Source organism: Gossypium arboreum, chromosome 10 (genome assembly GCF_025698485.1).
Source record: "Gossypium arboreum isolate Shixiya-1 chromosome 10, ASM2569848v2, whole genome shotgun sequence".
NCBI classification, from domain to species: Eukaryota; Viridiplantae; Streptophyta; class Magnoliopsida; order Malvales; family Malvaceae; genus Gossypium; species Gossypium arboreum.
The window spans coordinates 38,170,293-38,242,381 of NC_069079.1; the positions used below are offsets into that span (position 1 = coordinate 38,170,293).

General features: G+C 37.2%; 3 non-coding genes across 3 annotated transcripts; 1 reads left to right on the forward strand and 2 right to left on the reverse strand.

Annotated features, from left to right (window-relative positions):
• The first annotated feature begins 24,897 nt into the window (after positions 1-24,897).
• On the forward strand, positions 24,898-25,004 carry LOC128282698 (small nucleolar RNA R71). The gene has a single exon (XR_008273052.1). It is a non-coding gene; the product is annotated as a small nucleolar RNA R71 (small nucleolar RNA).
• A 5,977-nt stretch (positions 25,005-30,981) lies between these two features.
• Positions 30,982-31,088, reverse strand: LOC128283155 (small nucleolar RNA R71). Its single transcript, XR_008273496.1, has one exon. It is a non-coding gene; the product is annotated as a small nucleolar RNA R71 (small nucleolar RNA).
• A 28,560-nt stretch (positions 31,089-59,648) lies between these two features.
• LOC128282963 (small nucleolar RNA R71) lies at positions 59,649-59,755 on the reverse strand. The gene has a single exon (XR_008273310.1). It is a non-coding gene; the product is annotated as a small nucleolar RNA R71 (small nucleolar RNA).
• Positions 59,756-72,089: the final 12,334 nt, after the last annotated feature.

Sequence of the window (72,089 nt, forward strand, 5' to 3'; positions counted from 1 at the left end):
CAATGATTGTTACTCCGTTGACAAGATTGTTACATAAATATGTCCAGTTTGAATGGTCCGAAAAGTCTCAGAAAAGCTTTGATCAGTTAAAAGCCCTATTGGCTGAAGCTCTAGTGTTAGTACAACCAGAATTAGGTAAAGAATTTGTGATTTATAGTGATGCTTCATTAAACGGTTTGGGTTGTGTTTTGATGCAAGAAGGCAAAGTTATAGCCTATGCTTCGAGACAGTTAAAGTCGCATGAAAAGAATTATCTGACACACGACCTTGAGTTGTGTTCGTTTTGAAGATTTGGCGTCACTATCTATTCGGTGAGAAATGTCATGTTTATTCAGATCATAAGAGTTTGAAATATCTAATGACTCAGAAAGATCTAAATCTACGGCAGCGAAGATGGCTAGAGCTGTTAAAGGATTACGAGCTAGTGATTGACTACTATCCAGGAGAGCCAATATTGTTGCTGATGCTTTGAGTCGTAAATCTTTGTTTGCTTTACATGCGATGAATACTCAATTAGCTTTATCTAATCAGGTTCAATTGTAGCTGAATTGAAAACGAGACTGTTGTTTATAAAGCAGATTTGTGAATCTTAGAAAGTTGATAATGAATTGTTAACAAAACGGCCTCAATGTGATTTGATTACTGATTCAAAATTTTGAATTGATGCTAAGGGTTGTTTGAGGTTCAGAGACTGAATTTGTGTTCCAAGAAATTCAAAGTTAATCCAAATGATTTTAATTGAAGCTCACAGTAGTCAGTTATCTGTACATCAGAGAAGTACAAAAATGTACAACAATTTGAAACAATTTTACTGGTGGCCTAGTAATAAGTGCGATATATCTGAATTTGTTTCGAAGTGTTTAATCTATTAGCAAGTCAAAGTTGAGCATCAGGTACCTTCTGGGTTACTACAGCCGATTATGATTCTTGAGTGGAAATGGGATAGAATTACGATGGATTTTATTTCAGGTTTGCCTCTGTCACCGAGTAAGAAAGATGCGGTCTGGGTAGTGGTTGATAGACTAACTAAATCTGCCCATTTCATTCCAGTGTGTACGGATTATTCGCTTGATAAACTTGCTAAATTGTACATCTCCGAGGTTGCGAGATTGCATGGAGTACCTATTTTTATTATTTCGGATAGAGATTTGAGATTTACATCGCGGTTTTGGAAGAAATTGCAAGATGCATTAGGTACGAATCTACACTTCAGTACTGCTTTTCATCCATAGACGGATGGACAATCCGAGCGGATTATTCAGATACTCGAGGATAGGTTGAGATGCTGCATTGTTGAGTTTGAAGGTACGTGGGAATGATACTTGTCATTGATTGAATTTTTGTATAATAATAGTTTTCAATCGAGTACAAAAATGGCACTTTACGAAGCATTGTACGGTCGGAAATGTTGAAAACCTTTGTGAAAGAGACTGAACAGAAAGTGAAAGTGATTCATGAAAGTCTGAAAGTAGCGCCAGATAGTCAGAAATCGTACGCAAACATGAAACCAAAAGATATTGAGTTTCAGATCGGGGATTGAGTGTTTTTGAAAGTGTCTCCATGGAAGAAAATAGTTAGATTTGGCAGAAAAGGCAAATTAAGTCCGAGATTCATCTGGCCGTATGAGATTATCAATTGTATTGGGCTAGTTGCTTATAGATTGTTGTTACCACCTGAGTTAGAAAAGATTCATAATGTATTTCACGTATCGATGCTTCACGATATCGATCCGATCCCTCGCATATGATTTCCCAGTCTGAGATTGGGATTTAGTCTGATATGACATACGAAGAAGAACAGATCAGAATATTAGCTCGTGAGGTTAAAGAATTGAGAATAATAAAATTTCTTTAGTGAAAGTCTTTTGGCATTGGCACGGGATTGAAAAAGCTATTTGGGAGCCCGATAATGCTATGAGAGAGCAACATCCAAGCCTATTCGCTTGTAAGATTTTCGGGAACGAAAATCCCTAAGGAGGAGAGTTATAATAGCCCGGTTTAGACCTTAGTCAGAATAGTGGTTTTAAAACCACAAATCCGAGTTTAGAAGATTACTTTAATATTATTTTATGTGTTTACAACATGTGATTATATATGTGTGAAGGTTTCGTATGCTAATTTTATAGTTTCGATGCTTAATTTGACAAAAGGACCTAATCGCGTAATGTGCGAATGCTGTGTGCTAATAGTTAAAAGTGCTTAAATGCTATGCTTTGTGAAATGTGAGGTCCTTATTATCTAATTTGACTATGGATAGTGGTATGGGTCATAATTGACCTTAAAATTGATGAATTATAAGTTATTAAGCCAAGGGTAAAATAGTAATTGATGTGTTAATGTTTATTAAATAAAAAAATTTAAATTCATCATTTTTATTCATCCATCAACCAAAATAAAAGGAAAAAGAATAGGCTTTAGAGAGTTGAAGCATTCGGCAACTAATTGGCTTGATTAAGGTATGTATTAAGCTTTGTTTTTGATGATTTTTACGTTCATGTGATCGTTGCTTCGTATTCTAGCTAGCCCATGTCTTAATTTTAGAAAGTGTTGAAAAATTGAGATATGCCATGGATGAATCCATGAGTTTTGTGTTGTTAATTAATGAAAAATGAAAGATATGAGTCGGGTTAATATGTTTTGTATTGGGATTTTTGATGAATTTGATTATTATCGGTTAGTTTGTGAAAATGAAAAATTGAAGGGTTAAAATGTGAAATAAGTGAAAGTTATGGGTTGCTAGAGACTATATGAAAAATTGGCTAAGCATGAGAAATGTGAAATTATATGTATTTTGTGATGTTATGAAATAGGGACTAAAATGTCAAATTGTGAAATTTTAGGGGCTAAAGTGTAAAATTCCCTAATTATGTGTTTGTGGATTGAAATGAATAAATGTGTGATTAAATTAGTGAAATCTAAATTTATATAGATCAAGAACGAAAGAAATCGAAATTAGATCGGGGAAAGTCAAAGGTTGTAGAATAATCGACTCGTTTAGCCGTTCTCATTTCTGAGGTAAGTTCATATGCAAATAAATGTCTTTAAATTGAATAATATATGTTTAATTTTTGTGGAAATGTATTGAATTGCTATGAGAGCTGAATAATTGAATTTAAGAATGTATCGACAAAGTTACGACATTCGAAGGTCCCGTACAAACCATAGGAATAGTATAAGATACATATGTCATGACACAAGATTCTGATGTGAGATATTGTGTAAGACCACATCTGGGACGTTGGCATTGACTTGAGATTTACGTGTAAGACCATGTCTGGGACATCAGCATCATATATGATTTCGTAAAAGACCCTGTCTGGGACAGTGTCATCGATATTTGATTACATGTAGGACCACGTCTAGGACGTTGGCATTGTATGAGCTTTTCGAGCTATCCGAGTATCCTTATCGATTCCAAAAAGTTCAATGGTCATTATCGAGAAAGGAATTAATATGTGAATTAGTATCCGATTTAGGTACGTATGAAATGTACATGTTTTTCAAGAATGAAAGGTGAGTATGTTATAAATGATAACATGTGAATTATAAGAGAATGAAATGTGATTATATTCAAGTGAACTATGAAAGGTGGGTATCCGATTTAGCTAGATGTGGTTTATTAGGTGAAATTGTGATTTGTATGATCTTTCTATGGATGAATTGGTTAAAGTTTATCTCATGTGTTATGATTATTTGTATATTGCTTACTAAGCTTTTGAAAGCTTACTTTGTGTGTTTTTCATTGTTTTATAGATTATCAAAGCTACCGTGAGCTCGAGGATTGTCAAGGATCGTCATCACACTATCAATCTATAATTTGGTACATTTAAAGTTGTAAATATTGGTGTATGGCATGTATAGGCTAGGGGAAATATGTTATGTTTTGTTTAGTGAATCTTGCCATGTGATATGGCTTGAGATGAAGAACTTATTTTGGTTATGATATGGGATAAAATTGGATGTTCATAATGTGTCATTTGATGCTTGTAGGTAAGCTTGAAAAGGGTGTCGATTGTGGTTTTAATCAAACATATTTTTATGCCACACGACATGAGCACACGGGCGTGTGATTTGACCGTGTGACCCTTGCATCTTAGTCAAAACAAGCCAGTGAGTTATACGGCATAGACACACGGGCGTGTCTATTGCCGTGTGTGGCACATGAGCTAGCACATGGGTGTGTGGTCGGCCATGTGGCCCAAGTTAGTAACCTCCCTAATTTTTACGCGGCCTGACATACGGGCGTGTCATGTGGCCGTGTGGATAACCCAGTATGTATGCCCTACTTTGCCATGGCCTAGACACACGAGCGTGTCTAATGTCGTGTGAGCCACACGGCCTACCCACACGGGCGTATGACCTCTGTAACTTCAAAAAATTTGTTAAGTTTCAAAAAAAATTATATGTGCTCGGTTTAGTCCCGACCCCTTTCTAAAGCATGTTTAAGGCCCCGTTGACCTAAGAAAGGGATTTTGTAATTATGTTTGACTATGATGTTTGATGTGTAAATGATGTTTGTGAATTGATCATAAAATGTTCCAATACATCTGGTAATACCTCTTAAACCTAGTCCGACGATGGATACGGGTTAAGGGTGTTACAGTTAGGAGATTCTTCGACCACGAGTCGATGAGATACTGGGTGTTGTATTAATACTTCGGATAAATCCGATGAGGTACTGAGTACCATATTGTTTTACTTCGGCAAGGCCGATGAGGCACTGAGTGCCTTATTGGTGTGTTTGGGTTGGATCCGCATATCCGTCTAAATCCGAGTCATGTTAATAGGGATATATGAATGAATTGACCAAATGATTGACATTGAATTATATTGAATAAGAAATGAATATTAAAATTGAAATTGAAATTGAGAAATTTATTATGAAGTGCTATTGAATGGCAATTGTGAGATTGAAATAGAAGATATGATTATTGAAAGAAATATGGATGATTAGTTTATGAAATTGATTACTTATTGAATGATTTTTGTTATGAATGATTATGTATATAAACATTATAAATTTTTCTTAATAAGTATACGGATTATAGAAATACAACTGAGTTTATACTTAGCATACGATTTGTTTTTGTGCACAGCTTAGGTAAAGTCCAATCGTTGAATCAGCATCCCAAGCCGATCCCGAACTCAAAACACGTGGTGAAGTATTTTCTCTTTTGAAAATGGCATGTACCTAGGTTGTCTTTTGATGTCATTTTGAGATGTGAATAATGATGATGTATAAAATGATATTGGTTTATCTATATATACAAATATATGACTTATAATATGGTCATTTACATGGTTTTAATTTGAATTGGTTGAATAGCATTTAAATAAATTGTTTAGATAATTTGTGATAGATATCTATGAACATACATGAGTTAGATCATTATATTGATAATTCTAACCTATTTTGAATGTATTTAATCGTGTTTTGGACTAGTTGAAAGATTGGAAAATGAATTGCTTGTTGTTCAAGAATTGCAGGGTTGGTAAACTTGTTGTAAAAGGCTCATTTTGAGTCCACACAGCTTGGCACACGGACATGTGAGCCTTGCATCTAAAAAAAAAAAACTCTGAGCTTCCAATTAAGTCCCGATTTGTTTCTGATACATGTTTTAGGCCTCGAGGGCTCAATAAAGGGACATTATTATTAAATTTCGATATGTATGTTAAATAAATACGTAATTGCTTGTATTTGTTCTTATCTTCTCGGTAATTCCTCGTAACCTTGTTCCGGTGACGGATAAAGGTTAGGGGTGTTACAGGTCTTGTGGCCTCTCTCTTATCATACACCTTAAGTATCCTTGAAGGCACTTGTTCACAACGTCAGTTTGTCCATCTGTCTCTAAGTGGTAGAGATACGTGATATTCGTGATAGGTTCTAAATATTTATTATGAATCGTTCTTGAAACTAGCTATTATCACGATGAAGGCTAGTGTACCTATCGAACAGTAGTATAGCTTTAGCAAGACCAGATTATCGAACCCAAAGGAACTAAAAGTACTAGTATCAACTTTTTTTTTTATTATCTAGCCTAAAAAATAAAAGGGTTTTGTTTATCTAACTAATTAATTAAACTAAGAGATCACAAAAAAGAAATTTGGGGAAAATACTTTTTGGAAAATTCGATTGATTAAGACAATACCTAAGGAAAAATCCACCTAGACTTCACTTGTTATTTGACTTTGAATCGGACGATTTATTCATTCAACTTGTTCCGTAGAGATCCCTAAGTTATATTATTATCTCTCTCGAGACTAACAATGTCTAACCCTAGATTGAATAATTGAAATCTCTTTCTAATTAACGCCCTATGGTTGCATTAACTCGATCTATGAATCCCCTTATTAGGTTTCACCCTGATCCTGCAAAATCTTGTCACCCTATCTCTAGGCACGCAATCAACTCCGCTTAATTATGACAAATTTACTCTTAGACAGGGTTTATTCCTCCTCTGAATAAGAGCTTAACTTAATCAGTATCCTGGAATATCAAAACAAGAATTAAGAACAAGTCAAATATTTATCATACAATTCAGATAATAATAACAAGATTCATCTTAGGTTTCATTCCCCTTAGGTATTTAGGGGTTTTAGTTCATACTAATGAAAGAAAACATCTCAAAAGAATAAAAATAACAAAACATAAGAAAACCCAAAACTCTTGAGGAAATTTGAAGGGAGATCTTCTGTCTTGATGGTGAATCCAGCTTCTGAGATGGCTCAATCGGCTTTCCTTGAGCAATTCCTTGCTCCCTCCTCTGTGTCCCCATTTTTCCTCCTCCTCTAAGGTGTATTTATAGGCTTTGGAATGGCTAAAAGCCCTCAAAAGTGGCCTTTTTCGAATAGGACTCTGCTTGGGCTCGACAGGGACATGCCCGTGTGACACGCCTGTGTGCGATTACTTCAGGCCGTGGCCAAGCCTGTTAAATAGGCACGGGCGTGTGGTCTACCCGTGTGAGTCGTGCTTCAATTCTTCCAAATTGACACGACCGTGTGGTCTGCCCGTGTAAGGAAGTCCAGGCTGTGTTGATTTCGTACGTTGGCCCATTTTCTTCGTTTTTGGCTTGTTTCTCGTTCCTTTCACTTTCCTATGCTCACCTAAGTATAAAACATGAAATTAAGGCATTAGAAGCATCGAATTCACCTAATCTAAGGAAAAATCATCCATAAAATGTTCTAAGCATGGGATAAAAATATGTATAAGTTACAGTTTCTCAGGTAGGTAGTGGACAAATGTACTTTGGTGCCCACCCTTTTGAAAAGATCTTGCCAAAAGTTACGAACAAAGATTTTATCCCTATTAGAAATGATCGAGTCTGGCATCCCATGCAACTTATACACATTACCCATGAACGTTTGAGCTACAATTACAACAGTAAAGGGGTATGGCATTGCTACAAAATGAGCATAGTTGGTGAGACAATCAAGCACTACAAGAATGATAGTTTTACCTTTCAAGTTTGGGAGTCTTTTAATAAAGTCCATGGAGATGGAAGACCAAGAAAAGTCTGGGATTGGAAGTGGTTGCAAAAGGCCAGGAGATGCCACTGTTTCTGGCTTACATTTTTGGCATGTAGAACACTCCTTCACCCGCTTATTAACATCAGTGGTTAAGCCCTTCCAGTACAAAAGGCTTGCCAACCTCTTTCTAGTAGCATGTACCACTGAATGTCTTTCTAAGGTGCTTGCATGGAAGAGTTGAAACAATTCTTGTTTGAGACCAACAACAATCCCTACCACAATCTTCCCTTTTCTTTTAAGAAATCTACCATCCAATGAGTACTTAGGATGGTTATAGCTTTGTTGCTGAACTTCTGAATAGAGTTTCTGAATCTTAGAATCCACTAACTAAAATGCTTGCACCTTGGATAATAGATAAGAACTGATGGTGCTTCTAGTGAGCTATAAATACTGCCCTTCCTTCAAGTCTTGCTTCCTTGATAGAGCATCTGCTGCTACATTGCTAGACCCTTTCTTATAGACCACTTCATAGTTATAACCGAGTATTTTTGCTACCCACTTTTGCTATAAAGGAGTGAATGCCATTTGATTAGCCAAAAACCTTAAGCTTTGGTGGTCAGTCCTGATTTTAAAGTGCCTTCTCACTAGATATGAATGCAATTTCCTCACAGCCAAAAGCACATCAAGTATTTCTTTTTCATATATGGAAAGGGCTTGATGCCTTATTCCCAACCCTTTGCTAAAGTAAGCTACTGGATTCCTTTGTTGTTGAAGGACTACCTCCACCCCATATCCTGAAGCATCAGTGTCTGCATAGAATTCCAGGCCAAAGTCAGGGAGAGTCAAGACAAGTGTTGAGCATAGGGCCTGTTTCAAGTGTTCAAAAGCAACAATGGCTTGTTCACACCATCCCCAAGCATCTTTCTTAAGTAAGTAGGTGATAGGTCTTGCAATGACACCATAATTTCTGATAAACCTCCTCTAGTACCCTGAAAGTCCAAGGAAGCCCATTAACTCCTTGATGGAAGTAGGAATGGGCCAAGTTGCCACACTTTCTACCTTAGTTTTGTCCATAAAAATAATCCCATTGGTGATGATATGCCTTAAATACTTCCCTTGCTCAGTCCCAAATGAGCATTTTCTTTTCTTAACAAAGATCTGTTGTTGTCTTAACAGTGTAAAAACTTCCTTTAAGTGGCTCAAGTGCTCTAACCAAGTGGGAGAATATACAAGAATATCATCAACAAACAAAAGTACTGTCTTCCTTAGCAGTTGTTTAAAGATGATGTTTATTAATCCTTGAAAGTTAGAGGGGGAATTAGTGAGCCTAAAGGGCATCACCAAGAACTCAATGGCCCTCATGTGGTTTGAAAGCTGTCTTGGGAATGTCAGCTTTATGCATTCTAATCTGGTGAAATCCCTATTTCAAATCTAGTTTAGAGAAGATCCTAGCTTGTCCAAGTTCATCTAGTAGCTCCTCGATGATGGGAATGGGGAATCAATCTTTGATTGTTAATTGGTTAATGCGTCTTTAATCAACACAGAGCGTCCATGAACCATCTTTCTTCTTGACCATGATTACTGGTGAAGCAAAAGGGCTAGAGCTGTCCTTTATTATCCCAACATTAAGCATCTCTTTAACCAATTTTTCAAGCTTGAATTTTTGAATCATAGGGTACTTATAAGGCCTTAGTTTGAAAACCACTGCTTTATTTTTAAAGGGTATATTATGGTGTTGAAGCCTTGTAAAGGGTATGCCAGAGATAGTTTGAAAAATATCTTTGAACTCATTAAGGAGTAGCTACAGTTCCTTTGGCACTAACTACATTGAAACTTGTTAACAATATCACTTGCTCCATGATGGTCAGAACTAAGGCACAAGGGTCCAGTTCACTTTCTACCAAGGAGAAACACTTTGCTGACTGTCCCTGACTCAACATTTCAATATTACCAGGTATGATGCCCTTGATAATACAAGGGGTTCCTTTTGATGTGAATTGCATGGCCATGGAGTTGAAGTTCCAATTTATGGATTACAGGGAGAGCAACCATTGTATCCTGAGAACCACATCACATCCCTTAAGAGGTAAAACCTAAAGTCAACAGTGAAGCTAACCTCTTGAACCTTTCAACCTACCCCTTTACAAACACTAGTAGTAAACATATGTCTTCCATCAGCTACAGTGACCTTCATTTGTTGTTGCTACCCTACAGGTAAAGACAACTTCGACACCAACTTGGAGTCTAGGATGTTATGTGCACTCTCCGAGTCCACCAAGAAAATAACAGTAGGTACCCTAATCTTTGCCTCGAATCTCATAGTGTAGGGACCTCGAGACCCTTTTATTGGGTGCAAGGACAACACATGACCTTGTGCTTGCTCCCTTTCAGCAGGAAGATCTTCCAGTTGATCTGAGCATTTGTGAAACTCCTTAACCTCATCTTCACTAGGTGAATCCAGCAACATCTAATAGAGTTGGCTTTTAACACATTTGTGGCCAGTGTGATACTTGGCTCACACTAGAACAAAGGCCCTTTTGTTTCCTTTCTACCATTAGTGTAGGGCTTACCCCTTTGAAGGGTGCTTTAGAAGTTACATTTTCTCCTGAGGGTAGGTGAACAAAAGTACTCGACTGATTGGAGACAGCAGCTTGTGAAGAGACCAAAATATACTAATTTAGATTGAACCTCGTGACAATGGTAGTTCCTGCTAAAAATCCTTTTCTTGGAAAAGTTTCAAGGATACCTTCCACCTGTTGAGCTATATGGAATCTTTTCTACCAAGGATTGAGGTCTAAACAACTCTAGGTATTGTCTTATGTCTTTTTTCAGGTTACTAACGTATATGATAAGAGCATATGATTCATACAATTGGAATTAGTTTAACAAACTTACAAATTGGTCATGATACTGCTCTACTAAACCTTACTATTTCAAGGTCACCAACTCGGCCATTGAATCCCTAAAAATGCTTGTTCCAAAGTGCTCCTTCAAAGCGTGGGCATAACAGACCCAGTCCAACAAGGAAAGACCCCAATGCTTTTGGGTGTAGTAGTGTTGCTAGTATAGGGCATGACCCTCAAGATGAAGTATTATTGTTCCCATATTGTCACCATTAGGTACCCTTTTTATAGTAAAGTATTGTTCTAGTTTCGACCACCAACCTCAAAAATTCGTGCCATCAAAAGGTGGGCATTCCAACCTGTAAGTACGCTCTTGAAGGGCCCTAATTTTTTGTAGGTTGAGACCCAATTGCCCTGTAGTCTATGGGGGAACATTCGAACCATCCTTGGCTGGTAATCTACGGGGTGGTCCTTCAAGGACCCCCTTTCCTTTGGCTTGAGTAGTGGTTGTGGTGTTTGAAGCAGTCGTATTCCCCAAGTACTTTTCAAACAGTGAGCACATCTCCATCTGAAAATCCTCTTTGAAACCTTGAAACTGAACGTCCATTTTGGTGTCCCACTTAGATTCCAACTGAGAAAATTCATTCTGGACCTTCTCCATTTCTTGTTGAAGCACAACAACATCCTTTGCAGCCTCATGGTTACCCTATCACCGATCATCGCTAATTTGTTAGCTCTGATATTAATTATTTTAAAAAATTATTTTATGTTGGGTAAATAACTAGTGAAATGTTTTTAACTCTACGATTGCAACAAGCATTGCATGTTTTATTTTTTTAATTTTTGAATTTTAATCTTAAAGTTACACTCTAATTGGAACATAAATTATTATTTTTAATTAGAAGATGCATTACATATATTTTTTTTAATTTTATATTAATTGTTATAAATTAAAAATAAAATTTGAATTTTAAGGTTGTACCTTTGAAATCCATTCAAGGTTGCTCCATGTCTGGCCAGATTGAAATGTGCTTAATATGAGCAATGTAAGGCCGATCGACACCACCATTCCTTTGGCATCTTTATGCTAAATTGGGACAATTCCTAATTCGAAAATCTTGTAAGCTGAATCATTCCATTCGACATTGATGTCAAGCTACTACATGTTTCAATGTGTAGAAGTTGAAGAGAAGTTAGGTTCTACAACAACTTTTCTGGTAGAGAATCTACCTCTTCCATGTTTTTAAGCCCTAGAGTTTCCAATTTGCAGAAAGGAGTAAAAATTGAACAAGAAGAAGAGGGAGCTAATTCTAATATTGCTCTCTACATCTTCATTGTGGGTTTGATCAATGGATTCCACTAACTCCGTCCCAAACACAGTTATTTGACTGAAGGAAACAATGGCATAGAGATTAGATTAGGGCAACTTTTGATAGTTATATTTGAAAGGCAAGGAAAGCAAGGTGGCTACGTATTTGAAGCTTCACCAACATCATCTGGCCTCCACCATCCCTTTAGATTTGGGCAGTCATCTATGTATAGTTCTTCTAAGGATGGGAAAAATGTTGTTGATAAAGAAGAAAACACCTCATTTTGCAGTTCAGTCTCTGAAACATTTTCCAAAGCTTTCAATCTTAAAAGCTTTTGAGGAAAGAGTGTGGTGACTCAAACCCGGCCGGGACGGTCCGACCTGAATTTCAATCATCGCATTAGCCACCGAAGTGACTCTTCGTTTAAACCACCACAAAACACACCAACCGACCAATCACACCACACAATTAATCATGGAATATTTAATAAAAACATAATATCATGCTCATGTTGCACTACTCTGATCAACAAAACTAATTCACAATTTAATATTTAACAGACAATTACCTCAAAAACTTTAGTTGAATATACATACATGCAATAGGGAATTTTTAAAAAAACGTTATATTTGTAGGGACTTGGAAAATTGTTTAGTTTAAAAATGTATAATTAGATTTAAAATGTAATATATAGTAACATTATGGGAAACATCATCATTTCACAAAGTTTAACATTAGTACTGTAAGATTTAACGTATAAGTCTTATTTTGGAAATTTTATTAAAGCTTCTTGCACAACCTCATAACATTATTAATTAATTAGTTAGCAAACATTTAACAGTTTACATGACTTGACCAAATTTAGTGTTACATCTCATACATACCAAGCACATGTTTGGATCCAAATCACATATAAAACATCTAAGGCTTACCTCGATATCAAGCGACTCTTCAACCTACACTTACAAGTTAGTCAAACAGTTATTTGAACAAATTGTCAAACAATCATAATCCATTTGGATCACTTGGATGACTCACTCCCACACCTCTTCAAAAGCTAAGTCACTACAATATTTTAAAAGAGAGGGTCAGCTTATGAAAGCTGAGTGAGTGCTCAAACATACTACAAATAAACGCATCAATTAGGTTGAAAGGTGAAAAACAATAATAGTTTATTTATTATTGTAGTCTACACAAAATATTAACTCACACGACAAAACAGTTCTTATACAATAAGCAGTGCACATATAATAAGTAATTTACATAAAATGAGTAGATCACATAAATTATCAATTTGCACCAAACATCTGTTCATATGAAATAACAGTTTTTACCAAATGACAGCTCATGCAAAATAATAGTTCATATGAAACATCAGTTCATACCAAATAACAATTCATGCAAAATAACAGTTCATGCTTTATCATAACTCATATATCTCAAATAATGATAAATTGATAATTTTTTGATTGTGAAACTTATAGGGGACTTTATCACCACCTGTAAGTGGACTCTATCACCACACATTGGATAAATGAATCTCCAAAACACACCACATGACTCATAAAGTTATATGTTATCTCCATGTAAGTGTAGCACGTATGCTCACACTCTCCAAACACACACGCTATCTTTGGTGAATGAAGATATGCTTGACATTCCCTTATCTCTCCAACGCATCTTCGGGCCATAATGCCCATTGTAATAAAAAGGGTGAGTGCTTACAATCCTATCACATGCCAACTATATCCAATGGTTCCAAAAATTCGCAATGCCAACATATCACAGTAATACACATTTGTAGATCACGTCATTTTAGGCTCACCATTTTAACAGAGCTCCCAATACCAGCTTGCAAGGCATTAAGTTCGCATATACAAAACATTAAGCACAAAACAACAGGTTCGCATATGGCCTATGTTTGTATGCAATATGGGTCTTCATAACATCATAGGTACACGCACATCACAGTAGACCTCACGTTTCACATGGGTTCGCAATTCACATTATAAGGTTTGCACATCGCATTTATACTCTTACATATATATATATTAGATAATTCAAACCCTTGTAATGCAAAGTTATATGTACATATTTTATTTATAAAGAAACTTGCACATGCATTCATTACATATAGCAAAACCCTTTTACTTCATGATTATATACTATATAAATATGCGTACACATTTAGCTAAATAATATATATTATTTATAATAGAACCATTGTATGCATTTATTGTATAAAGTAGAACCCCTTTTTCTTATGTTTATATAATATGTATATATTAATAGTCCGGATATATATTTACCACTTTGCATAGTCATATTACATGACAAACCATTAAGCTCGCACTCACATATAGGCTCGCACAATTCAAAAACATGGTTTGTAGATTACTACTCAGAGCTCGCATCAAATTACAATAGGGCTCGCATGAAAATATAGCAGGGCTTGTATGCACATGCCAGGGTTCACACACTAAACAAGAGGGTTCACATAGCATAACAAAAAAAAGAAAAAGAAAACATATGCATACAGATTCATGCTAAGGGTTTGCACGTCTTACTTGACTTCCAGTCGTGCATGACCTCATTTTCAAGTGTAGTACACAGAGTACTCACCTTGTTCACCATTAAAATCGCACAGTGTATATACTTAACAATTCAACCAAAATTGTAAGGATTTGCACAAGGAAGAAGTCAAGGTTCACATACCATAACTGGGGGTTTGCATATGTTACCTTAACTTGTGTACTGGAGTTTAAATGTAGTATATCAAACCACTCACCTTTGCAACCATTGCTTCAACTACCATGCTCAAGTAAGCTTATATTTTCCTTTGTCCATGGTTGTAGAGGCTCCCAAATAAATTGAAACTTCTCATACACATCACACACATTACAAAGGCATTACTAACACCAAAAACACCATTAAATCATTCCAAAATCCTAGATCAAAGCCTATTAACCTCTATACAAAAAATTTAACTAGTTTTTTTGAAATAGGCATTTAACCAATCAAATCTCACTTCTAAGCTTAGATTTCAACTTCACACATCTTAAATATCATCTAATTACAAATCTAAACCATCAATTTTACCTAATTTTGCTGATTTAATTTTTTCGAAAAAATCAAGCTTATGTAATCTTTTAAAAAGGGGAAAACATTCAATTTACTTAAGTTCATTAATGATTTGTTAAATTAAGATCAAATACCTTTTATTAGATCAAAATGAGTTAGAAATCACTTTAAAACCAAAGCTTAGTCAAGAAATACGAGATCTATCATTTTCAAGCCAAAAATCAACTTAAAATCAAGTGATATATTGATATCTTGATTAAATCATTTTAATCGTGAATTGAATTAATAACTCACTTAGTTTAATCATAAAAAGCTAGAATCTCACCTCAATTTTTCAAAATTTACGAGCTATGGATATAATTCGAGCTAAAACATGTGAAAATCTCTTGAGGATTTTAAGGATGAAAACACGAGTTTTCTTCAAAATTGCAAAGAGATTTTTGTGTTTAGAGAGCTTAGGAATCAAAAAGGACAAACTAACTTCGAGAGAAAAGCTTTGATTTGGTGTTTGACAAAATTTTTAAAGAAGATGAAGAATGGGAGGGAAGGAGACCCGGGGTTGTTAAATAGGCAACCCGTTTTTAAAAATTGGGCCATTGCCCTAACCCCCTCTAGTTTCTTCCCTTTTTCAAATAGGTCCTTACTTTTAAATTAAAACCAATTTCAAAATTATTTTCAAATCAAACCTCATTTTTTTTAAAAAAATCCTTCTTTGTCAAATTAATTCCTGGACACCTAATTTTAATTTCCCAACTTAAAATTATTAATTCTAAATGTTCTAATATTTTATTTAATTAATTCTAATTGTTTAATTATATAATATAATTACGATTTTGGGTTCACTAACCCCCGATTTACTTACCCAATTCTCCTGATTCAGTTTTTGGGATGTGACAAAGAGAGGTGATGCAGTGGTGGTAAATGCTTGCATTTGTAACTTAATTCTAAACATAGTTGAGTTAAATTGGTGATGGAAGACAACCAACTTGAAATCTTGCTTCCTGGATATATACGCACCTTTAGATTCTCAAGATTTGGGTGTGGCTAAAGGCATCCAAATACTATTTCATCTTTTACAGTATCAATCACATCATCTTCTCTAGAACTCTTGCTCCACCTCAATTGTAAGGATTTCAAATTCAGTTTGTCTTTCAACTAAGTAGATCCAGGCTCTGGAGCAACAACATTTTCTAAACATGAAACTTCAACTTCTCCTTGGAGCTTTTGCAGTCCTTCCATCATTTAACTCACCAACTTCCTTACCTTTTTTCTCCCCTAAAATAAACTTGGATAAAGTTCGTAGACAAGTTAATTGCGCCAATCCATGTGGCATGTAACCCAATTTATCATATCCTTCAATATACAGATGCACGAGGCTGACTAATCTACTTGTTTTGCTGGGCAAAATTTTAAGATATTTGCACCAACTAAGTGTTAGAACAATAAAATAAACTTGAAATAAAGCCTAATAAATTAGGATCTGTCATGTTAAATCATCAAGAATAAATCAAGAACAAAACTAGATGTGGAAGCATACTTGAGTTCATCAATTTCTTGAAATATACAAATCTTGGGTTTTGAATTGCTTACTAGAGTATCTATACATGTTTGACCCATACTTTATTTAATAATTAAAACCCAATAAATCTTAACCAAATTAGATCAGTTTTAATTTGAGGTAACCCAGTGGCGGAGCTAAGGGGGGCTGGCAGGGGCCCTGACCCCCCTAAAATGGAAAGTTTTCCATTTAAGCCCTTTACAATTTATAAAATATTGAATTAGTAATGGTAAAATTACACTTTGGCCCCCCAAAATAAAAAAAAATTGATTTAATCCTTTAAAAATTATAAAGATGTAGACTATTAAAATATTGAAATTGTAATTTTACTACCTTAAAAATATATAATTTAATTCCGCCCCTAAAGTTTTTGGTACGTGATATTCGCGACAGGTTTTAAAAATTTATAATTAATCGTTCTTGAAACTAAATATTATCATGATGAAGGCAAGTGTACCTATCGAACAGTAGTATAGCTTTAGCAAGACTGGATTGTCGAACCCAAAGGAACCAAGAGTACTAGTAATTACTTTCTTTTTATTATCTAGCCTAAAAATTAAGGGATTTGTTTATCTAAACTAATTAACTAAACTAAGGGTGCACAGAGAGAAAATTGGGAAAAGCTTTTGGGAGAACTCGATTGATTAAGACAATACCCAAGGAAAAATCCACCTAGACTTCACTTGTTATTTGACTCTGAATCAGACATTTATTCATTTGACTTGATCCGTAGAAATCCTTAAGTTATATTATTATCTCTCTCGAGACTAATAACGTCTAACCTTAGGTTGATTGATTGAAATCTCTTTCTAATTAACACCCTAGTGTTGCATTAACTCAATCTATCGATCCCCTTATTAGGTTTCACCCTAATCTGGCAAAATCTTATCACCCTATCTCTAGGCGTATAATCAACTCCGCTTAATTACGAAAAATTTACTCTTAGACAGGGTCTATTCCTCCTCTGAATAAGAGCGTTAACTTGAATCAATATCCTGGAATATTAAAACAAGAATTAAGAACAAATAATTAAGAATAAGTCAAATATTTATCATACAATTCAGATAATAATAACAAGATCTGTCTTAGGTGTCATTTCCATTAGGTATTTAGGGGGTTTAGTTCATAACTAAGAAAGAAAAAATATCAAAGGAATAAAGATAACAAAACATAAAGAAAACCTAAAACCCCTGAATGGAAATTGAAGGGAGATCTTCGGTCTTGACGATGAATCTGGCTTCTAAGATGGATCAATCGGCTTCCCTTGAGTAATTCCTTGCCTCCTACTCCCTGTGTCTCCTCTAAGTGCTTCCTCCGGTGTTTAAATAGGCTTTAGAATGCCTAAGAGCCCTCAAAAGTGGCCTTTTCTGAATAGGACTATACTTGGGCTTGGTAGGGACACGCTTGTGTGCGGTTACTCCTGCTCGTGGTCAAAGCTGTTGAATAGGCACGGGCGTGTAGTCTACCCGTGTAAGTCGTGCTTCGATCCTGCCAAATGGACACGGCCGTGTACCATGCCCGTGTAAGGAAGTCCAAGCCGTGTTGATTTCCCACGTGGGTCTATTTTCTCCGTTTTCGTCCCGTTTCTCGCTCTTTTTACTCTCCTATGGTCACTTAAATATAAAACATGAAATTAAAGAATTAGGAGCATCGAATTCACCAAATCTAAGGATAAATCATCCATAAATGTGCTAAGCATGGGATAAAAATATGTATAGATTACGGTTTATCAAATACCCCCACACTTAAGCGTTTGCTTGTCCTCAAGCAAAATCCTCAACTCACAATCAAAATAAATTCTTCTCAATTTATAATCACTATCAATAATATCTCAAAATAATTTGTAAGTATTCATACATTGAAAATTCAACTAAAAGTACATCAAAGTTTCAAACATTCCAAGTTGAGCATTTTATCACGAAAACATAGGTGTCTCCCCTCATCTAAGTGATTACCTTTGATCAAAATATCACAGAGTTTAAGATACTCACTAAAGATTCACTCAAATCACTCAAGGTGTTTAAGGACATCAAATAAAGCACTCATTAGTCAATATGAAAAGTTATTACCATAGGCTAGCTTGAAAATCAAATCTCCACCACTGTATAATTGAGATGATACATTAATCAAAATGGTCTTTAGAGGGTTGTAATATGGCTTTGGTTAGAGGATGTGGTCACAAGCTGAAAGAAAAGGTTAGAATCGAGATTCAATTGAAAAATTACCTAGCTAGAAAAATAACTAGCTATCAGTTGAATACAAGTGAGCTTCTTTTCAAAATATGGAACTAATACTTTAAGCTCAAAAACGACAAATTACTATTAATAAATATGTATATAATTATTATTATTATTATTTTTAAGAACAAGTCAAATAACAAGAACTTAACTATTGCAACAAAGAATAAGACATAGCTAAACAATAAATTCAAATCAAATCTCGACAAAAATAGGGATCAAATTAGGGGATTTCAACAATAATGGGTTATGGGTTAACATTGAGGTAAATCAATTCATGGCTTGTTAGGTTCAAAGGGGTTCACTAAGGGTTAATTATGAAGGTAGGCTTTTTGTGGAGTGGGTGAGTTAAACCTAAGTGCCTTTATTATCTTGACATATCAAATCAAATGGTGTGATCTTGACATGCATAATCAAGCAAGTTCTAGAATAACAAATCAATACTGACGCACTCATAATAAAAGTGAGCATGAAAGAAATAAAATATGCTTTAAAAGGCTTAAGATCTCCGCAAAATTATGGCTTTTTGATGTTTAAACTTGTGAATTTCAATTCAAGATAATACCTAAACTTAGGGAAATAACCTAAAAGTTTTTAATTCTTCAAAAATCAACTTATCATGCTTGATTCCCTAATGTCTTAAAGTTTAAACAATCAATGCATAAATGCCTATGTTTTAATTCAAGAAATATCAATAAAAATCATAACTTAATCAAAATTCATTCTAATAGTGGTATGAGAAGATCACATGAGAACAAGACAAAATTCAAGGATTTCTAATAATGATATAAAAGACCCCCCACACTTAAGATGTACATTGCCCTCAATGTATAAAGATAGATATATTGAAAAATATAGATTTATAATCATAAGATAGGGAGAGAAGTGAAACTTCCTGAATGATGAATGAACTCCTTGAATTGGAGTTATGGAGAATAATCAGCCAAGGCAATGATAAGAATGGAGGAGGATACTCTGGTGGTGGTAGAGGTTGGGTTCTATAACCACAGTGTCCAGCGAAGAGGTTATCGTGGTGGTCGGGCAGGACTTGGCTGTCATGGAGAACCTTTTCCAATGGAGTTACAAGTTCTTAAGTAATATTGAGCTTTAGAGCTCCTTATAACTGTGATAGAATCAGGAACTTTTTAGGAAATATAAAGAAGCATAATTACTCGTAAAGAAATAGCCAAATAAAAATTATAAAATCTCAAGATAAAATAGTATTAAAAGGAAATAAAAAGTAATTTCAAAATATAAAGATAAAAAATAGGTGTTTATAAAAAAATTGGGGCACACGGCCGTGGGCACGCCCGTGTCCCTCATTTTAGCCCGTGCGTCTCGTGGATTTCGAAATTGGGTGCATTGGTGCACACAGCCATGTTGCACGGCCGTGTCATTCTTCGTTCGCTTCTCCCACACTCGTGTTATTTTGATAGGCTCGACCACAGTTAGTGGGCACGGCCGTGTTGCACGCTAGTGTTAATTTGGCAAGATTGCCCACGGCCATGTTGCACGGCAGTGCAACTTATCAGATCCCGTGTTGGGGAAACATTTTTGCTCTATTTTCACATGGTCGTATCGCATGGCTGTGTTGCCTCCTGTGGTATGTGCACGGCCTACGGCACGCCCGTGTGCCTGGCCGTGTGGTTTTGGAAATCTTGTGTTTAGTGGCTCAATTAGTGAATTAAATGTTGAAGACTAAAATTTAAAGAAATTAACACTGTTAGTGCTCGGGTTACCTCCCAGAAGTGCTTATTTATAGTCTAAGCTCGACTCTACCTTGTGGGTATTTTCAGGTAACTTCATGGAGCCGTAGCTCCTCTTTATTGTCTTTGAAATTCTCACCGTTATAAATTTTGAGACGATGTCCATTTACCTTAAAAGTGCCTTGTGATGGATGACTTACCTCTATTGTGCCATATAGAAACATAGTTTGAACTACGAAAGGACCAGACCATCGTGATTTAAACATTCCAGGAAATAATTTGAGCCTCGAGTTATATAACAGGACAAGATCTCCAACTTCAAATTACTTTCGTTGCTTCAAACGGAAGTCGTGGCGGTGCTTTGTCGCTTCCTTGTATAAGCGTGAATTTTCATATGCATTGGCTGGCCACTCATCTAACTCGTTCAACTGCATCAACATATTTTCTCCTGCAAGTTTGGGGTCAAGGTTTAGAAATTTTATAGCCCAGAATGCCTTGTGTTCTAACTCAAATGGTAGATGACAACTTTTCCCATAAACAATTCTGTAGGGTGATGTTCCTATGGGAGTCCTAAAAGCAGTTCTATAAGCCCATAAAACATCATCTACTTTCATCACCCAATCCTTCCTGCTTAATTCTACTGTCTTTTCTAGGATACGTTTAAGCTCTCAGTTCGCTACTTCGACTTGGCCACTAGTTTGAGGGTGATAAGGGGTAGCTGTTCTATGATGAACTCCGTATTTTTTAAGGGTCTTGTCAAATTGGGCATTACAAAAATGAGTACCCCTATCACTGATAATTGCTCTAGGTGTACCAAATTGAGAGAAAAGTTTTTTAAGGAATCGTACCACTACTCTAGCATCATTAGTAAGTAAAGCTTGGGCTTGAACCCATTTGGACATATAATCAACATCTACTAAGATGTATTTATTCCCGAATGAACTATGGAATGGTCCCATGAAGTTGATACCCCAAACGTCAAATATTTCACATGAGAGCATATATGTCTGAGGCATTTCATCACGTTTGAATATATTACCTATCCTTTGACATTTTTCACAAGAAGTAACATACCTGTTGGTGTCTTTAAATAGAGTGGGCCAATAAAACCTGATTCGAGGACTTTATGTGCGGTCTTATTTCCACCGTAATGTCCTCCAGTAGGTCTTAAGTGGCAATGTTCCAAGATATTCAATGCTTTTGTCCTTGTAACGCATCTCCTAATGATTTGATCTGCACATTTACGGAAAAGAAAAGGGTCTTCCCAGAAGTAGTTATTCACATCAGTGAAGAATTGCTTCTTTTGCTGATGTGTCAACCTTTTTGGGGTAACATTAGCGGCTAAAAAATTTGTATTATCTGCAAACCAAGGTACCTCAGAATCAGATATAGCAAAAAACTGTTCTTCAGGGAACAAATCATTTATTTCAATGTCATCTGTCTCTTTGGTACTTTAGTTTTCAAGCCTGGAGAGATGGTTAGCCACGAGATTTTTATCTCCTTTCTTATCCTTAATCTTCAAGTCAAATTCCAGCTAAGATCCATTGAATGAGTCGAGATTTTGCATCAGTTTTAGTCAAAAGGTGGCGAAGGGTGGAATGGTCAATATAAATGTCAACTTTAGACAATATTAAATATGGCCTAAACTTTCTCCGTGGTGATGTAGTTTTCTTGTGTGGCTGTCAAAGTTCTGCTAGCAAAATAGATACGTTGAAAATGTTTATCTCTTCACTGCCCTAAAACTGCACCTACTACAAAATCACTCGCATCGCACATTAGTTCAAAAGGTAAATTCCAATCAGGTGCAATTATAATTGGACATTTAGTCAATTTATCCTTTAAAGTATTAAATGCTTCTAAACACTCCTGATCAAAATTAAAGGTACATCTTTTTCTAGTAATTTAGTCAAAGGCTTAGATATTTTAGAAAAGTATTTAATAAATCTTCTATAAAAGCTAGCATGTCATAAAAAGCTTCTAATAGCCTTAACCGAATTAGGGGAGATAGTTTTTCAATGGTTTCAATTTTAGATTTATCAACCTCAATCGCTCTACTAGAAATTTTATGTCCTAACACAATACCTTCTTGAACCATAAAGTGACATTTTTCCCAGTTAAGCACAAGGTTTGTTTCCTCACATCTTATTAACACTCGTTTTAAGATTTTGAGGCAAAGGTGGAAAGAGTTACCGAAAACTGAGAAATCATCCATAAATACCTCCATGACGTCTTCTACGAGTTCATCAAAAATGGCCATCATGCAGCGCTGAAAAGTAGCAGGAGCATTACATATTCCAAAAGGCATTCTATGATAAGCAAACGTACCGTATGAACATGTAAATGTTATCTTTTCTTGATCTTCAAGAGCTATTGGGATTTGGAAATAGCCAGAGAGTCCGTCTAAAAAGTAGTAGTACATGTGCCCTGACAATCTTTCCATCATTTGGTCAATGAATGGAAGGAGGAAGTGATCTTTTCTCGTGGCATCATTTAGCTTCTTATAATCAATGCACACTCTCCAACCTGTGACTGTCCTTGTTGGGATTAATTCATTTTTCTCATTGGCTATAATAGTCATACCTCCTTTCTTAGGAACAACCTCCACTGGACTCACCCAAGAACTATCAGAAATAGGATAAATAATTCCAGCATCTAGGAGTTTAATTACCTCAGCTTTAACAACTTCTTTCATGTTGGGGTTCAGTCGCCTTTGGGCTTGCATGCATGGTTTATATTCATCTTCCATTAAAATTTTGTGGGTGCAAAAAGAAGCGCTGATCCCTTTAATGTCAAAAATTTTCCAAGCTATGGCCCTTTTATGCTCTCTTAATACTTGCAATAATTCCTCTTTCTCCTTGGGTTGCAAGTTGTATGCAATAATTACCGGTAATGTAGCATTATTTCCAAGGAATACATATTCCAAGTGATTTGGCAATTGTTTAAGTTCCAATTTGGGAGGTTCTTCAATAGAGGGTTTTTGCTTAAGTTTATCTTTTACCTTAATTCCCTCATATTCTGCCAGTTTTGGGGAGGTTTCATTGGAGTTTAGTTCGGTTCCTATCTCAGAATCATCATCTACCCCCTCTCCTTGGGCGAGTCACAGTCCCATCGTGTCCTTGTGTACAATTTCCTGAAAAGAATCTTGAGTTGCATGATTAATAGAGTCGATAAAATAGCATGAGTCATCCTGTTCCCTAGAAAATCTCATGGCATTATAAATTTTAAAAATAATCTCTTTGTTACCTACTCTAAGTACCAATTTACCACCACCCACATCAATTACAGCCCTAATAGTGGCTAAAAATGGCCGACCTAAGATTAAAGGCACCTCAACATCTTCATCCATTTCAAGCACAACGAAATCAACAGGGAATATAAATTTATCTACTTTTACAAGTATGTCCTCTATAATTCCCCTAGGATATTTAACAGATCTATCAGCTAATTGAATACTCATCCTAGTGGGTTTAGGTTCCCCAAGACCAAGTTGTTTAAACATTTTATATGGCATCAAATTAATATTGGCGCCTAAATCAGCTAGTGCTTTATCAACATTCAAACTACCAATTAAGCAGGGAATAGTAAAACTTCCTGGATCTTTCAGTTTGGTTGGCAGTTTATTTTGGAGTATGGCTGAGCACTCTTCATTATGTTCCACTATAGATAAGTCTTCAAACTTCCTTTTGTTTGTTAGAAGCTCCTTTAAAAATTTTGCATATGTAGGCATCTGTGATATAGCTTCAACAAAAGGTAAGTTAATATGCAGTTGTTTAAAAAGTTCAAGAAATTTACCGAATTGTGCATTCATGCGGTCTTTCTTCAACTTTGCTGGGTATGAGATTGGTGGTTTATATTCTTTTGGCATTAGATTTTCATTGTTTTTGGGTTCGACCTCCTTTCTATCAGTTTCTTGTAATGGCTTCTTTTCAGATTCAGCTAACACTTTCCCACTCCTTAGTGTAACTGCTTTCACATGCTCTTTTGGGTTGGGTTCAGTGTTACTAGGTAGACTTCCTTGTGGTCGTTCAGATATTAATTTGGCAAGCTGTCCTATTTGAATTTCGAGCCCTTGGATCGATGCTTGTTGATTCTTAAGTGCTGTCTCGGTATTCTAAAAATGAGTTTTTGACATCGAGATGAATTTTGTTAGCATCTCCTCAAGGTTCGGCCTTTTCTCTTGTTGGTAGGGTGGTTGTTGGAAGCCTGGAGGTGGTGGTCTCTGATTCCCTTGGCCTCTTCATGAGAAATTTGGGTGGTTCCTCCAACCTGCATTGTAAGTATTACTATAAGGATTATTTTGAGATCGAGGATATTACCCATGTAATTTAACTGCTCGTTCTCCATGTTGTGGCCATAGGATGGGTATTCTGAATTGCTTGATCCACCTCCACTTGCTTCGTACTGCATTATTGGGTGAACTTGTGAAGAACCAAGAAAATCGACAATCTTTCTATTCAAAAGTTCTACCTGATTAGAGAGCATGATGACCGAATCGATGTTAAAAATGCCGGCTATTTTCATTTACTTTGTCCTCATGACTTGCCACTGATAATTATTTAGTGACATCTCTTCTATAAATTCATAAGCATCCTTAGGTGTCTTATTTTTGATAGTTCCACCAGCAGCTGCGTCAATCATCTGGCTAGTTGAAGGATTCAGGCCATTGTGAAATGTTTGAACCTGTAGCCAGAGTGGTAACCCATGGTGAGGGAATCTTCGTAAAAGGTCCTTGTATCTCTCCCATGCATCGTAGACTGTTTGTAAATCCATCTACACAAAAGAAGAGATATCATTACGTAGTTTAGTCGTTTTAGCCGGCGGAAAATATTTGAATAAAAACTTTCTAGTCATTGTTCCCAAGTAGTGATTGACCCTCGTAGTAACGAGTTCAACCACTGTTTAGCCTTATTCCTCAACGAAAAGGGAAACAACCGAAGGCGAATGGCATCATCAGAAATGCCATTGATTTTAAAAGTGTCACAAAACTCTAAGAAATTTACCAAATGAGCGTTGGGTCCTCGTCCTGCAAACCATCAAACTGAACAAACTGTTGGATCATTTGAATGGTGTTAGGTTTCAGTTCAAAATTATTCGTAGCAACAACAGGCCTAACTATGCTCAATTCAGTTCCTGTTAAAGAAGGTTTAGCATAATCATACATAGTACACAGAGTAGGATTCTGATTTACTAGATCAACAACAATCGTAGGAGGTAGCAGATTTTCCTAGTTTTTAGCCATCTCCTCGGTTGTGGTTGAAGTATCACCCTCTTGCTTTTCCTCTGTGTATCGTAAGCTTTGCCTTATTTCTCTTCAGTTTTTGCGAACTGTGTGATCGATCTCACTATCAAACAGTAATGGTCTCGATAGGTTTCTTCTAGTCATACACTATAAAACCTGCTAGGAACAAATAAAATAAAAATTAGAAAAAAATAAAAATTTAAATTGCAAATAAAGTAAAATGGCTAAAGTAATAAAAATCGAGTGTTCCTAATATCTTAGTTCCCTGGCAATGGCGCCAAAAACTTGGTACGTGATATTTGCAACAGGTTTTAAAAATTTATAATTAATCGTTCTTGAAACTAACTATTATCACGATGAAGGCAAGTGTACATATTGAGCAGTAGTATAGCTTTACAAGACCGGATTGTTGAACCCAAAGGAACCAAGAGTACTAGTAATTACTTTCTTTTCATTATCTAGTCTAAAAATTAAGGGATTTGTTTATCTAAACTAATTAACTAAACTAAGGGTGCATAGAGAGAAAATTGGTAAAAGCTTTTGGGAGAACTCAATTGATTAAGACAATACCTAAGGAAAAATCCACCTAGACTTCTTCTGTTATTTGACTCTGAATCAGACGATTTATTCATTTGACTTGATCCAAGCTAGTGACGGTTTATCTACACTGAGATGAAATGACATACTTCTCTGGTATGGAGGTGAATCAAGCTAGTGATGCAATCTTCATAATCCAGAAGGGATTTTCGATAAAAATCCTCTGAAGATATAGCATGGACAATTGTAAACCTGTGAGCACCCCTTATTGCTCAAAGAAAGAAGCTCACTAACAATGAAGATGTTGAGAAGGTTGATAAAACAAGCTACAAAAGCTTGGTGGGATGTTTGCTTTACTTGATAGCGTCCAAACCTGACATAATGTTTGTTGTAAGTCTGTTATCTAGATGCTTGCATTGTTGTAATATGAACCATTTCAACGCAGCCAAAAGAGTCCTGTGATATGTGAAAGGAACTCTAAGCTTTGGAGTGAAGTAAGATAGAAAAACTCAAGTTACTTGGTAATTCAGACAATGATTTGGCTGGATCTACTGAAGACATGAAGAGTACTTCTGGCTATTTCTTCACTCTGGGATCAAGTGTTTTTTTGTTGGATTTCAAAGAAGCAAGAAACTATAGCACAATCAATAGTTGAAGCTGAATATGTTGTAGCCGTAGCAGCAATAAATCAAGCTATCTGGTTAAAGAAATTATTGAATGATTTGAATTTAAAACAAGAAAAAGTAATAAAGATTAAATGCGATAATCAATTTGCTGTTACAGTTACAAAAAATCCAGTGTTCCATGGAAGAACAAAACACTTCAAATCAAGTATCATTTTGTGGGAGAAGTGGAACAAGCCAAGGAAATCACATTGGTTTATTGGGTAGTTCGTAAGATCAGTTGGGTGAAATTCTAACAAAACCTTTTAGGAAAATAAGGTTCGAAAAGTTGTGTTATAATATTGGGGTGTGAAACATGGAGGCCAATGAGGAGTATTGTAAAATGGCCATCCATGGATTAGCAAACTCGGGTTTTTAGTTAATTAGATAATTAAGTTTAGTTTAGAAAACATTCTTTCAATTCTTAGGCTAGATAATAAAAAGATAGTAATTACTAGTACTTTTAGTCCTTGTGGATACGATATTTTCGGTCTCACCATAACTATACTACTGTTCGATAGGTGCACTTGCCTTAGTCGAATTTTTAGTTAGTTTAGTGGACATCAAGTTTTTGGCACCGTTGCTGATAAACCTTAATTTATACATATTTTTACCTCATGCTTAACACATTTTATGGATGATTTTCCCTTAGAATTGGTGAATTCGATGCTCCTAATGCCTTAATTTCATTTTTTATACTTAGGTGAGTATAGGAGAGCGAAAGGAACGAGAAACGGGCCAAAAAACAGAGAAAATGGGCCAACGTACAAAATCAACATGGCCTGGACTTCCTCACACAGGCAGACCACAAGGCCGTGTCAATTTGGCAGGCTCTAGCATGGCCTGAAGTAATCGCACACGGGCGTGTCACACGGACGTGTCCCTGTTGAGCCCAAGTTGAGTCCAATTCAGAAAAGGCTAATTCTGAGGGTTCTTAGGTATTCCAAAGCTTATAAATACACCCTAGAGGAGGAGGAAAAGGGGAGATAGAGAGAAGGAGGCAAGGAACTGCTTAAGGAAAGCCAATCGATCCATCTTAGAAGCCGGATTCACCATCAAGACTGAAGATCTCCCCTCAATTTCCCTCCAGGAGTTTTGGGTTTTCATTATGTTTTGTATTCATTATTCTTCTGAAATGTTTTCCTTTTTAGTTAAGAACTAAATCCCCTAAATACCTAAGGGGCATGAAACCTAAGACGAATCTTGTTATTATCTTCTGAATTGTATGATAAATATATATCTTGTTCTTAATTATGTGTTCTAATTCTTGTTTTGATATCCCAGGATACTGATTCAAGATAAGCTCTTATTCAGAGGAGGAATAGACCCTGTCTAAGAGTACATTTGTCATAATTAAGCAGAGTTTATTGCGCGCCTAGAGATAGGATGACAAGATTTTGCTGGATTAGGGTGAAACCTAATAAGGCGATCGATAGATCGAGTTAATGCAACCCTAGGGTGTTACTTAGAGAAAAGTATCAATTATTCAATCTAGGGATTAGACGTTATTAGTCTTGAATAGGGATAATAACATAACTTAGTGATCTCTACGGGACAAGTTAAATGAATAAATCGTCGATTCGGAGTCAGAATAACAAGTGAAGTCTAGGTGGATTCATCCGTAGGTATTGTCTTAATTCAATTGTTTTTCCAAAAGTAATTCCCCAATTCTATTTTCTGTGAATTCTTAGTTTAGATAATTAGTTAGTTAAAATAAAAATCCCTTATTCTTAGGCTAGATAATAAAAAGATGGTATTACTAGTACTTTTAGTTCCTTTGGGTTCAACAATCCGGTCTTGCTAAAACTATAATACTATTCGATTGGTACACTTGTTGATAAACCATAATTTATACATATTTTTACCCTATGCTTAACACATTTTATGGATGATTTTTCCTTAGAATTGGTGAATTCAATGCTCCTAATGCCTTATTTTCATGTTTTATACTTAGAAGAGCATAAGAGAGTGAAAGGAACGAGAAACGGGCCAAAAAGGGAGAAAATGGGCCAAAGTACGAAATCAACATGGCCTAGCTCATCGTCTGGTTTTGAAGAGTTCGCTATCTCCGAAGAAGTTGTGTTCTTTCCGTGGATACCTTCATTTTTGAGCTCGTAGGGAGCGAGGGAGCCTAGAAAGCCTTGCCCAGAGAACTCACTTATAGAAGAGCTTAGCTAAAAAGCTGACTTTAAGAAGAAGGGCTCCAACTCTTCTAGCATTTCTTTTCCCGTCCCAGACCACAGAAAGAGAATAGAAAAGGCACGGATCCCCTTTCTTTCCTTTCCCTGAGCCTGAGGCGAGAGCTTGCTTTACCGAGAACTAGGCTTTTGCTTCATCAGATGCTATAGACGAGACCACTTATGTCACTTAATTGTCTGCCTTAGAGGATACACCTTCTGTCTCTGCCGCAGAATCAGATTTTTAAGAGTCTAATACTGATTTAGTTGAGTAGTCTCATCTAAAGTGGACGATTGAGCAACAGAAAGAGGTTCGGCGGTGGAAGAGGAAATCAACATGGCCTGGACTTCCTCACACGGGCAGACCACACGGCCGTGTCAATTTGGTAGATTTGAAGCACGATTCATACGGGCATGTCACACAGGCGTATCCTTGCCGAGTCCAAGTTGAATCCAATTTGAAAAAGGCTAATTTCGAGGGTTCTTAGGCATTCAAAAGCCTATAAATACACCTTAGAGGAGGAAGAAAGGGGGGAGGCATGGAGAGGGAGGAAGGAAGAAAGCCGATTGTTCCATCTTAGAAGCCGGATTCATCATCAAGACTGAAGATCTCCCCTCAATTTCCCTTCAAGAGTTTTGGGTTTTCTTTATGTTTTGTATTCGTTATTCTTCTGAGATGTTTTCCTTTTTAATTATGAACTAAATCCCCTAAATACCTAAGGGGGATGAAACCTAAGACGAATCTTGTTATTATTTTCTGAATTGTATGATAAATATTTAACTTGTTCTTAATTATGTGTTCTTAATTCTTGTTTTGATATCCCAGGATATTGATTCAGGATAAGCTCTTATTCAAAGGAGGAATAGACCCTGTCTAAGAGTACATTTGTCATAATTAAGCGGAGTTGATTGCATGCCTAGAGATAGGGTGACAAGATTTTTCCGGATTAGGGTGAAACCTAATAAGGGGATTCATAGATCGAGTTAATGTAACCCTAGGGTGTTAATTAGAGGAAAGTCTCAATTATTCAATCTAGGGATTAGACGTTATTAGTCTTGAATAGGTATAATAACATAACTTAGGGATCTCTACGGAACAAGTTAAATGAATAAATCGTCTGATTCGGAGCCAGAATAACAAGTAAAGTCTAAGTGGATTTTTTCTTAGGTATTGTCTTAATTCAATCGTTTTTCCAAAAGTAATTCCCCAGTTCTACTTTCTGTGAATTCTTAGATTAGTTAATTAGTTAGTTAAAACAAACCCCATTATTCTTAGGCTAGATAATAAAAAGACGGTCATTACTAGTACTTTTAGTTCCTTTGGGTTCGATAATCCAGTCTTGCTAAAACTATACTACTGTTCGATAGGTACACTTGCCTACATCGCGATAATAGTTAGTTTCAAGAACGATTAATTATAAATATTTAAAACTTACCTGTCACGAGAATTACGATCAAGTTTTTGGCGCCGTTGTTGGGGAACTAAGATATTAGAAACGCTCAATTTTTATTACTTTAGCCATTTATTTTTCTTACAATTTAATTTAATTTAATTTTTTATTATTTATTAATTTACTTTTTTTTATTATTTATTAATATACTTTTCTTTCTCTTGGCAGGTTTTTATAGTTTATGACTAGAATAAACCCATCAGGACCACTATTCTTTGACGAAGAAATCGATCGCACAGTTCGCAGAAACCAAAGGGAAATAAGGTGAAGCTTAAGATACACAGAAAACGAGCAAGAGGACGAACCGAAGAAATGGCTGAAAACCAAGACAATCAGCTGCCTCCTGCAATTGCAATTAATCAAAATCCTGCTCCACGCACTATGTATGATTATGCTAAACCTTCTTTAACAGAAACTGAATCAAGCATAGTTAGACCTGCTGTCGTTGCAAATACTTTTGAACTAAAACCTAACACTATTCAAATGATACAACAATTTGTTCAGTTTGATGGTTTGCAGGATGAGGATCCCAACGCTCACTTAGCAAACTTTTTGGAACTATGCGATACATTTAAAATTAATGGTGTTTCTGATGATGCCATTCGTCTTTGGTTATTCCCTTTTTCATTGAGGAACAAAGCTAAACAGTGGCACTACTTGGGAACAAATACTGAAAAATTTCTATTAAAATATTTCCCACCAGCTAAAACGACCAAATAAAGTAATGATATCTCTTCGTTTGTGCAGATGGACTTAGAAACTCTTTATAATGCATGGGAGAGATACAAGGACTTACTGAGAAGGTGCCCTCACCATGGGTTACCGCTTTGGCTACAGGTTCAAATGTTACATAATGGCCTAAATCCTTCGACTCGGTAAATGGTTGACGCAGCTACTGGTGGAACCATCAATAATAAAACACCTGAAAATGCTTATGAGTTTATAGATGAGATGTCACTGAATAACTCTCAGTGGCAAGTCATGAGGACAAAACCAACGAAAATAGCCGGTGTTTATAACGTCGATTTGGTCACCATGCTCTCTAATCAGGTAGAACTCTTGAATAAGGAAATTGATTGTTTTCTTAGTTCTTCACAGGTTTACCCAGTAATGCAGTGCGAAGCAAGTGGAGATGGATCAAACAATTCGGAATACCAACCTTATGGCCACAACATGGATAATAAGCAGTTAAATTACATGGTTATTAATCCTCGATCTCAAAACAATCCATATAGTAACACTTATAATGCAAGTTGGAGGAACCACCCAAATTTCTCATAAGGAGGTCAAGGAAATTAGAGACCACCTCCAGGCTACCAACAACCACCCTACCAATAAGAGAAGAAGCTGAACCTTGAAGAGATGCTGTCTAAATTTATCTTGATGACAGAAACCTATTTTCAGAACACTGAGACAACACTTAAAAATCAACAAGCATCGATCCAAGAGCTCGAAACTCAGATAGGCCAGCTGTCTAAACTAATTTCTGAACTACCACAAGATAGCTTGCCATGTAATACTGAACCCAACCTAAGGGAATAGCTCAACGCGATTAATGTTCAAGATGAAGAAAAATTCATTGAGCCTAAGCTAGAACCGAAGCAAGAAACTGTGGTGAGCAGAGATCAAGATGAGGTAGGTCATAATAAAAACAAATCAATGAATGCCGAATATAAACCTCGTGTGCCATACCCCAACGTGACAAGGAAAGACCGCTCATATGAACAATTTGGTAAATTCCTTAAACTCTTAAAAAAATTATATATTAACTTACCGTTTATTGAAGCCTTATCGCAGATGCCAAACGCAATAAAATTTTTAAAGGAGCTTTTAGCAAATAAACGAAAGTTGGACGAGGCGTCGCATGTGGAGCTAAATGCAGTTTGCTCAGCTATTCTACAGAATAAACTACCTAATAAACTAAAAGATCCAGGGAGTTTTACAATTCCTTGCTTAATTGGTAGTTTAGATGTTAATAATGCATTAGCTGATTTAGGGGCTAGTATTAACGTCATGCCCTACAAAATGTTTAAACAATTGGGTCTTGGGAAACCCAAACAGACAAAGATGAGCATTCAATTAGCAGACAAAACTATAAGATTCCCTAGGGGTATTACTGAAGATGTGCTAGTTAAAATTGATAAATTTATATTTCCCGTTGATTTCGTTGTTCTAGACATAGAGGAGGATAGCAACACTCCTTTGATTTTAAGACGGCCCTTTTTAGCAACTGCTAAAACTATTATTGATATTGGCACAGGTGAACTCACACTCCGTGTGGGAGATGAAACAATCACCCTTCAAGTTTGCAATTCTGGCAACACATCGAAAATTGAAGGTGATCGTTTAAACCATTCTACTAAAACTGACAATATGGTACAACCTACTTTGTAGGAAATGAGTCTGAAGGAAGCACATGAGTCATTCTCAAGCAGTAGCAGAGAATCTATTCATGAGGATCGAAGGCTACAAATCGAAGAGCTAGATGAATGGTGGACGCATAAACTGAGAACACATGATAAACCGAAACTACGCCAGAACGAGCTCAACACCTTCCCACATCAACTTAAGGTTGGAGAAAAAGTCTTATTAGATGCCGCAAATCCTCACATTGTCACTACCACACCGAATGAAGAAATCCCTCTTACGGTACTTAGCATTTTCCCATTCAGTATAGTCGAGGTAAGTCATCCCAAGCTCGGCACTTTTAAGGTAAACAACACCCGTCTGAAACCTTATTTTGATGAGAATGATAGTAGGAATGAGGAGTATAAACTCCTCGAACCACCATGACCATTCAATGGAGAGGTAAATCGAACTTATACTATAAATAAGCATTTCTCGGGAGGCAACTCGAGCACTAACAATATTAATTTCTTTAAATTTTAGTATTTAACACCTAACTTACTAACAGAGATCTTGAATACAGGTTTTTCCACATAGACACGGCCAAGAACACGGGCGTGCTTATGGCCATGTAAAAACAGGGCAAAGATTTCCCCAACACAGGCTACGATAAATCGAGATGATCGTGCGCCATGGCTGTGGGCGAACCTGCCAAAACAACACGGCCGTTCGACACACCCGTATCTATAACCCGTGGCCGAACCTATCAAATCAATGCGGGCGTACGACACACCCGTGCCAAGCAACCGTGGTCGAACCTGTTAAACTAACAAGGGTGTGGGCCTACATACACGGGCATGGGAGAAGCGAACAAAGCCAGGCACGGTCGTGCGACACGGCCGTGTGCACCCACACTCCCAAGGAACACGAGCGTGGACTAACTATTCAGAAGTGCCCAAATTCAAAATTCGCGAGTCACACGAGAAAAAATTGGGAAACACGGGCGTGCTCCATGGCCGTGTGCCCCAAAATCTATAAATAGGCTGCACTATTCATTGTCTTCTTCACCCAGAAACCCTAACCCTAGCTGCTACAAGTCCACACGCCCTCCTGCCATGCCCGTGCACTGCCTCCAACTTCATTTTTGATGTTCATTCTCCCCTTTCTAGCGTTTGTTTACTCTTTTCCCTTTAATTGCACTCATTTTTCATGATAAGTTATCATAGTACAAAGCACTTCTTATGTTCTTTTCATCTATTTATCTCTTACATTTCATATCTAGAGTACTTATCATCTTTTCATGTTTAAATTATTACGCATTACATGATTTCTCTACTCCATTTGATTAGTTATAGTTAGGATAGTTAAAATATTCATGCCTCTTGTGTTGAAATTTCTGTTCAATCATATAGTATGTTGCATTCTATTCTTTGTCATTTTTCACTTATATCACTATACTAATGCCACAAAAGTATGCCATTGAACTTATTATTTTAGTTAAACTTAGTAGTTGTGGCTGAACATATTTACGGATTTTCCCTCCTCGAATTTAGTCGTATTTTCCCCTGTCTACTCATCAAGATGAATTAATGTTTCCAATTGCAGGTACGATGTCATCTTCAGGTGGTAAAAAGGCTGTTGTCCATGCTTCAAAGAAAAGAAAGGGAGCGTTATCTTCCTCAGGTCCTACCGTGAATGTTCGTCACCCTTTCCTAAGGTTCCCCATCGGGCCCCAAGAAGAACTTTTCCAAATACTCCGGGCCCGACCTTTAATTGCGGGCCGCTGCATCGACTGGGCTACAGTAGAACAAGTTCAGTTGGCTGATGCGATTCGAGCCCTCCTGACCACCAACCTATGGGAGCTTTTCTTTGGGATCATCAAGCCGACGTATCTCGAGCTTACGATGGAATTATGCTCCACATTTCATCTTTAGACTGTGATGACGAACTACGATGATCTCGGCACGGTGCAATTTTGCCTTGGTGGATTAGTCCGCGAGCTCAGCGTTCCAGAATTTTAACTGCAATGGGTTTATATACAGAGGAATTCAAGAAGAAGAATGACTTACATGCTCTCAACCGCCATATCCATCTTTCTCCTTCACAGTGCTAGGACGCGCTAGTACCAGGTGGGGCCACCTACAATCCTAGCCACTCCAAGGCATCGGCTCTCCCTCCATCTTTGAGGTACCTACACGCCATTTTGGCTCACACGATTACAGGACGGTGAGAGAGCACTAGCGTCGTCAACACTCACGGGGCCTACTTTATATAGTGTATATCGTACAGGCACGTCATCGACCTTGTATATTTCATTGCCCTTACCATTCAACACCAGGCAGAGTGGCATAGGAAAGGGGTCATCTCCATTGGCCCCTATGTTACTCGGTTGGCTCGACACTTCGGGCTCCTCAGCACTGCGGCGCAAGAATCATCCTTAATCCTCATTGGCCAGATGTCTGCACAAGGCATCTCGAGCATGTTTAGCATGAGGATGATCGAAAAGCGCCGAGGAACCTACCCTCCTCAATATCGTCTCGCCCAATTTACCGAGGAGGAGGCCATGAAGACATTCCTGATGATGTCCCTCCACAGCACGAGGACCCATCGTTTCAGTCACCACCACCCTCTCGTCCAGTTCATGCAGCGGCTTCATATGTTGACATTTCTGAGCACCTCACTCGATTCGAGAAGCAGTGTTTTCAACGATTTGACAACATTGATGCTACTCTACAGCAGATTTGTCAGCACCTCCACATCTCATCGCCAGTCCCACCTCACGAACTATCCAGCGATCAAGATGTTTAAAAATATTTATTTATTATTTTATGTTTTTAATTTTTATTAAAACTTATTTTTTTATTTTTCTTAGATTTTAGAATTTTATTTTATATTTATCAATATCGGTTATTTCATTCAGAGTAATTATTATTATTTATACCCCCTAAAATGTTCCTGATTCTGTCACAATTATATAAAGCTCCTAAGCTCATCATCACATTGGAACTCAAAACTCCACCGGGAAAGGTTCTCCACGATTGCCATGTCCTACTCGACCACGACCATGCTACCACTAGATATAATATTCTTTTGGAGCAAGACTTACAGACTAATGAACCTCTACCACTGCCGGAGTATCCTCCTCCACCCTCACGCCGATTATTCTCCGACACTCCAGTTCAAGGAAATTCATTCAGCACTCAGGAAGTGTCACTTCTTTCCCTATCTTATTTTGACATTCTTTTCTATACATCTATCTTTGTACATTGAGGGCAATGTACATCTTAAGTGTGGGGGGTATTTATTTCACTATCAAAAAAATCCCTGAATGACTGCCTTGTTCTCTTGAAAAGCTCTAATATTATATTTAGGATAAATTTTGATTGATTTATGATTTTGATTGATATATCTTGAATTAAAACATAGGCATTTATGCATTGATTGTTTAAACTTTAAGACATTATAGAATCAAGCATGATAAGTTGATCTTTAGGAATTTAAAATTTTAGGTTGTTTCCCCAAAGTTTAGGTATTACTTTGAGTTGGAATTCACAAGTTTTAAACATCAAAAAGCCATAATTTTTGTGAGATTTTTGAGCCTTTTGAGCATCTATTAATTCTTTCATGCACACTTTTATTATTGCTTTGAGTGTGTCAGTATTGAACTGTTATTCTAGAACTTGCGTGATTATGCATGTCAAGACCACATTTTTTGATTTGATATGTCAAATGAGAAAGGTACTTAGGATTAACCCACTCATGTCATGAAAAGCCTACCTCCACGATTAACCTTTAGTAAACCTCGTTGAGCTAACAAGCCAGTTCTTGTATTACCCTTAACATTAAGCCTTAACCCATTATTGTTGCAATCCCCTAAATTAATTTGATCCCTATTTATTTTCAAGATTGGAATTGAAATAGTTGCTTAGCTATGTTTTATTCTACTGTGTAATTTAACTTGTTCTTAAAAAAAAGTGTATACATCTTAGTAGTAGTAATTTTCTGAGCTAAAGAAGTTAAATTTCATATTCTGAAAAAAGCTCTATTGTACTCAATGGATGACTAGCTATTTTTCTTGTTAGGAAATTTTTTAATTCAATCTCGATTCTAACTTTTTCTTTCAGCTTTTGACCACACCCCCTAACCAAAGCCACGTTACAACCCTCTAAAGACATTTTGATTGATGTATCACCTCAATTTATAGTGGTGGAGATATGATTTCCATGCAAGCCTATGGTAATGACTTTTCATTATTGACTATTGAGTGCTTCATTTATTGTCCTTAAACACCTCGAGTGATTTGAGTGAATCTTTAGTGAGGATATGAAACTCTGTGACATTTTGAATCAAAGGTAATTATTTAGACGAGGGGAGACACCTATATTTTGATGATAAAGTGCTCAACTTGGAATGATTGAAACTTTGATGTTCTTTCAGTTGAATTTTCAATGTATGATTACCTATGGATTATTTTGAGATATTATCGATAGGAAATATAGGTTGAGAAGGATTTATTTTGATTATGAGTTGAGAATTTTGCTTGAGGACAAGCAAATGCTTAAGTGTGGGGGTATTTGATAAACCGTAATTTATACATATTTTTACCCCATGCTTAACACATTTTATGGATGATTTTTCCTTAGAATTGGTGAATTTGATGCTCCTAATGCCTTATTTTCGTATTTTATACTTAGGAGAGCATAGGAGAGCGAAAGGAGCGAGAAACGGTCCAAAAATGGAGAAAATGAGCCAAAGTACGAAATCAACATGGCCTGGACTTCCTCACACAGGCAGACCACACGACCGTGTCAATTTGGTAGATTCGAAGCACGATTCACACGAGCATGTCACACAGGCGTGTCCTTGCCGAGCCCAAGTTGAGTCCAATTTGAAAAAGGCTAATTTCGAGGGTTCTTAGGCATTCTAAAGCCTATAAATACACCTTAGAGGAGGAAGAAAGGGGGGAGGCATGGAGAGGGAGGAAGGAATTACTCGAAGAAAGCCGATTGTTCCATCTTAGAAGCCGGATTCATCATCAAGACTGAAGATCTCCCCTCAATTTCCCTTCAAGAGTTTTGGGTTTTCTTTATGTTTTGTATTCGTTATTCTTCTGAGATGTTTTCCTTTTTAATTATGAACTAAATCCCCTAAATACCTAAGGGGGATGAAACCTAAGACGAATCTTGTTATTATTTTCTGAATTGTATGATAAATATTTAACTTGTTCTTAATTATGTGTTCTTAATTCTTGTTTTGATATCCCAGGATATTGATTCAGGATAAGCTCTTATTCAAAGGAGGAATAGACCTTGTCTAAGAGTACATTTGTCATAATTAAGCGGAGTTGATTGCATGTGTAACACCCCTTACCCGTTACCGTCGCCGGAACAGGATACAAGGTATTACCAGAACATAACACATACCATTAAACATAACCGAGATATAAATATGTCATCCAATTTGTTAGTGCATCGTATAATATATGTCTTGAACAATATTAGCCAACTTTAATGGCTTGTACAAAGTAGCTGGTCGAAATCTTGTAACTAATATTTTAAACCTATACAAATATGACACGTAACAAAATAATTAAGGCTACTATACATGCCATAATTCAAAACGTTTAGTTCAAATACCCTAAAGTATGATAGTGCGGTAGATCTTCACGATCCTTAACTCCCGAGCAAGCGAAGGACACTATAAGACAAAAGAGAGAAACAAAGTAAGCTTATAGCTTAGTAAGTAAGTATGTAAATGCTAATTAAAGAATCTAACATGTTTACACAACAATTCAAGTATATCTACTTTAACTTCACTATTCATTCCACTTTGATTAAGCTGTCTCTGCTGCGTCATATTCACTAAATAAATCATAACTCGAGTTACAAAACTTGAAATTCAAATCCGTAAAATTTCCTGAATCTAGACTCATAAAGCTTTTTGCTAATTTTTTCTATAATTTTGGTTCAGCCAATTAGTACAGTTTATTAGTTAAAGTTTCCCTGTTACACAGCTCGACTGATCTGACCTCTGTTCACTACGAATTGAATTTTTCTCAGTACACAATTCAAACAACCCTGAAGTATATTTCATTTAAAACTAGTCTCAATAAGGAATTTAGGCATGTAAACTATATTTCTTAATTTTCTTTGTACAATTTTTAATGATTTTTCAAAGTTGGAACAGGGGATCACGTATTCATCCTGAGCAAGTCACATACAATTGTAAATATCTCAAAATATAGAATTCCTTTGCTTGCTCTGTTTCTTTTATATGAAAGTAGACTCATTAAACTTTAATTTCACATCTCATTCAACCTCTAATTATATTCCTCCTATTTTTTGTGATTTTTCAAAATCACGTCACTGCTACCATCTAAAAACAGTTTTAATGCTAATTTCACTCTTTCACGCATTCTTTATGCTAACCTCATTTTATCTTATATATGTATATACCACAAATCATTTTCACCACATTTCATTCACCATAAGTGTAGGTCCAAACCACAATATCACCACAAAACCATCCCGTTGAACAATTCGGATCAATCCTCGATATTTAATGGTTTCAAAGACACACCACCATCATACTTCGTTTAGTTCGACTCTCTTGTACACATGGTGAACACTTAGTACCAGTCATGCGACCTAACCGATTTGTCTCGTAGCTCTCTTGTCTACATGGTGTCCTTCACTTGGAATCACGCATGCGACCTAGCTACATTTATCTTTCACGTAGCTCTCTTGTCTACATGGTGTCCTTCACTTGGAATCACGCATGCGACCTAGCTACATTTATCTTTCACGTAGCTCTCTTGTCTACATGGGATACATCTCGTATCACACATGTGACCTAGCTACTACAGGGTGTCTCGTAGCTTTCTTGTACACATGATGTGCACTCAAGATCATACATGTGACCTAGCTACGCCCCTCTATTTCATTCGATCTCTCCAATGTTCAACCGGATCTCTCTCTATATTTATTTCTATTCTTCCAATAGTCGATTTATATTTTAACATCAGCTAGTATATTTATATAATAGGCTGAAATATAAGAATGTACATGAAATTATTGTAATATTTACATACAAACTTACCTTGGTGCAAAATGTGGAAATTTTGCAATTTAGTCCAAAACTTTTTCCTTCCCCTGCTCGAGATCAATTCGCGTCTTTCTTGATCTATAATAACACATTTAGCTCATTTAATACTCATACTATTTATTTCAATCCAAAAATCACATCATGGAAAAATTACATTTTGCCCCGTAACTTTACAAAATTACAATTTTGCCCCTAGGCTCGGAATTTAATTTCAGCCCTTATTCTTATATTTTATGATATGCTGAACATTTTCTCTTCTACAACAACATCAAATTCTCACTCTATCATATAGTTATGAACAATAGGTATTTTTACCGATTATGCTGCTTTTACTGCTTTTCACTTAAAATCGAGTAGCACAAGTTATTTAACATAATTTAAAACCTCATATTCTATCATAAAACATCAAAATACACAAATTTCACCTATGGGTATTTTTCCAAATATGAACCCTAGGTTAAATTATTACTAGCATAAGCTTAATCGAGCTTCCGGATTCCAAAAACGTAAAGAACATTAAAAGCGGGCTTGGAATCACTTACTATGGAGCTTGAAAATTGAAGAAACCCTAGCTATGGAGAGAGGAGAATTCGCAGCAACTAAGGAGGATGATGATCAATTTTGTGTTATTTTTCCCATTTTATTTCATTTAATATCCAAATGACCAAAATGCCCTCCTTACTAAACTTTCGAAAATTCCTTCCATGTCCTAATTTTGTCCATGAACTTAAAATTGGTCAAATTGCTATTTAAGACCTCCTAATTAATATTCCAAAACAATTTCATACTAAAACTTCCGGGATGCAAATTTTGCAACTTATTCGATTTAGTCCCTACTTTCAATTTAAGCACTTTAGGCATAGAATTTCATCACGAAATTTTCACACAATCATACAATCATATCATAAACCCCAAAATAATTATAAAACAATTATTTCTATCTCGGATTTGTGGTCACGAAACCACTATTCCGATTAGGCCCTAATTCGGGTTGTGACAGCCCAAAATTGACCCTAGTCGGAATGTGGTTTCGGGACCACAAAACCGAGGCATAAAAATAATTAAAAATTTATTTTGATGCCTATGATATGTGTTAAATTGTGTGTGACATTTTTGATGTTTCGATTTAGTGTTATAAATGCGAATTTCACTAGAAAGGACCTAGTAGTGAACTTTGAAAGTATGATGGGGAAATGTGTGATGACTAGTTGCTCATGCATGCAAAAATAAGGGATTTGCATGTCAAATTCCCCCAACATAAAGTGGCGGCCATGGCAAGAGAGGATGGGCAAAACATGTCATGAAACATGTTTTGTTGGTGCATGAGGAGAAATAATAAACAAAGGTGTATGGGTAAGAAAAGAATGAAAAAAATGTGTGTGAGTGTGGTATTCCCCCATTGCCGTGAGTTGTAGAGAAAGAAAGAAAATTTTGTTCATCCTTTCTTTGAGCCAAAACTAAGGAAGAAGGAGGATTTTGCTTCATGCTTGGTTTGGAAGAGATCTAGAAGGAGATTTGGCTAAGTTTGCATCAAGATTAAGGTATGTATGAGGTTGTGTTAGGAGTTTCATGCATGTTTTGGTTGCTAACTTGATGAGCATGTTAGCCATGGCTCAAATCTTTGTTATGCCATGGAAATGGTATTTGGCCAAAGTTGTTATGGTGATAAAGCCATTGCATGCTAAGTGTAAAGCTTGATGATGATGCATGCAATGATGGATTGTCTACTCTTGAGTAAGATTTTGAGTTTTCTTTTGTTTAATCATGATTGAAGTTGAAAAGGAGCATGATTGTCATATTCGCCATGATGCATTCATAAGCATGGTTCATGCTTCTTGCATGTTAGTTAAAATTTGTGTTTTGGATGGCTATGGACACCTTGAAATTCGCCATGCTCATATATGTATATATATGTTTGCACATGATGTTTTGGTTATGAACTAAGTGATGAATATGTTGGTTTAAAGAAGAAGATGTTGAAGAATGATTGTGAAATCGCAAGCACATTCGCCTAGCACACATATGAGTGCTTGATGCTATATTATAAGTTTTGAGCTACAATATGCAAAGCATTAACTAGTAAAATGCATGCTGTTTTTGTGAGGTATTAAGTGCATAATTGGCCTCAACATGGACATGAATATTCGCCTTGGGTAGCCTATTGAAGGCCTTAGCTTTTCCTTGATGCTCGAATGAATTGTATTGAATTGCTTGATGTAGTATAAAATGTGCATGGCCATTGTGTATTCAAGCTAAAGGTTGGCCATATGACCATTTAAACTCCTTGTCATATTCGGCCATAAGCTAGCACAATGAGGTTTTAATAAATTGAATTTGTTTGAATTAGCTCAAGAGCTTAGAGGGCCACAATTGGACAAGGGGAAGGAAAAAGTGATCGAATAGCCGTAAAAGCTGTTCGACAACATCCGAGGTAAGTCCTCAAGAAGTGACCCTACTTGAATTATGTGAAATGAAGTATGGATGTGTATTGATTATTGACTATGTGTGTATAAGTATTTGAATGATACTCGGGCTAAGTCCCGAAGGCGATTATGCTAGTGATTATAATTGTGTTTGAGCCTTAGTAACGAAAATGAAATATGTATGTCCAATGATTATTGATGTATGTGCATGAGAAATTGAATGATATCCGGCTAAGTCCCAAGACGTTAATGCTGGAAATTATATCCGGTTAAGACCAAGGCAATTGTGCTAGTGGCTACATCCGGCTAAGTCCCGAGGACATTTATGCTAGTAATTATATCCAGCTAAGACCAAGGCATTCGTGCAAGTCATTCTATCCGGCTAAAACCGAAGGCATTTGTGCAAATCGTGATATCCGAGTTAAGTCCCGTGAGGCCTTGGTGCGGGTTACCATAACCGGCTATGTCCCAAGGCGATTGAACGAGTAGCGATATCCGGTTAAACTCTGAAGGTATGTGATTTGAAAATTATAAGCTTGCTGGAAAATTTTAGCTAATGCACTTGTGAAATTTCCCAATGACAAGGTAAGTGTGGTGTGTGCTTTGCACGCTAGGAGTAAGAGCGTATGAATATCCGCTCCTATGATGGAACGAGTTATCGGCCTTAACGAAGCCGTTATTTGTAAATGAACCTTGATGAGTCTATTTTCATATGGAAGAAACGAAATGGTCATAGGAGCTACATGTTAAGAGATATGAAAGCTATTGTGAGACAGGGCCAGAACGGTTTCTGGGTCCCCTGTCGTAACTTTAAAAATTTACTATAAATTATCCAGAAAGAATTAGGAGTCATGCCTTATATGTAAAGATTCCATTTTGAGTCTAGTTTCATTAGAAACAAACGGCACCAGTATTAAAGCCCTGTACAGAGAGATATTCAAGTTATAACGCGCGAAGGTCAGAGCAGTCGATCCCTGTAACATGGGTGACTTTAACTAATAAACTGTACCAATTGGCCCGACCAAAAATTCTAGAAATAAATCCATGGATGGATATATGAGTCTAAATTCAGGGAAAATTTACGAAACCAGTTTCCAAGTTTTGAAACTCGAGATATGATTTTTAAGGTGACGGTGACGCAGTTTTCCAGCCTGACTGGAAATGTCAAATTGGTGGGCAAATATGTGGACTTGGCTTGTTAACCCCTCGTGTCCGACACCGGCAACGGTCTCGGGTTCGGGGTGTTACAATTTTATTGGTATCAAAGCCAAGGTTTAGTCGATTCTAGGACTACCGTGATGTGTTTGGGGTCTAGCTATACATGCCATTAAATGATGAGTCGATAGTGTGGTGACTTCTAACAATTTGACTTTGTGTTTGTTTATAGTAATGGATCCCGATCCCAACCGAGCAATAGCTGATAATGTGGAGAGTGTGGCGCCTGCTCCCGCACAAGGGACAGCGCCGGCGGACTCTCAACCTATGACCAGCAATCTGAATGATGAGGCTAGGCAAGCCTTTTATAGTGTGATGAATGAATGGTATAACCAATACATTCGAACTAACACGGCTGTTCCACAACCTCCACTCCCGACAAATGCAACCCCCGTACCTACAATACCTCCGATAACTGACCAAATAAGGTCAAGTAAGCCCCAAATGATGAATTAAGTAAACATAGGCCACCAATTCGGGGCTATGGATAGCGACGGTGCCGAGCAAGCTGAATTTTGGTTGGATAACACTATCCGGTGCTTGATGAGCTATCTTGTACACCCGATGAGTGCTTAAAGTGTACCATCTCCTTGCTACGTGAGTCCGCCTACTATCGGTGGAGTACTCGACTTCGTGGTACCTAGAGAGCAAGTGACTTGGGAATTCTTTCAAACCGAGTTCCAAAAAGTATATCGATCGAGATTCATCGACCAAAAGCGAAGGAATTCCTTGACCTTAAGCAAGGTTCTATGTCGCCATCGACTACGAACGAAAATTTGTGAGGCTTAGCCAGACGCAGCGAGAATGCATTTCGTCCAAGCCATTATGTGTAAACGCTCGAGGATGGGCTGAATGATGATATAAGGATGTTCGTTGGCATTCTCGAGATACGAGAGTTCGTAGTACTTGTTGAGCGAGCTTGTAAAGTCAAGAGCTTAGAAAGGAGAAACAAAAGCTGATGTGGGAACCGGAGAATTCGAAAGAGGTCCTCGGAAAGTCTCTTCAACAAGCATCGAAGAGATTTCGAGATGATGCGAGCCGGTCTAGAGGCGTTTGGGCTTTTCTAGACGAGGACGCGATCGACCCCTGTGACCACACGAGTCACTTGATCGCCGATGGTGGAAATGATCGCGAGAGAGGGCGGAGTGTCCACGTTGTGGCAAATGGCATTCGGGAGCTGTTGGTTTCGTGATCGCTCTCGCTATAAGTGTGGGTCGACCAACCACTTTATGAAGGATTGCCCGAGGATGCTTGCATGAATGTAAGTCGAGTGGAAACCCGGTGCTACCATTGCCGAGGTAGGCCACCTAGGAATATGGGCAATGTTAGTGGCGGTCGGGGAGGATCTAGAGATGCTACCATCGATCCGAGGCTCGGGCTCTGCTAGGACTTATACCATACGCCACGACGCGAGGATGTTGCCTCACCAGTGTCATTACCGGTACTTTCACTCTTTTCAATACTAATGTGGTTGCTTTGGTTGACCCTGGTTCTACTCATTCTTATATATGTGAAACCTTAACATCCAGTAAGACTTTCCCTATTGAGTCTACTGAGTTTGTAATTCGGGTGTCGAACCCCTTGGGCCATTACGTGCTTGTCAACAAAGTGTGCAAGAAAAGTCCCCTAGTGTTCCGAGGTTCTTGTTTTCCGACGGACTTGATGCTTTTTCCGTTCGATGAATTCGACGTTATTCTTGGTTTGGATTGGTTGACCATGCACGATGCGGTTGTGAATTGCAAAAGCAAGACTATCGATTTGAGGTGCGCGAATAATGAGATAATTCGGGTTGAGTCTACGGACTTAAAGGGGTTGCCAGTTGTAATATCAGCAATGTTGGCCCGAAAATATGTAAGAAAAGGGTGTGAAGCGTACCTTGCGTACGTGCTCGATGACAAGGAATCAGAAAAGAAACCCGAATCTGTGCCCGTGGTTTGTGAATACCCGGATGTTTTCCTTGAAGAATTGCCGGGTTTACCACCTGTTCGGGAGATAGAGTTTGGCATCGAATTGGTACCTGGTACCACTCCAATTTTGATAGCTCCATACCGTATGGCACCAACGGAATTAAAGGAGTTGAAAGCTCGGTTGCAAGAATTGGTGGATAGAGGTTTTGCTCGCCGAGTTGTTCGCCTTTGGGTGCGCCGGTGTTGTTCGTGAAGAAGAAGGATGGAACCATGCGGTTTGTGATCGACTATCGTCGACTTAATAAAGCGGCGATAAAGAACAAATATCCGTTGCCGCGTATCGATGACTTGTTCGATCAATCAAGGAGCCTCGGTGTTCTCGAAAATAGATTTGAGATCGGGCTATTACCAATTGCGAATCCGAGATTGGACGTACCCAAGACCGCCTTGAATCGAGATATGGTCACTATGAGTTCCTAGTGATGCCATTTGGGCTCACTAACGCCCTGCGATATTTATGGATTTAATGAATCGGATCTTCGCACCATATTTGGATCGATTCGTAGTCGTGTTCATTGATGACATCTTGGTCTATTCAAGAAATGAGACCAAACATCTTGAACACTGCGGTTAGTCTTGTAAATTTTACGGGATAAGCAATTATATGCTAAGTTCGAAAAGTGTGAGTTCGGTTAAGAGAGGTTAGCCGTGGGTCATGTGGTATCTCGATCGGGTATTCGAGTCGACCAATAAAATTTCAGCGATACTTAATTGGAAGCCTCAGAAATATTACCGAGGTTCAAGCTTTTTGGGGCTTGCCGGTTATTACCGACGATTTGTAAAAGGTTTCTCAACGATAGCCACGCCGATGACGAAGCTACTCCAAAAGGATGTTAAGTTCGGATGGACGGAGAAATGTCAGAAAAGTTTCGATCAACTGAAAACTTATTTGACTGAAGCCCCAATTCTAGTGCAACCCGAATCTGGCAAAGAGTTTGTCATCTATAGTGACGCCTCCCTCCTTGGGTTAGGTTGCATATTGATGCAAGAAGGTCGAGTTGTGGCCTATGCGTCGAGGCAATTAAAGCCACACGAGAAAAATTACCCGACCCATGATCTCGAATTAGCTGCCATCGTATTCGCCTTAAAGATTTGGCGACATTACTTATTTGGTGAAAGGTGCCATGTGTACTCGGATCACAAAAGTCTCAAATATTTGATGACCCAAAGAGACTTAAATCTGCGACAAAGACGTTGGCTCGAGCTGTTAAAGGATTATGAGCTGGTCATTGACTATCACCCGGGAAAGGCGAATGTGGTTGCGGATGCCTTGAGTCGTAAATCATTATTCGCTTTACGAGCGATGAACGTGCACTTGTCTGTTCGATCCGATAGTGTGTTAGTAGCTGAATTGAAAGCCAAACCACTATTGATACATCAAATTCGAGAAGCTCAGAAAGTCGACGACGAGTTGGTCGCAAAAGCGGGCCGAGTGTGTTCCAAACAAGGACTCGAATTTCAAATCGACGATGACGATTGTTTGAGGTTCAAAGTCGTCTGTGTGTTCCAAAGAATTGAACTCATTTCGATAATTCGAATGAAGCCCATTGTAGCTGAATGACAATCCACCCGGAGTACGAAGATGTGCAATGATTTGAAACGTCGGTTTGGTGGCATGGTATGAAGCGAGACATCTCCGACTTTGTTTGAGATGTTTAATATGTCAACAAGGAAAGCGGAACATCGGTGCCTTCGAGGATTACTTCACCAATCACGATACCCGAGTGGAAATGGGATCGAGTCACAATGGACTTTGTATCCGGACCGCCATTGTCGACAAGTAAGAAGGATGCGGTTTGGGTCGTGGTAGATAGATTGACTAAGTCGGCCCACTTTGTCCCGTGACGCACGGATTTTTCAATGGACAAATTAGCGAATTGTACGTTTCTCAGTTGTGAGATTACACGGGTGCCTATTTCCATCGTGTTTGGATAGAGATCCGAGATTTACCTCGCGATTTTGGAAAAAGTTGCAAGAAGCTTTGGGTACCAAGTTGCATTTCAGACCGCCTTTCACCCCCAAACCGATGGTCAATCCGGCGGATAATTCGGATACTTGAGGATATGTTAAGATGTTGCGTCCTCAAGTTTAGTGGTTCATGGGAACGGTATTTGCCGTTGATTGAATTCGCTTACAACAACAGCTTTCAATCAAGTATTAAGATGGCACCCTACGAGGCCTTGTACGGTCGTAAATGTCGTACACCATTGTTTTGGACTGAGCTTGGTGAAAGCAAGATTTTCGAGGTGGATTTGATTAGGGATGCTGAACAGAAAGTGAAAGTAATCCGTGAAAGTCTCAAGATAGCCTCCGATCGTCGAGTCGTGACGCGGATCTAAAGCGTAAGGATATCGGTATCGTGGGTGATAAAGTGTTTCTCAAGGTATCGCCTTGGAAAAAGATACTCGTGTTCTACCGTAAGGGCAAGTTGAGCTCGAGGTTCATTGGGCCATATGAGATATCCGAGCGAGTCGGTCCAAAGGCATATCGCTTGATTTTGCCCCCGAACTCAAAAGGTTCACGATGTCTTTCACGCTTCGATGCTTCGACGCTATAGATCCGATCCATCGCACGTGATTAGTCCATCAGAAATTGAAATTCAAGCTAATATGAGTTATGAGGAAGAACCGATTCGTATCCTATCACGAGAAGTGAAAGAGTTGCGAAACAAGCGGGTTCCGCTAGTGAAAGTGTTATGGCTCAAGCACGGGATAGAAGAAGCTACTTGGGAGACCGAGAACTCTATGAAAGAGCGATATCCAAACCTATTTACCGGTAAGATTTTCGGGGACGAAAATTTCTTAAGTGGGGGAGAGTTGTGACAGCCCAAAATTGACCCTAGTCGGAATGTGGTTTCGGGACCACAAAACCGAGGCATAAAAATAATTAAAAATTTATTTTGATGCCTATGATATGTGTTAAATTGTGTGTGACATTTTTGATGTTTCGATTTAGTGTTATAAATGCGAATTTCACTAGAAAGGACCTAGTAGTGAACTTTGAAAGTATGATGGGAAATGTGTGATGACTAGTTGCTCATGCATGCAAAAATAAGGATTTGCATGTCAAATTTCCCCCCCAACATAAAGTGGCCGGCCATGGCAAGAGAGGATGGGCAAAACATGTCATGAAACATGTTTTGTTGGTGCATGAGGGAGAAATAATAAACAAAGGTGTATGGGTAAGAAAAGAATGAAAAAAAAATGTGTGTGAGTGTGGTATTCCCCCATTGCCGTGAGTTGTAGAGAAAGAAAGAAAATTTTGTTCATCCTTTCTTTGAGCCAAAACTAAGGAAGAAGGAGGATTTTTGCTTCATGCTTGGTTTGGAAGAGATCTAGAAGGAGATTTGGCTAAGTTTGCATCAAGATTAAGGTATGTATGAGGTTGTGTTAGGAGTTTCATGCATGTTTTGGTTGCTAACTTGATGAGCATGTTAGCCATGGCTCAAATCTTTGTTATGCCATGGAAATGGTATTTGGCCAAAGTTGTTATGGTGATAAAGCCATTGCATGCTAAGTGTAAAGCTTGATGATGATGCATGCAATGATGGATTGTCTACTCTTGAGTAAGATTTTGAGTTTTCTTTTGTTTAATCATGATTGAAGTTGAAAAGGAGCATGATTGTCATATTCGCCATGATGCATTCATAAGCATGGTTCATGCTTCTTGCATGTTAGTTAAAATTTGTGTTTTGGATGGCTATGGACACCTTGAAATTCGCCATGCTCATATATGTATATATATGTTTGCACATGATGTTTTGGTTATGAACTAAGTGATGAATATGTTGGTTTAAAGAAGAAGATGTTGAAGAATGATTGTGAAATTGCAAGCACATTCGCCTAGCACACATATGAGTGCTTGATGCTATATTATAAGTTTTGAGCTACAATATGCAAAGCATTAACTAGTAAAATGCATGCTGTTTTTGTGAGGTATTAAGTGCATAATTGGCCTCAACATGGACATGAATATTCGCCTTGGGTAGCCTATTGAAGGCCTTAGCTTTTCCTTGATGCTCGAATGAATTGTATTGAATTGCTTGATGTAGTATAAAATGTGCATGACCATTGTGTATTCAAGCTAAAGGTTGGCCATATGACCATTTAAACTCCTTGTCATATTCGCCATAAGCTAGCACAATGAGGTTTTAATAAATTGAATTTGTTTGAATTAGCTCAAGAGCTTAGAGGGCCACAATTGGACAAGGGAAGGAAAAGTGATCGAATAGCCGTAAAAGCCGCTCGACAACATCCGAGGTAAGTCCTCAAGAAGTGACCCTACTTGAATTATGTGAAATGAAGTATGTATGTGTATTGATTATTGACTATGTGTGTATGAGTATTTGAATGATACCCGCTAAGTCCCGAAGGCGATTATGCTAGTGATTATAATTGTGTTTGAGCCTTAGTAACGAAAATGAAATATGTATGTCCAATGATTATTGATGTATGTGCGCATGAGAAATTGAATGATATCCTGCTAAGTCCCAAGACGTTAATCTTGAAATTATATCCGGTTAAGACCAAGGCAATTGTGCTAGTGGCTACATCCGGCTAAGTCCCGAGGACATTTATGCTAGTAATTATATCCGGCTAAGACCAAGGCATTCGTCGAGTCATTCTATCCGGCTAAGACCAAGGCATTTGTGCAAATCGTGATATCCGAGTTAAGTCCCGTGAGGCCTTGGTGCGGGTTACCATAACCGAGCTATGTCCCGGCGATTGAACGAGTAGCGATATCCGGTTAAACTCGAAGGTATGTGATTTGAAAATTATAAGCTTGCTGGAAAATTTTAGCTAATGCACTTGTGAAATTTCCCAATGACAAGGTAAGTGTGGTGTGTGCTTTGCGCTGCTAGAGTAAGAGCGTATGAATATCCGCTCCTATGATGGAACGAGTTATCGGCCTTAACGAAGCCGTTATTTGTAAATGAACCTTGATGAGTCTATTTTCATATGGAAGAAACGAAATGGTCATAGGAGCTACATGTTAAGAGATATGAAAGCTATTGTGAGACAGGGCGAACGGTTTCGGGTCCCCGTCACAACTTTAAAAATTTACTATAAATTATCCAGAAAGAATTAGGAGTCATGACTTATATGTACAGATTCCATTTTGAGTCTAGTTTCATTAGAAACAAACGGCACCAGTATTAAAGCCCTGTACAGAGAGATATTCAAGTTATAACGCGCGAAGGTCAGAGCAGTCGATCCCTGTAACATGGGTGACTTTAACTAATAAACTGTACCAATTGGCCCGACCAAAATTCTAGAAATAAATCCATGGATGGATATATGAGTCTAAATTCAGGAAAATTTACGAAACCAGTTTCCGAGTTTTGAAACTTGAGATATGATTTTTAAGGCAACGGTGACGCAGTTTTCCAAATTTGACCGAAATGTCAAATTGGTGGGCAAATATGTGGACTTGGCTTGTTAACCCCTCGTGTCCGACACCGGCAACGGTCTCGGGTTCGGGGTGTTACACGGGTTGTCACAATTCTCCCCCCCTTTTGAGATTTTCGTCCCCGAAAATCTTACCGGTAAAGAGGTTTGGGTACTGTTTCCTCATAGCTTCCTCAGGTTCCCACGTAGCCTCTTCTATCCCATGTCTGTGCCACAATACTTTCACTAAAGCTATACTTTTATTTCTTAACTGTTTAACCTCTCGAGCCAAAATCTTTATTGGTTTCTCCTCATAGGTCATATCCGATCGAATCTCAATTTCTGTTGGGGAAATCACATGTGAAGGATCAGAACGATAACGTCGCAACATTGATACATGAAACACATTATGAATTCTTTCTAACTCGCTTAGGTAAAGGCCAACCGATATGCCATCGGGTCCAATTCTCTCAAGAATCTCAGACGGCCCAATAAAACGCGGACTCAACTTGCCTTTTCGACTAAATCTCGAATCTTTTCCATGGTGACACCTTCAAGAACACTTTATCACCCACCGAAATTCAATCTCTTTTCTTTTTAAATCGCATATGACTTTTGTCGATCTGAAGCGACTTTCAAGCAATCCCAATTACTTTTATTTTCTCTTGGTTTCTTTAACTAGATCAACTCCATGAATCTGCTTCTCACTAAGCTCGGTCCAATATAAAGGAGTTCGACACTTACGACCATACAAGGCTTCAGACGGTGCCATTTGTATACTTGATTGATAATCGTTATTGTAGGCAAACTCAATCAAAGATAGATATTTCTCCCAACTACCTCCAAATTCTAAAACACAAAGATCTAAGCATATCTTCGAGTACCGGATTACTCTTTCCGCTTGACCATCTGTTTGTGGATGAAATGCGGTACTAAAGTTCAATTTTGTACCCAAAGCTTCTTGTAACTTTTTCCAAAATCTCGAGGTAAATCTTGGATCTCTATCTCGATATTATAGACATAGGTACTCCGTGCAACTTCACAATTTCAGCAATATATAATTCGCTAATTTATCAAGTGAGTAATTGGTACGTCTTCGGTATAAAGTGGGCTGACTTTGTTAATCTATCAACCACTACCCAAACAAAGATCCTTCTTTTTAGGAGTTAAAGGCAAACCGTTACAAAATCCATGGTAATCTTGTCCCATTTCCACTCGTGCACCATTACGGTTGAAGTAATCTCAAGGCACTTGATGTTTAGCTTTTACTTGTTGATGATCAAACACTTGGTTACAAATTCGAAATGTCCCTTTTCATACCGCCACCAATACTGACTTCTTTAAATCATTATACATTTTGTGCTACCAGATGAACCGATAAACACCATTGTGCGCCTCATGTAATATTTTCGAATCAATTTATCGCTTTTCGACACATATCCCGTCTCGAAACATCAAACAGTCATCCGTCCAACTCGAAAATCTGAGTCATAACTTTGATTCGCATTGAGTTCTCTTGATCCGCAACTCACTATCATTCTTTTGAGCATCACAAATCAATCGGAGAAATAACGGTTTAGCTCTCATCTCTCGCTAAGATTGACCCATCATCGACAATGCTAACCCCGTGTTCATGGCTCTCAAAGTAAAAAGAAATTTTCGCTCAAGGTGTCAAGAATTACATTTGCTTTTCCGGATGATAATCAATCACTAGATCATAATCCTTTAATAATTCAAGCCATCTTCGTTGTCGCAGATTCAGATCCTTTTGATTCATCAAGTACTTCAAACTTTTGTGATCGGTAAAAATTCGCATTTTCACCGCACAAATAATGTCGCCAAATCTTCAAGGCAAAAACAACAATGCCGCCCAAATCATGTGTAGGATAGTTCTTCTCATGCGGTTTTAACTGCCTCAAGCATAAGCTACCACTTTACCCTCTTGCATCAACACACATCCAAGGCCCACAATGATGCATCACTATAAATTACGAACTCCTTTCCGACTCAGTCAGTACTAAAATTGGTGCTTCACCAATCGTGCTTTCAACCTTTCAAAACTTTGTTGACATTTATCATCCATTCAAACTTAACATTCTTTTGCAACAACTTAGTCATAGGAGAGGCAATCATCGAAAATCCTTCAACAAAACGTCTATAATACCCGCTAAGCCTAAAAGCTTCTAACCTCGGATACATTCTTGGGCGGTTTCAATCAACGATCGCAGAAATCTTGCTTGGATCCACCAATACCATCACCGAGACTATATGCCCTAAAAATCGACTTCACGGCCGTAACTCACTTTTACTAAACTTGGCAAATAGTTTCTTTTCTCTCAAGATCTGCAATATAGTTCTCAAGTGTTCGCATGTTCGGACTCATCTCGAGAATAAATTAAAATGTCATCTATAAACACTACTACAAACTTATCCAAATATGGCCTAAGATCCGATTCATTAAGTCCATAAATATAGTGGAGCATTTGTTGTCGAAAGGCATCACAAGAAACTCATAATGTCCATACCTTATCCTAAAGGCGGTTTTCGCATCCGACTCCTTAACTCTCAAATTGGTAGTAACCGGACCTCAAATCAATCTTTGAAAACACTGTGGCCCCTTTAACCGATCGAATAAATCATCAATCCTCGGCAATGGGTACTTGTTCTTTATAGTCACCTTATTAAGCTGACGGTAATCAATGCAAAGTCTCATTGAACCATCCTTCTTCTTTACGAATAATACAGGAGCACCCCAGGGAGAGAAACTCGGTCTCACAAATCCCTTGTCTGTTAACTCCTCCTGAATCGAGCCTTCAATTCTTTTAATTCAATGAGCCATTCTATATGGAGCAATCGAGATTGGTGCGATGCCAGAACAAATCAATGGCAAAATCTATCTCTCGCTCGGAGGCAACCTGCAATTCCTCGGAAATACATCTGGAAACTCACAGACTATCGGTACTGATTCAAATTTCAGTTGAGGCAACTCAATATTCATTACATAAGCCAGATAAGCTTCACACCCTTTTCTCATGTATTTCTGTGCAGACATGTGCGAAATCACCATAGGCAATTTATTTGATTCATCTGTTTCAACCCACAAAATTTCTCCATTTTCACATTTCAACTCTAGTGTCTTTTGTTTACAATCTACCTTAGCATCATACAATGTTAACCACCATTCCCAAGATAACGTCAAACTCACCAAATGGTAATAGCATCAAGTTGGCCGGAAAACAAAGACCTTGAATCATTAATGGGCAATTCTTGCAAACCTTGTCAACTAGCACATATTGGCCTAAGGGTTCGACACTTTAATCGTAAACTCAAGAAATTCAACAGCAACTTTTATTGGATACTAAATTCATGCAAATATAGGAATGAGTGGACCCGGATCAATCAATGCAATAACAATAGTATCATAGAGAGAAAATGTACCAAGAATGACATCGGAGATGATGCATCTTCTCGGCACGTATAGCATAAGCTCTAGCAGTGCTCTAGCTTCGATCTTGTCGTTAAATCTTTCATCACAGCTTTTACTACTAGTCCCACCTCCAAGATTTCTCGGTGGTCTACCTCTACTAGCGGTGGTATTCTGCCTAGCACTCAAATCTTTCTTCTTTAACTTTCTCCGCATAATCTCTAATAAAATGCTCATGAGAATCAGACTGAAACAAGCTCGCTCGGTCCCCCAACACTCACCATAATGTTGCTCGCCACATTGCTAACACTCGGGTTTTCTAGGTCACACATTACCCACACTTGACAATCAAGTAGCTTGAGCTTTAGACCCGAATATGCTCTACCACGATCTCTGTGTGAATCCCCAATTGAAACTGTCATTCGAGGGTTTGTCTCTTTGGACCTCTTTGGTTGAGATTGAAATGGCTTGCTTATCTGTCTTTTCGACATCTCGGCCTCAATAGCGCCTTTTCTTCTTTCTTTGTTCAATTCTTCGCTTTAAGAGCTTGATCAACCAATACTACAAATTCTTTCAACTCCAAAATTCCTACAAGCACTTTAATGTCCTCATTCAGCCCATCTTCAAATCTTCTACACATAATGGCCTCGGTGGACACACATTCTCGGCATACTTGTTGAGTCTTACAAATTCGCGCTCATACTCGCTCTGCACATTTTCCCTCGCTTCAATTCAAGGAACTCCTTCCGCTTTTGATCAATAAATTGTCGACTTATGTATTTCTTTCTAAATTCTTCCCGAAGAAATCCCAAGTAACTTTTTCTTTTGGCACCATCGCAACCAAAGTCTTCCACCAAGTGGTAAGTCAATCTCTCAAAAGTGATACAAGACACTTTAAGCATTCCTCGGTGTACATGAGAGCTCATCAAATACACGGTAGAATTTTCAAGCCGAATTCCGCTTTCTCAAGATCATCATCGACCTTTGCTCTAAACTCTTCGCCCTTGTTTTCGAATCTTGTCAACCGGAGGCTTGTTCATTCTTACCAAATCTATACCTTAAGCACCACAGAATCGCCCGAGGTATAGGAGGGGTGGAGGAGGTTGAGCATTTGGATTTGCTCGAATAAATTCAAGATACCAATTGTTCATCATTTGGAGAAAGGCATCCCAGCCTCATCTCCTTGTCTCAATGTCTCAGTGTCTATTTTCCACAGTAGCGGTCCCTTGTGCGGGAGCCGCATTACTAGCAAAGATCATCACCGCAGCCTTCAGATCCATTACTATATTAAAATAAAACACGCTTTAGAATAATCAGAGTCACCACACTATACAATATTTTTATGGCATGTATAGCTAGACTTTTACACACACTTTATTAGTCCGAGAACCGACTAAACCATGGCTCGATACCACTAAATGTAACACCCTTACCTGCTATCATCGCCAAACAGATACAAGGTATTACCGAACATAACACATACCATTAAACATAACCGAGATATAAATATGTCATCCAATTTGTTAGTGCATCGATATAATATATGTTTTGAACAATATTAGCCAACTTTAATGGCTTGTACAAAGTAGCTAGTCGAGTCTCAGAACTAATATTTTAAACCTAGACAAATATGACACGTAACAAAATAATTAAGCCTACTATACATGCCATAATTCAAAACGTTTAGTTCAAATACCCTAAAGTATGATAGTGCGGTAGATCTTCACGATCCTTAACTCCCGAGCAAGCCAAGGACACTATAAGACAAAAGAGAGAAACAAAGTAAGCTTATAGCTTAGTAAGTAAGTATGTAAATGCTAATTAAAGAATCTAACATGTTTACACAACAATTCAAGTATATCTACTTTAACTTCACTATTCATTCCACTTTGATTAAGCTGTCTCTGCTGCGTCATATTCACTAAATAAATCATAACTTGAGTTACAAAACTTGAAATTCAAATCCGTAAAATTTCCTGAATCTAGACTCATAAAGCTTTTTGCTAATTTTTTCTATAATTTTGGTTCAGCCGATTAGTACAGTTTATTAGTTAAAGTTTCCCTGTTACACAGCTTGACTGATCTGACCTCTGTTCACTACGAATTGAATTTTTATCAGTACACAATTCAAACAACCCTGAAGTCTATTTCATTTAAAACTAGTCTCAATAAGGAATTTAGGCATGTAAACTATATTTCTTAATTTTCTTTGTAAAATTTTAATGATTTTTCAAAGTTGGAACAGGGATCACGTATTCATCCTGAGCAAGTCACATACAATTGTAAATATCTCAAAATATAGAATTCCTTTGCTTGCTCTGTTTCTTTTATATGAAAGTAGACTCATTAAACTTTAATTTCACATCTCATTCAACCTCTAATTATATTCCTCCTATTTTTGGTGATTTTTCAAAATCACGTCACTGCTACCATCTAAAAACAGTTTTAATGCTAATTTCACTCTTTCACGCATTCTTTATGCTAACCTCATTTTATCTTAGATATGTATATACCACAAATCATTTTCACCACATTTCATTCACCATAAGTGTAGGTCCAAACCACAATATCACCACAAAACCATCCTGTTGAACAATTCGGATCAATCCTCGATATTTAATGGTTTCAAAGACACATTTCACCATCATACTTCGCTTAGTTCGGCTCTCTTGTACACATGGTGAACACTTAGTACCACTCATGCGACCTAACCGATTTGTCTCGTAGCTCTCTTGTCTACATGGTGTCCTTCACTTGGAATCACGCATGCGACCTAGCTACATTTATCTTTCACGTAGCTCTCTTGTCTACATGGTGTCCTTCACTTGGAATCACGCATGCGACCTAGCTACATTTATCTTTCACGTAGCTCTCTTGTCTACATGGGATACATCTCGTATCACACATGTGACCTAGCTACTACAGGTGTCTCGTAGCTTTCTTGTACACATGATGTGCACTCAAGATCATACATGTGACCTAGCTACGCCCCTCTGCTTCATTCGATCTCTCCAATGATCAACCGGATCTCTCTCTATATTTATTTCCATTCTTCCAATAGTCGATTTATATTTTAACATCAGCTAGTATATTTATATAATAGGCTGAAATATAAGAATGTACATGAAATTATTGTAATATTTACATACAACTTACCTTGGTGCAAAATGTGGAAATTTTGCAATTTAGTCCAAAACTTTTTCCTTCCCTGCTCGAGCTCAATTCGCGTCTTTCTTGATCTATAATAACACATTTAGCTCATTTAATACTCATACTATTTATTTCAATCCAAAAATCACATCATGGAAAAATTACATTTTTGCCCCTAACTTTTACAAAATTACAATTTTGCCCCTAGGCTCGGAATTTAATTTCAGCCCTTATTCTTATATTTTATGATATGCTGAACATTTTCTCTTCTACAACAACATCAAATTCTCACTCTATCATATAGTTATGAACAATAGGTATTTTTACCGATTATGCTGCTTTTACTCGCTTTCACTTAAAACCGAGTAGCACAAGTTATTTAACATAATTTAAAACCTCATATTCTATCATAAAACATCAAAATACACAAATTTCACCTATGGGTATTTTTCCAAATATGAACCCTAGGTTAAATTATTACTAGCATAAGCTTAATCGAGCTTCCGGATTCCAAAACGTAAAGAACATTAAAAGCGGGCTTGGAATCACTTACTATGGAGCTTGAAAATTGAAGAAACCCTAGCTATGGAGAGAGGGAGAATACGGCAGCAACTAAGGAGGATGATGATCAATTTTGTGTTATTTTTCCCATTTTATTTCATTTAATATCCAAATGACCAAAATGCCCTCCTTACTAAACTTTCAAAATTCCTTCCATGTCCTAATTTTGTCCATGAACTTAAAATTGGTCAAATTGCTATTTAAGACCTCCTAATTAATATTCCAAAACAATTTCATACTAAAAACTTCCGGGATGCAAATTTTGCAACTTATTCGATTTAGTCCCTACTTTCAATTTAAGCACTTTAGGCATAGAATTTCATCACGAAATTTTCACACAATCATGCAATCATATCATAAACCCCAAAATGATTATAAAACAATTATTTCTATCTCGGATTTGTGGTCACAAAACCACTATTCCGATTAGGCCCTAATTCGAGTTGTCACAGCATGCCTAGAGATAGGGTGACAAGATTTTTTCGGATTAGGGTGAAACCTAATAAGGGGATTCATAGATAGAGTTAATGTAATCCTAGGGTGTTAATTAGAGGAAAGTCTCAATTATTCAATCTAGGGATTAGACGTTATTAGTCTTGAATAGGGATAATAACATAACTTAGTGATCTCTACGGAACAAGTTAAATGAATAAATCGTTCGATTCAGAGCCAGAATAACAAGTAAAGTCTAGGTGGATTTTTCCTTAGGTATTGTCTTAATTCAATCGTTTTTTCCAAAAGTAATTCCCCAGTTCTACTTTCTGTGAATTCTTAGATTAGTTAATTAGTTAGTTAAAACAAACTCCATTATTCTTAGGCTAGATAATAAAAAGACAGTCATTACTAGTACTTTTAGTTCCTTTGGGTTCGACAATCTGGTCTTGCTAAAACTATACTACTGTTCGATAGGTACACTTGCCTACATCGAGATAATAGTTAGTTTCAAGAATGATTAATTATAAATATTTAAAACTTACCTGTCACGAGAACTGCGATCACTTGCCTACATCATGATAATAGTTAGTTTGAAGAACAATTCTTTATAAGTATTTAAAACCTGTCACACAAAATCGCGATCAGTTGCCGGGGGACTAAGATATTAGGAATGCTCAATTTTTATTACTTTAGTCATTTTTTATTTTTATTGCAATTTATTTTTTTAAGTTTAATTTTTCTTTTCTAAATTTTTCTTTTTAATTGCTTCTGGCAAGTGTCTCTAGTTTATGACTAGGAGAAACCTGTCAGGACCTTTTCTTTTTGACAGTGAGATCAAGAGCACAGCTCGTACGAACTGAAGTGAAATAAGGTGAAGTCTACAATGCATAGAGGAAGAGTGAGAGGACGATATCCATATTACAACCGAGGAGATGGCTGAAAATCAAAATAATCCGCTGCCTCCTGTGGTTGCCGCAAATCTAGTGAATCAGAATCCTACTCGTCGTACTATGTACGACTATGCTAAGCCTAATTTAACGGGGGCTGAATCGAGTATTGTAGACCTATAATTGCTGCAAATAATTTTGAACTGAAACCTAACACTATACAAATGATTCAACAGTTTGTTCAATTTGATGGTTTGTAGGATGAAGACCCAAATACTCATTTGGCCAATTTCTTAGAGTTCTGTGATACTTTCAAAATAAATGGCGTTTCTGACGATGCCATTCACTTTCGGTTGTTTCCCTTTTCATTGAGAAATAAGGCTAAACAGTGGTTAAACTCGTTACCATGAGGGTTAATCACCACTTGGGAGCAAATGACCGAAAAATTTTTACTTAAATATTTTCCACCGACTAAAATGGCTAAATTAAGGAACGATATCTCTTCGTTTGTACAGATGGATTTAGAAACTCTTTATGACACATGAGAGAGATACAAGGACTTATTGAGACGGTGCCCTCACCATAGGTTACCTCTATGGCTGCAGGTCTAGACTTTTTACAACGGTGTGAACCCCTCAATAAGGCAACTAATCGATGCAGTTGTCGATAAAACTTTAAACAACAAAACACCTATAAAGGCCTACGAATTTATTGAAGAAATGTCACTAAATAATTATCAGTGGCAAGTCATGAGAACAAAGTCGGCAAAAGCATCTGGTGTTTTTAACCTCGACGTGGTCACTATGCTATCTAACCAGGTAGAACTTTTAAATAAAAAGATTGATGGTTTGTGGGTTTCTACTTAGGTACATCTAGTGTTGAGGTGTGATTCAAATAGAGGAGGAGTACACAACACAGATTATCCATCCTTCAACTCTAGCACTGAGGAGGAATAAGCCCACTATATGGGTAATAATTCTAGACCTCAAAGTAACCCGTATAGTAATACTTATAATGCAGGCTAGAGGAACCATCCCAATTTCTTGTGGGGTGGTCAAGGAAATCAAAGGCCACAACATCCTCCAGGTTATCAACAACCACCTTACCAATAAGAGAATAAATCGAACCTTGAAGAGATGCTCACAAAATTCATCTCGTTGTTAGAAACTCACTTTTAGAATACTGAAATAGAGCTTAAGAATCAGCAAGCATTGATTCAAGGGCTCAAAACTTAAATAGGACAGCTTGCTAATTTGATTTCTGAACGACCACATGGTAACTTGCCAAGTAACACCAAAACTAACCCAAGAAAACAACTTCATGCGATTACTGTTCAAGGTGAAGTAAGGTTAGTTGAACCTAAACCAAGACCGAGGCAAGGACTTATGGTAAGTAAAGGTAAGGATGAGGTGAACCACAATAAGCAGAAACCGATAAGTAGAGAGTATACACTTCGTGTTCTATATCCCGACACAACTAAGAAAGACCGCACCAAAAAACAATTTGGTAAATTTCTTAAACTCTTAAAAAAGTTGCATATTAACTTACCATTCATTGAAGCTCTTTCGCAAATGCCAAACGCAGTTAAATTTTTGAAAGAACTTTCAACAAATAAACGGAAGTTAGATGAGTCATCGCATGTGGAATTAAATGCAGTCTGCTCGACTATTCTGCAAAACAAGCTACCCAACAAATTGAAAGATCCAGGAAGTTTTACGATTCTTATTTAATTGATAGTTTAAATGTTAATAATGCCTTAGATGATTTAGGGGCAAGTATTAATGTTATGCCATACAAGATGTTTAAACAACTAGGACTAGGGAAACCCAAACAAACTAGGATGAGCATTCAATCGGCTGATAAAACCATTAGAATTCCTAGGAGTATAATTGAAGATGTGCTTGTTAAAATTGACAAATTTATATTCCCAGTCGATTTTGTTGTCTTAGACATGGATGAGGATAGTGACGTACTTTAATTCTAGGTAGACCCTTTTTAGCAACTGCTAGAACTATTATTGATGTTGGTACAGGAGAATTAATGCTTCGTGTAGATGATGACACGATTAAACTTCAAGCTCATGATTTCGTCAGACTATCTAGTGATCGAGATGATATTATGAATTCTTTCCATAAGAATAACATCTTAGCTCAAACTTCTATGCAGAAAATCCCTAGGGATAACATAATGGAGCCACGAACAACTCTTAAGGAACGAAGATTACAAATCGAGGAACTAGATGAATGGTGAACAAGAATTAAGGAGAAATCGAGAATACACGATGAACCAAAGTAGTGCCGCGATAAACTTAGAGGTGACTTGAATCAACTAAAGGTTGGAGACAAAGTACTGTTAGATGAAGCAGATCCTTGTATTGCCACCTCTGAACCTAATGGAGCAATCCTTTTTACGATACTCAACCTTTTCCCATACAGTACAGTCGAGGTAACTCATTCCAAATTTGGCACTTTTAAGGTAAATAGTACTCGTCTAAAACCTTATTTTGATAAGATTGATAGCAGGGATGAGGAGTTTCAACTCCTCGAACCACCATGACCGTGCAAGTATGAGGTGAGTCAAGCTTAGACTATAAATAAGCGCTTCTCGGGAGGCAACCCGAGCACTAACACCACTGACCCATTTATTCTATCTATTTTTCATGTTTTTATAGAGGTAAAGTGACCCACACGGCCTGGACACACGGGCGTGTCCTTGGCCATGTGGAAACAGGGCTTAAATCACCCAAACTCGATAGGCATAGGTTAAAAGAGGCCACAAGGGTGTGCGACACCACACGGCCTGGACACACGGGCATGTCCTAGGCCGTGTGAAAATTGGAGCTAAATTTTCAAATTTAAAATAAGTCAGAGAGCTACACGGGCAAACCACACTACCGTGTGTTTAGACACACGGGCGTGTGGGAGACCACACAGGCATGGGAGAAGCGAACAACGTAGCACACGGCTGTGCGACACGGCCTTGTGGACCACACGGCCTGGACACACTGGCGTGTCCTAGGCCGTATGACGAATGGTCATTAAATTTTCGCAACTAACACGGGCAATACTCGAGCCACACGGGCGTGTGACACGGCTGTGTGGCCTAACACAGGCCTCACACGATCATGTCACCCATAAAACCCCCAATCCCTAATTTTCTTTTACTTTTGTCTTCTTCCCTAAACTTTCCCATCCTTTTCCACCCCCATCGTCCGGCCACCAGCCTCTCCAACGCTCCCCTTTTCTTTCTTTTCCTTTTTTTTTCTCCCATCATCTTCTTTTTCCCCTTCTTATTCTTCCTCGACCACCACCCTTCCATGCCCCTTAACCTTCCCCATTTTCCTCCATCGAGTCACCGACCTCCTGCAGCCACTTTGACTGATATATCCGAGCGACTCACTAAATTCAAGCAACAATGTTTTGCGAGGTCGACAGCATCGAGGCGACTCTGCAGCAGATCTACCGGCACGTCAACATCTCGCCTCCACCACCACCACCTCAAGATCCATCTACCGATGAGGGCTTTTGAGGCCATTTATTTTATCTTTTATTTTTCGCTTTATTTTTATTTTTATTTTTATTTTTATTTTTATTTTTATTTTAGTTATAAAGACTTGGCATTTATACGTTTAAACTATGTTTATTTTTATGGCTATTATCAAGTAACCCTTTAATTCTCTTGACAGTTGTGTTTATTTTCTTAATAGTAGCTCCGACTCATGCACATCATTGGCCATATCTACAATTTTCACTTTCATTATTCTAAGGATTGCCTCAAAAAAAATTTAGGGCAGTTTCGCTTCTCTCCCTCTCTTATGATATTGTGTGACTATTGTCTATCTATCTTTGTACATTGAGGACAATGTACATCTTAAGTGTGGGGAGGCTATTTTTATTCCTGAATTTTTAGTTCGTTCACAAATACTTTTCTCATATTATTATTAGAGTGAATTCGGATTGATTTATGATTTTTATTGATATGTTTTGAATTTAATCATAGGGAATTATGCATTGATTGTTTAAAATTTAAAGGCATTAGAGAATCAAGCATGATAAGTTGACTTTTGAGAATTAAAATTGCTAGGTTGTTCCCCTGAATTGAGTTATTATCTTGAAGAATTGAATTCATAGGAGTGACATCAAAAGCCATAATGTTTGTGAGATCTTGAACCTTTAGAGCATATATCCTTTCTTGCTTACTTTTATTGCTGCTTATGAGTGTGCCAATACTGATTTGTTATTCTAGAACTTGCTTCGATTATACATGTCGAGATCACACCATTGCTTTGATATACCGAGATGATAAAGGCACTTAGGTTTTAACCCACTTTCCCCATAAAAAGCCTACCCACATAATTGACCCTTAGTGAACCTCTTTGAGTCTTAACCATTGTTTCATGATTTTTCCCTTAATGTTAACCCACAACTTAACCCTTTTTGATTCGTTAAGAATTTTTCCCTTTTTATTGACTCCCTTTTTATCGAGATTTGATTTGATTAGTTACCTAGCTATGTTCATTCATTTCAATTGCTGAATTATTCCTTATTATGCACTTCCTATTATTGTACTGTTCTTATTCCTAAAAAAAATCTTATATTTATATTCATATTATAAAGAGCTTGGATAAGTTAAAGATATTTTATTGAGAGAAAGCTCACTTCATCTTAGGAAGTTTTATTTCTAGCACATGTTTGTAATTCAGTAATTAGCTTTATTCTTCTAAGTTGGGTAATTTATTAAATTAATCTTGATTCTAAGCCTCTTTTCAGCCTTTTTCCACACCTTTAACCCAAGCCTCATTACAACCCTATTAAAGGCCTTTTGATTCATGTATCATCTCATTTATAGTGGTGGAGATTTGATTTTCATGCAAGCCTATGGTAATAAATTTTCATGTTTGACTATTGAGCACTTAATTATTGAACCTTAAACACTTTGAATGAGTGAATCCTTAGTGAGAATGTCAACTCTTGTCAATTTGGAATTAAAAGTGATTACTTAGATAAAGGGGGATACCTATGATTTTATGATTAAAATGCTTAACTTGGATTGTTTGAAACTTTGATGTTCTTTTAGTTGAATTCTCAATGTGTGATTATCTGTGGATTACTTTAAAACATTATTGATGAGAATTATAAGTTAAGAAGAATTAATTTTAATTGTGAGTTGAGAATTTTGATTGAGGACAAGCAAATGCTTAAGTGTGCGGATATTTGATAAACCATAATATATACATGTTTTTGCCCTATGCTCGGTATATTTTTGAACGGATTATCATAAGAATTAATGAATTTGATGCTCCTAATACGTTAATTTCATGTTTTATACTCAGGAGAGCTTAGGATAGCAAAAAGAGCGAGAAACGAGCCAAAAATGAATAAATTGGGGCCTAATTCAGGGTTTCACATGGCCTAGGCACTTCCACACAGGTAATCCACACGCCCGTGAGTGACACACGGGTAGGCCATACGCCCATGTATCATGCTCATGTTGACATTTAACCAAGTCAAATTGCACACGGCCTAAGCACCTTTACACGGGCGTGGCACACGGCCGTGTCCCTGTCGAGCCCAAGTCTAATTCTACTCAGAAAAGGCTAATTTTGGCTATTTTGGGCATTCCAAAGTCTATAAAAACACCCTAGAAGAGGATCAAGGGGGAGGGGGACGCAGAGTAGAAAGGAGAAAATACTCAAGGACAGCCATCGGAATCAGCTTAGAAGCAGGATCTACTTTAAGGCTAAAGATCTCCATTTGTAATAGCCCAAAATTGGGTCTAGTTGGAACAGAGGTTTCGGGACCACAAAATTTGAGATATAAATAATTATTTTATGATTATTTTGAGGTATATGATATGATTGCATGATTGTGTGAAAATTTCGTGAATAAATTCTATACATAAAGTGCTTAATTCGAAGTTAGGGACTAAATTGAATAAGTTGCAAAACTTGCATTCTAGAAGTTTCTAATATGAAATTGATTTGAAATATTAATTAGGAGGTCTTAAATAGAAATTTGACCAATTTCTAAGTTATGGACAAAAATTGGACATGGATGGAATTTTTGGAAAGTTTAGTAGTAAGGGTATTTTGGTCATTTAGGGGTAAAATGAATTAAAATACAAAATTAAAAGCCAATTTTGCTCATCTTCTTCATCATGGACGTGTATACCAAGGGAGACTCCATGGATAGGGTTTTCAAGCTTCCCAAGCTCAATTGTAAGTCCGTTCTAACCCCGTTTTTCAAGTTCTTTACGCTTTGGAGTCCCTAGAACTTGATTTAGCTTATGCTAGCAATAATTCAACCTAGGGTTCATATTTGGAAAAATACCCATAGGTAAAATTTGTGTATTCTGGTTTTTATGATACAATATGAGGTTTTAAATTATGTTACTGAACTTGTGCAACCTCGGTTTTAAGTGAAAACGAGCAAATGGCTTAATCGGTAAAATACCTAATAGTCATAAATATATGTTAGAGTGAGAATTTGATGTTGCCATAGAAGGAAAAGTGATCATCATGTCATAAAACATAAGAATAAGGGATGAAGTTTAATTCCGAGCCTAGGGGCAAAAGTGTAAATATGCAAAAGTTTAGGGGTAAAATTGTAATTTTTCCAAAGTTTGAGTTAAGGACTGTTTTGAATAGTACATTAATTAAATAAGTAAAATATGATGATTTAGATCCCGGAAAACTAGATTTGAACCTAGAATGAGAGAAAATCGAAAATTGAGAAAGTTGATAAAATGGCCGCTTTTAATATCAATGTAAGTTCATATGTATAATAAGTACTAATTTATGCATGTTTCAATGTAAAATTGATATATTTACTATGATCTCCGAGGTGTTGAAAGTATGTAAGTTGGTATGATAATAATACAACAATAATGTCAGTAATTTATATTTGAAAGTTAAATTTAGTGAATTAATTGAATTATGTTAAATTAAATGATTATGGTGCCAAGTTTATGAATTGATTTAAAAATATGTCTATGGTACATGAAGTGCATTGAATTATCATACATAAATGTGATTTCTATGATTATGGATATTATGGGAAATTGTAAGTTCATATGATTTTTAATAAGACAATGTGTAATTTAATGTTATTATGTTGATATTAAATGAGATGTAAGTTTATATGTAAGTAATACATTACTATTACTTGTATTATGATATTTTATAAAAATATTGGAAATATGTTTGTGGATAATTACTTGATTGGTGAAATTGTTGGAAAAGAGAGAAATCGATTGAACCTTGAAAAGATTGGATGATATGAGATGGTATGTAGCTAGGTCACATGTATAGTCTTGAGTGCACATCATGTGTACAAGAGAGCTACAAGACATTATGATGTAGTTAGGTCGCATGGGTGATACTATGTGTACACCATGTAGACAAGAGAGCTACGGGATATATGTAGCTAGGTCACATGCGTGGTTCCAAGTGAAGGACACCATGTAGACAAGAGAGCTACGAGATAAGCTGGCTAGGTCACATGGGTGGTACTAAGTGTTCACCATGTGTACAAGAGAGCCGAACTATATGATGGGTGGAGCTATGTGCTAAAACCACCAAGTATCGAGGATTGATCCGAAGTGTTCAACGGGAGACTCTCTAAGTATTGCTTTGTGAGTTTTGTGATGAATATGTGCAGGAACTTGGTTATGTGAATGATGTGTTCATTAAGTGACCAGGATGTGGTAAGGTGATGTGTTCATTAAGTGACCAGGATGTGGTAAGGTGATGTGTTCATTAAGTGACCAGGATGTGGTAAGGTTATAAACAAGTAAGTTATACATGAGGATGATTTTATGGTGATCCTGTGATCATGGGCCTATACTTGTGATGTATGAAATGTGGTGAAAATGATTTGTGATATAAATGTTAAAATGAGGTTAATACAAAGAAAGTGTGAAAGAGTGAATTAGCAATAAAACTGTTTTGGACAGTAGCAGTGACGTGATTTTGAAAAATCACCAAAATATTATAAATTGAATCAGAGACTGAATAAGATATCAAATTAAAGCTTAATGAGTCTATTTTCATATAAAAGAAACATAGAAATAAAAGGAGTTCTATATTTTGAGATATTTATGTTTTCGTGAGACTGATTCAGAATGATTACGTGATCCCCTGTTCTGACTTTGGAAAATCACAAAATTTGGAGAAAAATAATTAGAGGCTCAAAATTATATTTTAAAATCCATAATGAGTCTATTTTCAAGATAAATCAACAAGAACATTATCCGAGTTCTGTACTATGAGATAATTATTTTTAGTGAAGAGAGGTCAGAACTGTCAGAAAGTGAAACAGGGAAATTTTAATGAATAAACTGTACTAATTGGATAAACCAAAATTATGAAAATTTTATGGTGGAACGATATGTGAGTCTAGTTTCAGGGAAATTTACGGATCTTAATTTGGAGCTCTGTATCTCGAATTATAAATAATTAAATGACTATGACTCGTGTAGACAGTTTGATGTGAACATTTATTAGTAAATTGTGAAATCGTACTTACAAGAATGCTATATACATTAAGGATGTGGAATGGAGAGGAGGAGGAGGAAAATAAATATATGTGGAATACATGGAAACTATGGTATATGAAATATTGATATAATGAAATAAATGATATGTGTTTATAAGAAAACAAAAGAGAATGTTATGTATCATGACATGTGTATATATATATATATATATATATATATATATATATATATGACTAGTCTCAATGTAATGCTTGTTGGGTATGGAATTGAATTGAAATGTTTCAGACAAACATGCTATTTTATGATCTGAGTCGTGGTATTTTATAAAGATATGATCTAGCTTTAAATATGAATGCTTGATGATTAAGTCAAGATATTTGGTAAGATGATAATCTTGGTATAAATGTATAAGTGGTACTATAATAAACAAGGTAAAATGAGTATGAGAGACACATGTATGATGACATACAAATGCTATGTTTGTGGTTTAATTGAGGATGTTTAATCATTAAATGAATACAATGTTATATGCTTTTGATTTTGTATAAGTGTGTAAGAGATCAAGGTTGACCAAAGTTTGGAAAATAGCCTATGTATATTCCACATGTGCAGAGACACGACCATGTGTCTCAACCGTATGGAACACGACTTTGGGACACGGTGTGTGGAGCCTTAAAGCATGAAATTTCCAAGATTTTCGTAAGTTCTCGGTTTAGTCCCAAACCCTTTCTAAAGTATGTTTTGGGCTCAGTAGACTCAAATAAGGGACTATGTGTAAGAGAATGAACGCTTTGAAATATGAATAAAATTTTATGGCTCGTATTTTAGTTTAATGTTTGTATGTTTGTCTGGTAACGCCTCGTACCTTAACCCTCCTCGGATACGGGTAAGGGGTGTTACACCATTCAATTTCCTTAGAAGTTCTTTGGGTTCTTTATGCTTTGTTGTTTTCCCAATCTTGAGATGTTTCCCATTATTATGAACTAAACTCCCTAAATAACTAAGGGAGATAAAACCTAAGACAGATCTTATTACTATTTGAATTATATGATAAATACTTGTTCTTATTCTTAATTGTGAGTTTTAATCCTTTTTTTAATATTTTAGGATATTAATTCAAGTTTTTGTAACGCCTCAATTTTTGGGTTTTTTTGTGTTTCTGTGATTTTTAAAATTCTTGTGTGTTCTAGTTGGTTAAAATATATATTTTAGTAGGTTAGTGGGCCTTTGGAAGGCCCAAACTTAAGTTAAATCCGTGGTAGTCTTCGTAATTTTAATTCTATGAACAAGTGATGCAATTGGAGTTTGGGATTTTAAGAGTAAAGGGGTAAAAGATGACACAAAAAGGAGTGTGGTGTAGTGGTAAGGTGGCGCCACTTAGGGGACAAGGAAGTGACGCCATAGAGGAAGCAAGGGGTCCAAGGTTCAAGTCTTTGCTCTTGCAATATATTTTGGTTTTTCTTTTCAATAAATTTGGAAGCAAGTAGGTGCGATTTAAAATTTAATGTGTTGGATTTATGACATAAATGAGTTGATGGCCTAGTGGTGGTGGCGTGAGTTGGCATGTGAGAGGACTTTGGTTCGAATCCCTTGGCACACAAAGGTTGATTATTTTGCTATGTTGGGACATCAAGAGTTGGTGTTGGTTTTAAACTCTGGTGATAGAGGGATCCCACATCGGGAAGCTAACATAAGAGTAGATGGAATGCTGGCTTTAAATAGAGCAAACCATGAGGAGAGTAAGAATACCCTTTTTGGCTGATCCCTTTCGCTTTGTGACGTGCTCATTTGGGTTGGGTGTCAGCTAAGAGTGTTTGGAGTGCGGATTAACTACAGTCTCCTAACAGGATTATCATGTGGGAGATATCTTCATCAATCATCATCAACCAGGTGTGTAAACGACACCCTCCCTTAAACTTAATCGGTAAAAGCTAAAGTACCGAAATGTTGGTATTTTGTGAACTCGCGAGCGTACGAACGCTCGTGAGACAGTTGTTAATGAATATGGTGTATTTGGATGATTAGAATGTAGAGTGTGCATTTTCGTGCACAATAGTATTTTTGGGCTTAATGGGCCGAAAACGGGCTAATGGGCCAATGGGCTCACTTTGGTAAAAAGACGAGGTAAGTACTTCTGATTACTTGGTAAACGTTAGAATGAGCATGAAACCTTCGCAATAGGTAATAATTACTGAAATACCCTTATGCATGCAAAATTACGATTTTACCCCTAAGGTTTTTTTTTCTGAAAAGCATGATGTTCATTTACGATATCGTATGCCATGACATATTATTTCATTGCATGGGACATGGGTTTATATTGATGGAGGAAGCGTTCGCGACCTCGCCGCAACTGTGGCCTCTCAACATATATCTATTCGGTGACTTCGTCACAATATCCGCGACCTCATTTGAATCTGTGGCTTCGCCATATATATATATCTGCTCGTGGGCTAGCCACAATATCTCGTATCTGGTGACTTTGTCACAATATCTGGCAGCTTCGTTGCAATTTCTGTGGTGTGTAGCGGTTGGGTGGGTCGAGTAGTCTCCCCACATAGTGTAAGGCTGGTACGGGGGTGTTATGGATGGCTCTGGGTTGGGATTTCTGCATTCATGATATATTTGTTCTATATCTGCTATGGGCCATGGGTTTTATTCTGATTTCTGTACTGGGCCAAGGCCCAGATAAGTCTGACTCTGAGGTTTGATCTGTTTTGGGCTATGGTTGGGTTATGTTACACACTGAGTTTACCGAACTCACCCTTTATTTGCATCTCTGCAGGAAATCCTCAACCGTAGTGGGCTTGGAGCCGTGAGGGATTCGGAGTGGCCACATCATCTACAAAGTTGGTTTTTCTAAGTTAGTTTATTTTTATTATTTTTATATTCTGATTTAATTTTGGGTTTTAAGTTGTAATAAGGCCACTATTTAAATTTCTTCTTCCGCTATGGTTTTATTTTCTGATTATATTTATACTATGTCAAAACTGCTAGTATTAGGCTATGTGGGTTTTCAAAATTAATAAATGTTTCCAAGACTCAACAAGCACAACAAATGGATAACCTAAAGATTGATAAGCTGGTTTTTCATTCAACCGCTGTTTTTACAAAGACCACCCCAATCACTTAAACCAACGAATGCATACTAAGTCATAAGTCCATGTGACACGCCGATCCGCCATAACGTCTGGTCGGGTTTGGGGTGTTACATTTAGTAGTATCGAGCCAAGTTGTAACAATTGATCGTGGAGCAGTCTAAAAGGAGTTTGTAAGGAAACACCAATAAAGGTTTTCAAAATTATTTTTTAGAACTTGATTATAAATTGTTTTCGGGAATGTTTCCAATATTTTCTCTTTACAAATAGATGATTTTAAAGATTAAAATTGATTTTCTAAAATTAGGTTTTTTTAGAAGGTGGCACACCGAATCTCAGGCCCAAGTCTGTAAGTTTTCTGAGCCTGTCTAATTATTTCTGAAATATCTATTATATTCTTGTACAAAACCTTATCATGGTACTTTAGTTAGGGTAACACTGGAACTATAGAAACTCTGATAAGTTGACTGAGACTATAGCTAGGCTACCATAAAAGGAAACAAACTCAAACTCTAAATTATTGTTATTCATAAGACATCTGTAATAAACACTGAAATATTAAACTGATTCATAAAATTTTTAATTAGATAATACGAAATGAGTACACGAGCAGCTCATGGAAGAAGCCGTGGACGTGGCCGAGGTAATGCTCAGGCTGAATCTTCGTCTTTAGGACATGTGCCGGCAGCAGATGCACCGGTACCACTGGAAACAGAGGTAGAGTCTCATGATCGAGGTGCCAGGGACGATGCTTTGTCCCAGGCAATGCTTCGAGTTTTGGAAAGGGTTGCTGGGGCAAGTACGGAAAACAGAATTCCAGGCCAATGGAGCAGAGATATTTAGGGGCGTATCTGGTGTAGCTCCGAATGTGACTGAGTATTGGTTAGAAGCCACAGAGCAGATTATGGATGATCTGGACTGCTCTGTAGAGCAGAAGCTGAAGGGAGCCATATCATTACTCAAGGATGAGGCTTATCAGTGGTGGCTCACGGTGAGAGATGGAACTCCTCTTGACAGCAGGACTTGGGAGTGTTTTAAGACGACCTTCAAAGGAAAGTATGTTGGGGCTAGTTACGTGGACGCTCGCCGGAAAGAATTTCTGAACTTGGTCCAAGGGAGTAAGTCGGTGGCTAAGTATGATTCTGAGTTTCTGAGACTAAGCCGATATGCTTTTGGGATTCTCGCTATAGAGTATGAGAGTAGCATATGCTTCGAGGATGGTCTGAGAGACGAACTTGGGGTGCTGATTGCTTCGCAGTGGGAGCGTAACTTTGCTACTTTAGTGGAGAAAGCTAAGATAGCTGAGGAAGTGAAGCATACAGAAAGACA